Below are 72,089 nucleotides of genomic sequence, written 5' to 3'. Positions count from 1 at the left end.
AAAAAAGAAAGAAAAAAGAATGTTGAGGACGAACTTAATGCGTCATCGGCATTGAACGCGCTAACTCATCCACACACCTTGAAAACGCTATGGTAAATGCATTTTATCGATATCGTATGTACATTGATTTATATATATGTGTATACACATGTATTATAACAAACACCTGTACGTAGTACCCTCGAAAGATAAAAGATTCAAATAATTTTTGTTATCGAAATATTTGAATAAATATTTTCTTTCGTTAATACTTACTTTGATAAATAATTTGTCATACTATTATCACACAGGAAATACATGAAACGAATGAAATAAATGTATTCCTTATACTCTTACTTGTGATCCAAATTCCACGTGGAAAATAGAACAAGTTCCTCCCTCGATCTGTAAGGATTGATCCTATGTCTCGATCCATAAGCACACTCGTTTGCGTTCCAAACTCCTTCGCACCTAAATTCTCCCTTGCGATCGCAAATAGCTTTCTGTTCCTCTACCTTTCGAAGTTTAATCCTAAAGGGACATTCCTCCTCATTTTCATCGACCTGTTTTCTCTCGGCTGATACTTTGGTGATTTTTCTCGCGTCTACTTCGTCGTTCTTGAAATTATCCTCGATCCTTCTGACGTTTCCGAATAAACGAAAATGCGTGCTATCGTCCAAATGACTCAATTTGCAAGGACAATGATCGTAACAATTTGAAGAATCTACTTCGTCGAAATGTTTTTCCGTTTCGTTTGAGTCCTTTGATGCTCGACTTCTGTCAAAATAATAACCGAAATAATGATCCTCTTTTAATTGCATTTTGAAGAAGGCTATGGTCTGTAATAATTGTTGTCGAGCTTTTCGATCATTTAAATATATATCCGAGGATCTTATCTGATCGATCGTCTTATACAAATATCCTCGTATCCTATCCTGACATCGTCGATGCATGTAAGCTTCCTGTAAACAAAATTACCTATTAATTGTTATACAAAATTTCATCTACGATATAATAATAAATTTGCGATAAAATAATGTCCTTGAAATGTCGAGATATTATTTTTCGATAGGTATTTTTGAGCTTGAAAGAAAGGATTGCGATAAAATGGACATACATAAATATTCCATAAGTTTTAGCAGACGAAAAGTTTTCTCAGAGGCCTCACCACATTATCGGAAAACAGAGGAACCAAACACAGGAGCCACAGTATTAACCTACTTAGAATTCTTGATCGAAAATCGACTTAAGAACGATCTACTCGAAACGTCACGCGTTCAGCTCGGATATCCTTCCTTTGAAATCGGGCCACGTATCAGCGAATAGCTCCATTTTGAAGCAGCTGTTCTCTTTTGAAACGTTCTTTTGATGCTCTTCCTTTTGCATGCTACAAAAATACGCTCCCGAGTTTCCTTCGGTATTTTCTCTTCGATATATAATAATATAAAATATTCAGACAAACATGACTCATTCTTATTTGTTATTCGTATATTTAATCACCTAATTTCATCTAAATATTCGATGATCAAATGTTAAATGTAAAATAATTCCGAAGGAAATTAACTAATTGTAAGAAAATGTCAAACAGTACTATCTTCGTATATTACAGGAAATTTTATAAATGCAATTACCGGTCCGGAGATGGTAGTGACATTTTAATAATAGTTAGAAGAATCTCGCGCACGCGCCCGTTGTGTGTCTGTGTGTATGTGTGACTTTGAAAGTACCATAATTCGTAATAAAGTGACAGAGAGAGTGAAAGTGAAAGGATACGTATGGATGCGTAGGTGTATTAGAAACACCTGACAAAGTGACAGCACCATATACGATTCATCGCCAAGAGGGACAGAGATAACGAGTTAATTAATTACATGAACCAAGCAGATAGAGCTTCCGAGATTACAGGGAGAAACGAGGCAAGCGATAAGTGGGACGTTGAAACTCTCAAAGTGTAATACGAAACTAGACGTTAATTAACCCTCGCGATATCGTGAAATTGACACGATTTTCCCCACATATTCGATCGGCTCATTTCGTAGATAACTTAGGATCCTGAGTACCAATTGAAGATTTCCCGAATAGAACTCGCAGATATTTTATCGTTTACGATCATTACCGGCTACGGAAACGATTGAAATCTTGATCAAGTTATTTATTCGAATATACATTAATTAATCTTGTTATGTTGCAAGCTAATAATTGCATAAGTAATTTTATTACTAATATTGTTATTATTATTATATATTATTTTTGAGAAATAGTCAAGTTATAAGGAAGTTATGAACTTTCGTGTTATCTTAACTATATGTTTTCGAAAGGATGTTGTTACTTAAGACAAATGGATAGAAATAGTTGAAGCGTATCACTCAAAGTATCTCCAAGTAATTTCCTTGTAACTTACCTTACTGGTATAATTAGTCTCTAGTCCACGAAACCACTCGGAATGTTCCTCTCTCAAGCTGAACGTTGTCTTGGAGTCATCCACGTTCAAAGCATTGTTCAAAACGGCGATCTTGTTCTGAAGATTTTCTGTCAGAAATTGCGACACTTTGTCACCGGCGGTGATATATTCGATATTCACGCGTCTCAAAGTGTCATAAAGAAGATCAGCATCTACGATAAACGATTATTACCGTGCAATCATTCAAATTAATGAAAGAAAAATATTCAAAGTGACTCAACCAACCGGATAAAACCTTCTCTCCTGGTTTCTGCAAGATCAAGGTTGTTTGTGGTTCCAACGTATGAAAATAATCCTCGTCTACCAAGGATCCGTCAAGAAGAAAGACGTTAACCTCGGCCAGATCGTTTGTTATCTAAAATAAAAGAACGCCCACGTGTCATCGCATAATCGATTTTCTTCTTCGAGTTTAGACTAAAATAAACTGTAATATATATTTTTTCCCTCGTCAAGAAGCTACCACTCGAAAGAAATGTATTCTTACTTATCATTTATTATTAATCGAGCGTAGGATAATAATAAAAAGTAAAACAACGAGGATGTTCAAAAACCCTTTGAACATTCTAAAATTACTCTTTAAATCTAAACGATTTTAATACGTAATATGTTACACTTTGTAAAAAAAGTAAGTAAAGTTTTCATTTTCCATCTACTAGGTGACTCGTCCTTCTCAAATTGATCAAAAGAAAGTTAGAAACAAATTCGAGAATGAAAATTTTTTGAATAAAAGATAAATGCGGTAAAATGTGCGATAAGAAAAGTAGCTCGAAGAAAAGTATGAATCCGCAACGGAAGCAGAGGATTGGTACAGTGCCGAGACGAAGACACGACCTTGGCATTGGGGTTGCTCTCCCTGTCCCTGGCCCGGATGGTTCGATAGAGCTACATGCAGCAGGCCAATAGGATTCGCTCCCAAGGTCATACTGCAAACGGATTAATCTATCCGCAAAACGTTACGAAGCTAAGAGAGAGAGAGAGAGAGAGAGAGAGAGAGAGACAGGGATCAAAGAGAAAGAGAACAAATATAAAGAGAAACTATTTGAGTCTGATAAAGGAGTGAGATTTTAGTCGAATCGAATCGAACCAAACGGATCAGCCGCATTGAAATTTCAAATCGTGTCCGCAACTCCCGAATAGAATTAGAAGTACCCTGGTACCTTCCTATCGAGCTATCTGATCAAAGTACTTCCTTTTCCTTCTTCTTTTAAAGCTCTTTTTTTATATAAATAACCGAATCGCGATGAGTTTGTGCGCATAAGTGATATTTTATATTGGATATATTTATACATTAAATATAATCAAAGTTTTATTTAAGAATATGTAAATAAATAATTGAATTTTTCAATGAATTAGATGATTCCATGTTTTGTTCAAAATAACGAAGGAGATCCACCGTGTGAATTTATCTGAAAATGATATCCTGCCAATATCACGCATTGCTGAAAAATCGTCTAGTACTTTTTCGAATATATTCATTAACAACTGGTTTTTTCTCTCTTTATCTCTTTTTTATATTTTCAAATAAACGATAGCATGGAAATTCAAAAATATACAACAAAATATTGTTATCGACGGTAGTAACATGAAATTGGAGCTTTTTTCATCTCTTTCTCTCTCCCTCCTTCTCTCGAACAGTGCATATTATCAGATTACGTGTTATTAAGACCTCGAATTTGATAACTTTTAATGGGGTTCGAGTAAGTGGAATAGTTAATGTAATTATCGCTAAGAGTCATCTCACTTTATATCTTCTTCGTAGATAAATGACAAGTAAACTCGCAAGAAATTTATTTCATTTTCGAGCGTGCACTATTAATGATAAGAAGAGTACAGGAGAACAAAATTTTCATGAGATTTACATTATGATATGTGTATTATACGTATATAAAATGATTATATCTTCCCAACTCTCATATTATTATTATTTTTTAAAATATAAAACTTCATTTAACAAAACTTTATTACTTTTTGTATTTATTTATAAATCATTCCATGAATCATCAAAGGAGCGATTAAAATGAATCATTTTTAATCGAGGATTTAAAATGAAATTGATAAAATCGTAAAAACGCTGAAAATCTATTAAGAGAGAGAGAGAGAGAGAACTCTTCCATCATTTGATAGGTACTTAAGTGCATACGTATTCATAAAAAAAAATAGAAAAAAAGAGACATAAAAAATCACTTATATATATCATAAACACATATTGATTATGCATTTTATTTCGTATTAGAAAATTATCACGCGCGTATGTATTCGTTATCACGTAGTCAACAATTCGTTTTTCTCAGCATTTTCATAAAACAATTTAAAGTGCAATCTGTCAGAGCAGAACCTGCGTTCGTGTTCTTCTCTCTCTCTCTTTTTATTATTTTTTTTTTTATTTTTAGACATTTCCTACACTCGAAACCTACACGGTGGTACACCGAGTACTTTTTACCTCGAGGCACATGCGCCCTACTTTTCGATTCTCAACTCTTATTACAAAATGCGAACGACACGCGTCTTTCAACAAATACACACGCGCACGCATGTATACGCGTAGATACGCTTTATAACAATGGACTGAAATAAACGATAAAAACGTAATTGTTTTTCAGAAGTAATAAGCGAAATTAGTAACAAAACATTCTACTTACGTTCAATTTCGTGCAAGCTTTCCTTTTCAATTCCTGAAGACTTCGACAAGCTACGCCGAACTTTCTCGTACGATTCACATCTGTTATCTTGTAACCCCTTAACTATAATCAAAAGAGAAACGAGATTAATTGTGATTTATTGCAAATGGGTTGAGATCGGCGATAATACGAATCGAGAATAAAGGAAGAATAAATTAATATTTCATTAAAATAACGTATTATTGAAAATCAATACGATATTAAATATTAATTGGTGTATTAAAATCAAATTTGTAAGGTGCATGTATATACATAAGCTGTTATTAAAAAAATAAGTTATTCCCTTATATTACATATATGCATATATAGAATTCTGAAAACAATGTTTACTTTATACGTGAGTTCTCCAATTAGTAAACCAATAAAAATGCAGTATAAAACGATCGATTACACGGACGAAATACTATCCTTGCAAACGCGTACAATGAACAGCTAAAAGAAGAAGAAAAAAACAACTAACTAAAGGGAAAATAAATATTCAAAAAGACGCGCCGCGCCGTTCAATCATGATGGTTCAAGGCCATGAAAATATCAGAGAAACAGTCGTCTCAGTTTTTCCGGTTGACCCATATTATACTCCTCCGTTACCCAATCCCAGAAACCGGAGTGATTCTCCATCGTATTCAAAGGCAAACAACACTGAAAGAGAAATGAATTCCAAACTGGTTGCAACTTGATGCAGGCTTAATTGAACTTTGACTGGTGTCGCGATTTCGACATTTTCTCCCTTTTGTTGTGCTGCTTCAATCAACCAACGAAACGAACAAAGGTGTAAATAAAACTAAGCAAGAATTAAACGGGGCCAACCTTTTTTTGGCTCTTAAACAAAGAATCCAAATAATAATAATAATAACAGAGAAAAAATCCACACAAAGGTGGATTACGAATAAAAGAAATTGATCGAGAATTTCTATAGATGGAAATTTATTTTAAATTTCTGAATATATATATATATATATAAAATAGGAAGGAAGAAATATAATAATTAAAAATACATACTTCGCTTTTGTAAGACGTGTCAGTCAATCGACGAAAGCATTCGGCGATGAGCGACATGATCCTCTTCTTCTTTTTCTTCTTCTTTTCTTCTTCTTCGAGTGATCAGAAATAACGAAAAGAAAAATGGGGTAGTTTTTCGTAAGACTTGTTTTTCTCCCCTTCTTTCTATATCTAATGCGTTCTTCTTCGTGTCAAAACGTCCCAGCCAGCTGTTTGCCAAGGTTCCTTCTCTCCCCCTCTCTCTCTCTCTCTCACTTTCTCTCTCTCTCTTTTACCCTTCTTCGTTATCTTCCTTTCTTACCCCTCTTGTCTTTGAGCGTAAACGACCCTGACACTGACAACGTGTTCGTGGTTCACTAACAATCTTTTAAAGTTAAGAAAAAAAATAACATAAAACATGAGATAAATATATGTGTATATAAAGAGTGAGAGAAGAAAAGATAAAAGATAAGAGAGATGGATGTATCTCGAACGTGAGAAATGTTTAAAAGTTACAAATGACAGAGATAGAAACAGAATGATAAGGGAAATATGATAGGAGAGGGGGTAAAACGATGCTAACGAAGCCTGTTGCCTTGCTGTGAAGACGGGCACCGGAAGTGCACGCGCGTGTCACAAGTTTCTGCAATGGGGTAAAGAAGACGGAAGAACGCGCGGAAAGAGATAGACAAAGAGATTCTTCCTGTGTTAGACGCGATCCTTACAATACTCGAGGAACGAATGACGAACAAGCTTTCCGAGGAAAATGCTCAGCCAAAGGAGGACGGGGATTAAAGCGGTGCGAAGTGCGCCTGCGAGATACCGTCCGTGTATCCTGTAGTTACCGTATTCCATCTAGATGGCGCCACCTATCGGTATGCGCAGCTGTCAGCGCACTGACTACACTCCCATCGACAACGATTACAAGAGTATCTATTTCTTTTCTAACCTTTATTTTCCTTCTATAAATAAGTTTAATTTATCGCGTGTGATTTTATTACCGTTGTTTCATTTAATTTATTTAACAATCAATTATTTGTTCTAAGTGATATTTTATATTGGTAATTGTGTGTGATTTTGTTTTTCTTTGATACTATTACTAGGTTATATTTAGTTTAGATTTAAAAATATGAAAAAGTATTGGTACAATGTAATATTATATGCAATTTGTATTTTATTTAATGCAAGTGATATCAAAGGATGAGAGTAGATGATTATATTAGTCGCAATGAAAGATATAGAAAACAGAATTATGTAGACGCTCTAATAGTAATTATGGTCTTGTCGATGTCAATGAATATTGTATCGTAGCTTGTCGACTAATAATGCTTCGCATAGAAATCAATGAGATGATGCATGAATGAAACTACATTCTAAATATATTTTTTTAGATAATTACAATCATGCATTGGAATTAAACTAGTATTAAGTTTACAGATTATTGACCATATAGCGAATACTTGAATTTTAATTATAAGCATTTTTGGTATCATTAACAGATACCGAACAATTACAGAAATAAAGTATGTTAGTATAGTTTCTTATATCGTGTATTATTTTCAAAGTATTGATTTGAATAACACTTATGAATTGTTTATTATAAATTATTTCAAATATATTAAATCAGCAGTATCTCATTAAAGATAATTATATATTAATTAGATATGTTGTTTCATTAACATATTGATTCATTAAAAGTAAAATTAATGAATGCAATTTAAAAGAGGAACAATGAGCAGTAATTATTATCTATAATATATTATTATCTATATTACAATATAATATATTAATAATACTTGCGATTGAATTCCATTCAAACGTAGAAAGAGAATGTTATATTACTGTAATACAAGACAACAAAGAAACACTTTATATACATAAAACTATAGTTCTGCAGACTCGATCGACTCGTCATCTGGTGGGCGAAAGGATTTAATTCATTGTCATTTGAGTTGTTGCAAACATTGTCTTTCATTTATTGAATTAAAAGTAGGATAATTTTCAATCTTATCAAAAATACAATTTTTGTAAATAACAATATTTTCAAAAAATTCCAAACAAGTAACTTTTTTATACTTTATAAAAAAAAAGACAAGCTCTACTTGAATAGTGTTATAAGCATTGAATTTTCTTTAATTGATATAAAAATATAAGCAAACGTAAAATAACAAAAAATGTAATTTATAAATAATATTTTTGTATATTTTTCGGTTCTTTATTTGCCAGCGCTGTCATCGGTTTCTAACAAATAGTCGATAATACAGAGTTCTATATAAGCATGATAAAGATCTGTATACACGATGCATCAGCATTAAAAAGTTGGTATAGAACCTTAAAAAATGAATAAGTGCATTTAATTGCTAGCTATTTGCTAATTCAAGATACATTATTGCTAACTTTATTAAATTATTATTTAATTAGTTATTAATAATTACTAATGTGGGAACGTCATGAGAGAGATTTTTTGCAAAGTGCGCTTGCGCCTTGAATTTGTGGTTGCGCATGCGTATAACATATTTTTAACAACTTTTTACCCCTATTACATTTTCCCAAACGCGCCAAAAGAAGTATTACCTCAAAAATTTTCATTTTTTCAACTATTACTAACTAATTAAATAATTAATTAAAAAAGTTAGCATTTATGGATTTTTAATTAGCAAATAGCTAGCAATTAAATACATTTATTCATTTTTTAAAATTCTATGCCAACTTTTTAAAGCTCGATGCATTCTATATATGCAGTTTCTGGAATGTTTATTTTCAAGAGAGTAAGTGTGGATAGACATGGTACTAAAAAAATAGTATTTCAACAGTAAGATATCGATTGAGCATCTTTATGCAGTTAATAAAAATGTATATCTATAGTAGGTTTATACATTTGCATTTGGATTACTGTTTGTCCTATCGTAGTTTTCTTATTTTTAATTTGTTTTTTAAATTTTTAGATCACATCGAACATTCCTAAATTATTGACAAATTTATTGTGACAAAACTTATACAGACAAATAAAATATCGATCGTGCTAGTTTAAAATTCATGAAGTATACTATTCGAAATTAATAACCAATCACTGCGTGCATCGAAATTTCTCGAGAAATTTGTTACTTTCAATATAACTCGCATTAACATTTTCATCGCAAATTATATTTATGAAGAAACTTTCAATGCGATAAAGAAAAAGAAGAAGAAAAAAATACAAAAGAAACGAACGAGCTATGTAAGATATTATAATGAAAAAAATAAAAACAAAAAAAGAGTTATCTCCATCGTACGTATTTATTTATATCTACTTCAATGTAATTAATTTAAAAATATTCCAATTCGTTAGGGAAAGATACACATGAATATTTCATTTGCATGATTGAACCAGTGCACTGCATGACAGGATCTATAACGAAATTGAATTATATTATTAAAAAAGTTAGGAAAGGGAAGGAAGAAAATTCCTAGAAGCAACAGTCGGTATAATTCAAATCGACGTATTTTTTTTTGTCTCTGTTTTTGTTATAAATAGTTTAGTTAAGATTGCCAGGAAAATAACAATTTCTAAGATGTTGCTCGAATAAAAAATAAAGGAAAAAAGAAAAAGACAGACATTATTAGGGCATAAGTGTTGGAAAAGATTTGGTCGTCCGCAATGTACGGTGTATATACGGTGTCCCAGTTTGTTCAAGCGTATGGCGTCGCGTGTATCGAGTTGTCTCGGTCTCTGTCTTTCGGAGGAAAGAAGTGCGCAAGAGTGAGATGGAGTATAAGAAAAGTAGGAAAATGGTGTGGGGAGAAAGTCTGGTATTGAGCTTGCGCCGTGCTTTCGTAAGGCGCGTCCTGGTCTCTCCGGACGAGACCGGAAAGTGGAGAGGGCTTTATTCGTCGGCGAGCTTTCGTCGTGGAGAGGGTGCGCGCGCGCGTGCTAACTCGAGGAGAAGGGCAGAAGGAACAAGAAAAAGAGGAAGAAGACAAAGGAAGAAGAGAAGCTGGAGGAGAAGGAAGACGTCCGTTTCAATTTTTCCAATTTTGTCTCTAACGATAAGCCGAAATTTGTCGTTTGAACGAGGAAAGGAGAGATTTTGTAAAGAAGGGAGGAAGGAAGGAAGGAAGGAAGTTTAGAGAGGAGACCAAAAACAAGAAGAAAACTTGAATTGTCGCGAAACGACAGGAAAGAAGGAGGCCGGTGGTGGTGGTGGTGGTGGTGGTGTGCTGGTGGTAGTAATAATAGTAGTAGTAGTAGAGGACGAAAGCGTCGGTCGATCGTAAAAATGTAATGACCCGGCGACGAGAGAGGGAAAAAAGGTAGAGCTCCACTCGGAAAGTTTTAGCAGCAAGCTACGTCGTAACTCTAAGAACGAAGAAGCACCACCGACAGGAAAGCTCATGGCGTGAGATCTCGAACAATCGACAGGAAGGGGGATTCGCGGCTATCGTTTCTCTTTTCTTATTTTCGTCGTCTCTGAGCGAGCAACTCGAGCGAAAAGCTCGACCACAAGTATCAGGTAAGAGATACCGAACTATACATATATAATAATACATCGTTATGTTCTTTAGTTTTATTTCTTGCAGTTCCGTTATATTTTTTCTTTTCTCTACTCTTAATTGTGTAGTTATTTTGATATGTTGTATACATATTCTTGTTCGTAACAGTCACGTTCAACCTTTGCCTATTGTTCAAATGTTATTCCCGCAACAGGTTACGATTGATGATCCACGGCTCTCGAATGAAAACAATGATATAACTCGCGGAGCTCGAGGGCTCGGGCTTCCTTCCTCTTCATTTTTCCCCTTCTCCGCTCTCCTCTCTTTCTTTATTTTTCTCTCAAATAGTTTGGTTTCGTCGCGTGGATTACTCAGATGCCCTTTCCTCTTCCTCTCTATTTCGAAATTTTGTTCCTAGCTTTATAACGTCTCGAATTAAGTTTCTTTACTTTATTAGATATTATCCCTACGTAGCCAAATCAGATCCTTATAATCGATTATTTGAAAATTGCTAAGTAATGTCATCGTTGCGTGTTTTTCAAGATACTAATCCATACACCGGCAAAGTCAACATTTTATTAGAATTCAAACATACTATTGAAATTCTGTCGATCTCCTAACGAGATTACTAATTTTAACTTTTATTTTACATTAATTATTTAATTATTGTGTTATTTATTTTCTATGTTATGTTGGTATTATCGATACACTAACCTAACGTCTTATACATCATCTTGACAGGGATTAATCCATCGGAAAGGGGGTGATTCACGGTATAGTTCCTGGGTTTACGTCATTTGCAATATCTTTTTATACAAAACAGAACTTATAATGTATCTACATAGGTTTTTTCATAAATATAATAAATGTACTTTAGAATAATCACTATACTTAACATTTCATTATACTTCACGTATGTATTCATTTTAATATGTGTGTATATGTATACTTAAATACATGTTTAGACTTTATACATAATTTGAAAAGATTTAGTATTTATATATTATATACGTTTATTATATTTAAAAATTTTATTATAGCTGTAAGAAGCTAGGAACATAATTTCTTGTATATTCTCTCGCTATCTCTCTCTCTCGCTTTCTCTCTCTCTCTCTCTCTCTCTTTCTCTCTTGCTATTTCTATCTCCCGTTTTTCTCTCGTAAAAGAAAATCTTGTTAGTCTTTTCTCAGAACATATATTATCAACGAAGTGAGCTTTCTTTAAGGTCAAAGAAAGGTAAAGCAGGAGGGTTAAAAGCCCGGTCGATCTTTCGATGCGCGACGACTCGAGCCGTTCTTTGCGCGAACGTAAACACTGGATCGGTCGATGACTGCTGCGCAATGCAATTTTTCTACGAATATTCAAAACCAAATAAATAATCATTTCTTTTATTTTCAATTTCAAAAAGTTCTTCTTTTCTCTTTCTTTTTTCTAGACTTTTGAATTTTCATTCATCATTAAAATGCATTTTTGAGCTAAACTGAAGTTGACAATATCTGAATCGGCAATTATTCTTTTTTATTCGTACGAAACGAAAATATATCTCTATATATTTATACATATTTAAAAGGGTGTCCAAAGTAATAGAGAAGAATTGTATTATTTATGAACATCGTTCGTGCACGGTAATAAATTCGTAGTTAATAATTCGTAGTATAAAACAAATTCGCATAAAATTATCATACATTGTCGTCTATAAAGTCAATTTATGAGAGAATATAAATATTGGTATTAAGAATAATTAATAATTTTAATTGGATATAAAGTATTTATTAAAATACTTATTTACAATCTATATATAATCTTTTCCTTAATAATAATTTTATACATACAAATTTGAGATCAGTTTATCGAAAGATACGGAATTACTTTGTCGCTTGAAATTAGTTTAATAACTTTTCGATCAGTTGTGTTAATTAACAAATTTTGAAGTAATTAAAAATTCAAATTAATTTTAATCCATGATGATGAATATATTATGTATATAACGTGAATAGATTTAAAGTAATTTAGATTTAGAATATGTTTTTTTAATCTTTCAAAATGGTATAAGAGATTTTCTCGAAGACAACCAACAGGAAACAGAGTACATTTGCTTTTACTAGCTTATGCTTAAGTAAAAGCATATGCTTTCGAACTATACCATGTAGTATTAGGCAAATGCTTCTATTTCTGTGCCTAAGAAATTTTCGTATTTATTCGGCGCATGTTAAGAAAGGCGTGTTATACCAGAGTACCGTGCAAAAGCAAATGCTGTTGGACTTTTATTCGAATTACGCCAATCGTATTAAACAATTTGTTCAAACCTGTCGTTATATTTCATATATTTTATTCTTACTGAAGTAATATTTTTGCTGGCCGATGTTTTATAATAAGTACGCAAATGTACATAACCGATGAGAGTAACGTAATTAAATATTCTATTTCATCATTCTATGTGTATCTTAGATTCACCGTATGCGGATAATTCAAAGTAACGTTATCTTTATTTAACTTTTAATGAATAAATTGATATAAAATAGCAAACCTAAGGATAAGATCCTATACAGGGTATGATTTATAATCAACACATACGAATAACACGTTAAAAAGAAAGAAAGAAAGATCAAAAATTCGCATTGATAAATCATGAAAATTAGTCTACAGAGAAATGATTCTATTTGAATCTTAGAAGCAAGAAATAGTAAATGCGGCAACTTTGGTGATATTATCTTTGGCACAGATAACGGATCTTTTAAACGGTGCACTAAAAATTCAATACTGTATACCGCATAGGAAACAATGGCAAATGGTCGTACACATACACAGATGCACAATGTATAAAATTCTACATATATGTATCGATGATGCAATATAATGATTAAGAGTAGGAGGAGGAGGAGGAGGAGGAGGAAAAAGAGTCGATCGAAGGTCGAAGAAGGACATTCGAGGGTATGTAGGTAGTTCGGTATGAGACTCGATCGAATCCATATCTCGAATCGGAGGATTAATAGACGGGTTTTGACGACGATGGCAAATCAAACACTCTCACGTTAGCGGCTCCGAAGAGCTTTAAACGCGTCGAGTGGCGAGTGTTCGACACACACACGTATCTCGGCTGCAGTTGAAGCTTTTCCGTGACGTAGCCGGAGCTTTTAACGACAGGGAAAGAGTAGACTAGGCTTTTGGCAGTGTTTGCTTTGGCCGTGCCGTACTTTGTTTAGTCAAAACGATTCTCATTTGATTTTTTCTTCATTTTTACTTATTCCGAAATCGACTGTAGTCAATCAGAAAGAAGAAACATTCTTTTAGAAAATTCCAATCTATAGATATTATATATCTCTCTTTTTTTATGTAGTTCTAATCGTATTTCGATACAACACGAATGAGGTATATTTTTGTAGATGTATTTGTATGTACAGATCGCAAGCATCGCACTTGAATCGCTTCAGTCTTGTTACCACTAACTACCTATACTCGGAACTGGTATATCCCAAGTGTTATTTGTTAAAATATCATCAAGCAAATATTTTTACGCTTCTTGTCAATATTTGCATCTTTTAGAACGAATTTGTTTTATCTTATGTTAGATAAGAATGTTCTTATCGCCAAGGTTTGAACATGTAGAAGAGTATTGTGTAAGATACGAATAATATTGAGTGAATAAAATCGACCAATGCGTTGCATCTATAATGCATAAACTACGATGGGAATTTCATAATATACAAAATTGCTTTGTTTTCTACGACAATTTTTATGCTATTTTCTAGAGTTATTGCTATTCCAATATTATTGAATAGTTTCGAGTAATATAAAAGAAAATATCTTGGAGAAAAAAAAATATATCTTTCTCTTTTTATTTTTCTGTAGAAGTGTTAGACATCGATATTGTAATATTATTCAATTTAACCGGATTTTACGCAACTCTAAATATTTAATATCTTTCACCTAGATCCCACTACATGTTTGTTATATTTTATTTCGAACAAATTCTTCCATCCGACGTTGTAAGGTTTAAATCGTATTATAGATAATTCAGTCTTTTTTCCAATTCTCAACATTTCTACAACGTTCATCTTTGTTTACAATGAATTAATGAGATTTGTCAAAGCTTTAAAGATTTCTTAGCACCTATGTAGACGATACGACGAACTATACGAAACGATCAATTTTGCACGCGATATTGATCTAAAACGATTAGAAACGTTCATGTTAAGTCTTCTTATTTAACGACTACATAATTCGTATTTGTTACATATACACCGTTCGCTAAATAAATTTCATTTCTTTTAAACGTAAGCTCATATCTAAATATACAATCACATTTTCGTTTGAAAATAGTTTTGGAATAATTATAAGTGCAAATTGTTCGCAATTCAATATCTATACAAAATTGAATATTCTCGAAATTGCAAGCTCGCCATAGTTGCACGTATACAAACAAAAATGTACGAAAACTCGTGGACGAGATATCCTCTTTCAGTAGGAAGGTGAATCGATTTCGAAGGAACATGACGATTTGCTGGCAGTTCGAAAGGTCACTCGCATGACCCACATTCAATTTGAACGCGACGCAATATTCATGCCGTATCGCACGAAGAACTTAGATGAACTTTAACTCTAATAACGTACGGATGGATGTCCAATGACAAAGATCATTTGTCGTTGATAAGGACAATTTTTAAAGGTGTGACTCGATAAGGTAAAAAGCTTTGATTTTATTTATGAAACGTCGAGGAAATTCGATTCATTGTCCAACGACGCGTAAAGTTCTACTTTTTTTTTCTTTTTTTTTCAATTTTAGACGAAAAAGCATGAAAAATAATTAGCGAAATAGCGAGGAGCAGTAGACGACGAGCTTTTGAGCTGACAATTAGGTTCTTTTTTTATATAACTTTGTAACATATTTAAATGCTCGTATCCACTCAACGAAAGCTTTTACCGTCGATCGATCCTTGCTAATGGTAGCCACATTCAGTCCAAGTATTGTACTTACATACTTTCATGAAATTTCGAGAAATAATGCGCGAACGTGAGAGAGAGAGAGAGAGAGAGAGAGAAATCATTATTCGATCGAAGAGAATGTAATTTAATCGTGCCATTTGCGAATAATGTCGCCTTGCTAAGAGAGAAAAAAAAACAAGTTATAGCATAGACGGAATTTTCTCATTCCTGTGAAAAACTATTTCGGACGATCCTTTATTTGTACTCATGAGATTGGTTACCCTCTGGGATTTGTAGCGTCCTGCTTCGGTCACATTTTTTTCTTTTTTTTCAACTAGTGTAAAACATTCGATTTTCTTGAGAAAGTGAAAGAGAAAGAGAGGGATTATATAGATAGATAGATAAAAAGATAGAAAGGGATGAAATAGTATAACGAAAACGGTCATACGTTTTTGTTTCAAATCTTTCGCTGGGATTTTGTCGTCCCTTGGTTTTATCGATCTGCCGCTATCCTTTGGATTTTTCTTATCCCATCGGAAAATAAATATTCTCGTTAGTTCTTAGTTCCCTATTATTTATTTGTTCTTTTCTCTTTGTTTCCTTACTGACCATAAAAAACATATGGATATCCTCTACTCCCATTTCGTTTTTTCTTCTTTCGAGCCAAAACCTGTTTTACGGAGTCAACGAGTTTCGTTAAAAACTTTTTTTCTCTGCTCGCGCTATTTCGCCGAAATTTTTGTAATCACGTTACTTTCCTACGTCAGCTAATATGACGAAGCTATCGAAACTTTTACAAACTGTTTCACCGTTTCATGCGTAGATTTGATAAGGGTCAAATATTCGTCGAGTGTTTAAAATATTTTTCTCCTTAACGATAATGAACAAAAGAAAAAATGAAAAACGAAAGGAAGAAATAAAAAAGCAAGAGAAAAAAGAAGCGTCCATTTGAGTTGGGTATTTTTCCTTTAATTATATCTCGTGCAAAGGTACGAACGAGAATAATTATAATTAAACAAAAAATTGGACAAGTTTAAAAATGGTAAACGACAAGGATGACATTTCGGATTAAATTGTACGCGAAAAATGTTACGATTTTAAATGTCGTTGAGAAAAGAAAAAAATTATTTGAATATCAAATTTGTTTGCACAAAAATCAATCAATTATTCTCGAACAAAACAGATATTTCAATGAAGCAATAAATATTAATAATAAATATCTAAGTATCATAAGATAACAAGTATTTCTCATTGATCTTCATTGAAATTTTTATCGAGTTTGTTAAATAACGATCAGATAACGGTAGTATAGTTAATAAGGCTACTCGAAAGGGAACGAAAAAAATCTTTTGTGTTCGTTCATGCGGGCCTTATCGATGTGAAGCTTTAGACACGAGTGTCCGACGGAAACCTTCTATTCGAGTCTCGTCAAATAACTACCCTTGTGTAACTCTTTTGATAAAATCGGTACTCGAGTCCAGGATATCGGAGAAAATATGGCCGCGATAGATCAACTTTGACCATCTCTTTCTCTTTTACGTTAACTCGAAGCAACAGTTTTCTCTCTCTTTCTTGCTTTATTTTCTTTTTACTCTATTCTTTTTTTTTTTTTAAGGATAAATTTTTTTCCTATTCGAAAGAGAAATTATTCGAACTGATTCAATCTTTCACGTTCATTGATCTCTTAACAAATTGTTCAAAACAATCGGCTTTTTTTTATATCAGTTACGTATGAATATAAATTATAATAGTAATTCGCCATCAATAGTGTTGAAGTATGAAAATGATGTTGAATATATTTTAACTTAGTAAAAAAGTAGAAGAAAGAAGTAGAGTGTAATAACTCTTAGTAGAAAGTATAAAACTTGTTTAAAATCATGTTTGCGTGCTAAATCTACTTGTGGAATTATAAATTCATATATCTTATTAGTATTCTATCTTGGTACCTATCAAAACTAATTTTTCAACAGTATTCTCGTCCTATCTTTTTCTCATTTTCTCTTTCCTATCTTCAATTCTTTCGCCAAATCAGCAAAAGCTTGAAACTTTCTTTTTCTTTCTCGAGTGTTCCATTATCAACAAGTCGGCCCTTCTCGCGAAGGGTATCGATTATTTGTCAGAGGCCTCCGCTTGCCAAGAAACAATTGGAAATTGATGTAAAGAGGAGGAATGAGGGAGGTAGATGTCAAGTTGAATCTGGATAGAGTAACAAGGGTGAAACCGCTTGTTGCTTCTTGTTACTTGCAGGCTCAGCAAGTTTTGCAGGAATCATCTTTTGACATACATCTCAAAGATGTATTCATTTGAATTTCGAATTTATTCTCGATTAACGGGGTCTATTGTGCCAACGCGTTTCTATGTTCGAACTTTCTATTGCTTTCTGTTAACTTTAATTGCAGACATATTGCAACGTTACTTTGTGACACAATCTTGTTCTATCCGACGTATTTAATCAAGCCGTGATATTGTATCGACGTTTGTCTATAATGTCAATGGAAACGGGTACTATGTTGTACACTCAAGTATCTTTATTCTCGTTTATTATTGATTTTCTATAAAAAATAAATACCGATTAGTCCCTCGAAACGATTAATATATTTTTATATTTACAAATAATACAATTTTCAAGATTTCGTATTTAAGTACATTTTAAATAATATTCTTACGTTTATGATTAAGAACATGATTACATTATACAGCTTATATCGAGTCGATCTTAATGTTCTAAGTATCCTAATATGAAGTCAATTAATCATTTGTATCAGACCCTCTTAACGTGTTATACACACATAATTATAATCTTCTATTCGTGCGTGAGTTACACAAGTGTTAATTACATTGTGCACGCATGAATAAAATGTCATTTCAAAAACATCCAATACTTACGTAAGTAGTTAGGAAAAAAATAAGGTTGAGATAGTTCACAAGCAATCTGTTTCATCGACACAAGTTTCGTGTTTTCACCTGCGCACGAGTGCCTATCGATCTAATCGAGAGTGTTTGAATTTATATCCTGTGTGCTTCTCCTGTCCTTAAACAACACTCATATTCACACATATACATATGCATGTATGAATATGCGTGTTCATGCTTCGTCGAGTAGAGCCTACTGCATTATAAAATATACAAACACTTATATCCAGCTATACAATCACCGCACACGACGTTTGCGAGTATACAAATGAAATTTTTTAGAGATACCTACATTTTGCAGGAAAATAAAACAATAAAATCTCCATGGATCTTCTCTTTTTTTTCCTTTTTCTTTTTTCTTCTTTCTTTTTCCTCTTCTCTTCTTTTCAAACTTGGCACAGAAACGTTAATAATTCATGAATTTAATCGCATTGGCTGCTTCCCAGACTTTTCACCACCCCTAGATTTCAATCACAAAATTACACGTTACTTCCTGAACATAGCAAGTTTAACGTATTGTACTGGCCTTCTCTCTGTAAGGTTATAAATAGTAGCATTAGGAATGAAATACGAAATTATAGCAACGCCAAAAGTTTTCTTTCGGTGGTTAAAAGACAATGTAGGGACTAGTAAAATGAAATTTTCCAGCTTATACAATTCTATTTTCTCATCGAATTGTAACATAACAGAACATGTAATAACTCTTTTTCCTCGTCTCTATAAAAAAATTTCTTTGAAAACGTAACAAAACAACACAATAAAGTTTGTTAAAAAGTATCATTGTTCTAAACCAAACAAAAAAATAAATAAAACGCATTTCAATCCATTTTTTGTAAAGAATAGAGAAAGGAATACAAGATGAATGATAGATAAATTTGCACAATTTTATCATTTGATCCTTGAATTTAATCGAGATGTGTCGATATTAATCATCAGTAACACATATTGATAGTTTATATCGACTACATCTTCTTCACTTTGTTCCCTTTCAACGAATCTCTCTTTTATTAAGTTTGAACAATAAAAAGGTGTTCACGTGCGTCATGTTTCAAGAACTAACGCTCAAAAAGGCGTATTACATACCTGCAACCTCGTTTTTACTGCACAAATCTCAACAACTACAGACGTAACCAAATACATATGTAAGTAAATAAGTATACATGTATGGATAGCTAGCAGATATACATTCATTTGACATAACATCAAACGCAGGATTATCGTGGAACCTTTCACGAATGATACTCACAAGCAACGCTTTTGAATGGCTGCTAGCTCACAATCAGTGCTTCCCATTTAAAGCAGCTTAAACCTATGCTTTACCTGCTCATCCCGTACAACGTCAACTTCGATGCGGCTTGTTTCCTAATTATATACGTTACGATGCATTCGAATGTGCATATGCACAGAAAGCTGCCCTCTGACTCTATCGTTCAATTTCATTTCTCAACACTCGCGATTACCAACCGAATGATTCTGCTGTGATGTCGGATTTTCTTTTTCTTTATTTCTTTTTTAAGCCAAAATTTACATATGTCAATGTATACATTTGTTTTTTAATGTCGTCAATAAAGAGAAATAGGAATGATTTTAATATTATTAACACGGAATCGAATATTCAATGCATAGAGAAATTATGGAACAGTCAAGACTATTCAAATTTACGTTAAACAACATTAACTTTCCAAAACTCAGCTTAGTTTCAATTTCTTCGAGTAAGTATTTATTATACATATACCGTTATATCGGATTATAGAAATTCAAGTAACATCGTGTTAAGCTAACCGATTTTCTTCTTTCCCTTGGCTTAACGTCAAATGTATAAAGATCGACAACCCTTTAATGTCGTGACATACTTACCAATTGGATACTCGCCAAGATATCGATTTCAATTGTATGCAACCGATTTTTTCGTGCCTGTAAAACCTTTTTCTTTGTACCTTTTTTCGTCCTATTAATTAATGAGTACCTATCTATCCGTATTTCTACATTTTCGAGAACATAGTTGATATTTGAGTAATAATAATTGTAAACTCGAGAACGATTGAGATAAATGAAACAAACTAAAAAAAAGCAAAAAGGGATTAAATGAAAGAACAGATAAGAAAAGAATTTGCAAAATATAGGTCAGCATTTTGGGTAGGTCACGTTTTTAGGGTCCGATGATAAATTTAATGATTCCTTTCTTTAGTTTTTATCACTTTTACATAAGTAAAAACGTCTATCTACCTATCATCTTTATTTTAGCCAATTTTTTTGTCTTCTAATATAGTTAATTAATAAAATGTACTAATTAGAATCGATCGAATGTAAAGTTCAAGACAATATCCGTGCATCGTCAAAGTGTATAATTTGAAAACGTTCTGTTTCATTGTTCTCGAGAAACAATTTCTTTCTCTTTTTCCAAGACTTCTAAGGAATGCATGAAAATTAACGGATGAAAAGATCTCAAAGGTATTCTCTTTTTTACGAAGGTTCCACTCGAGGTCTACACTGGTATTCCTTCTTCCCCCACCCCCCGTCACTTCTCTCTTATCCTGGTTACCTCGTAACGACACGAAAAATCTACATTAACCGAATCCTTCCCTAAGTACTGCTTGACCTCAAAGCGGATTTTAATGTTGGAATGAGGTCACTAGCCTTAGTACTTTACTTACTCCTTGGTATAAGTAACTATATATACCTGTTAGAGCCAACTTACTTATTAACCATTCTTCTAATTGGCGACATAAATGTTTTTTTTTTCTAACGAATAAAATCCACCACAATTGAAAAGAAATTTATTAAAGTGATTTGTATCCTTTACTTCTTCCACAATGTGATAAACGACAGCGATTTTTCATTGTATTCGTAAAAGAATATTATTTGTTTTATTGTTTGAAAAACAGGATTTGAGATGATAAATTAGATTTCTATAAGAAAGTTCATAGGTAAGGAAAGAAAATTTAGTTATATATGTAATTAATTACATATTAGAAGTTCTCCAACTCAGACATTAACTTATTCTCTATTTGCGAAGTTCCTCGGTAACGCCTAAGAACGATCTGCCGAGAAACACTATAGTCATCATCCCCTAACATATAAAACATTCCGTCCCCTTTTTACTCCTACACCCTCGACATTTTCAAGGCTTCTTCTTCTCCTTTTTCTCGAGCGTTTAGGATCGTTGTAGACGACTTTGCCATTAATTTTCTCCTCCTTTTGCTCGGTACGAAAGCATCCTGGCGCCGTATGTTCATGCGAACAACGCAGCCAACAAGTTCTATAATTAAGAAGCATGCACGTAAACGTATAAGTGCATAGTATTTAACATTTACGGAGTATTATTATTCACTTCGGAGAAATAATATTCCATATTATGGATCGTATATACAAAAAATAATTATTTTCTAATTTGACTTTTTATTTTTTGAGTTTTCTTAATAATTTATCTACATTAGTCTATTTATATAATCGTGAAAAAATGTCTTTGCAAAATTTCGAAGAAGGAAAAAGAAAAAATCACTTCGGAGAAATAATATTCCATATTTTGGATTGTATATACAAAAAATAATTATTTTCTAATTTGACTTTTTATTTTTTGAGTTTTGTTAATAATCTATCTAAATTAGTCTATTTATACAATCCTGAAAAGATGTCTTTGCATAATTTCGAAAAAGGAAAAAAAAAATCACTTCGGAGAAATAATATTCCATATTTTGGATCGTATATACAAAAAATAATTATTTTCTAATTTGACTTTTTATTTTTTGAGTTTCGTTAATAATTTATCTAAATTAGTCTATTTATATAATCGTGAAAAAATGTCTTTGCATAATTTCGAAAAAAAAAATCAAAAGAAAAAGAAAAAGTATTTAATATACTTATAAAAATAGTGCATAGATGTGTACGAATCTATTTGTTAATTACACGTTTCCTAAATTAGAGATCTTATCACCGTAACACCCTGAATAGAAGCTCTTGTTTCCTTGCTAACGCGCGATGCACGTAGTGCACTATCTGTCTCATGTACTTTGTGTTTGCGTTTCACCAAAAGGGGATGAGGATGGTTTATTGATCGACAGAAGCAACGCAGGAAATGGTTCTGCGTTCCATATATCGTGATCGGCGAGAACGAGAGAGTATTTACCGTGAGACCTGCCCTTTCTTTCCTATTTTTTTTTTCTTTTTCATTCGACCCTCGATCGACCTCTTTCCTTTATCTTACCCTTTTCTTTTCACTCTCTCTCTTTTCTTCTATTTTTTTTTTCATATTATCTATCCATGCACATTTTCACATCCTCCTACGAGCTCGTTTGATTTTTTTTATCTACATTTTTCTCTCCCTCTTCGTTTTTCAATTTCTATTTTTTTTTCTCCCTCTCCCCCTCTCTCTCTCTCTCTTCTAAATAATTTTCTTTTGTATTCTTTTGCCATAGTCATCGTCGTTTTATTCCCCATTGATCTTTCAGCCGTTCCTTCTTTTCGAATTTATCGTCGAAATTATGTTTGCGTCATTACGTAAGTTATCGAGAAAACCTAGACTTTCCTCCTCCTCCTCCTCCTTTTCCTTACTTTTTAACTTCTTCGCTAGAATATTCTTTCTTTCTTTCTTATTCTTCTTTGCTAGCTAGCTAGCTAGCGCCTACCTTTTTTATCCTTTCCTTCACTCTCTGTCTCTCTCTCTCTTTTTTTCTTGTTTTTTCGAGTTGACGCGATTCGATTATATTTACGGAATCTAATATGAAGACAAAGGACGAAGTTAATGCTCGACAAAAGTGGATTTACTCTTTTATCTAATAAACGGAAGATCTTTTGAATTGTTACAGCGCCGTATTGAAAAAATGGTTTATAAATAATGACAAAAAGGCGGGACGGAATGGGATGTTTAATTCGATCGAAATTTAATTAGCGAAAAACTCGTTTATTTAAAATGAGATTTGCAACAAAATATTTATAAACGTGTATATATACGGAAAACAATTGATAACGAGTATCCACGTGTTTTGGTAGGATCATTTTCGGCTGAGAAAACAAATCTTTTTTCGATAACAAAACAGTATTTCCCAATCAAGAAACAATTATAAACGTGGGTATAAAGTGGGAGTATCGTTTGAATATATGACATTTATTTAATTTATTTATATTTGTTTTTCTTTTATTATTTTCGTTTTAATGAAATTTTTACAGTATACAATTAAGATAATTAACTCGGGAATTTGATTAAATATAAAATCGATTAAAATATACGTGCCGGAAATATTCATATTTATGGTTGCGGTTATGTTATCGTCAAATTTTAACGTTAACGAAACTCTAGCATTTCTGGTCTAATGGTCGAATGATAATTTGTGATAAATTAGTGAAACACTCCTAAATTACACGTGAATCCTAGAATAAATGTAACCGCAAGAGGTACATTTCATCTTCCACATGAAGTGTTTAAATTAATAATAATGATATATTATTAGAGAATAAAACGATTGTGGATAAAAATAATTTTTTTGACAGTATAACGTAAATGCAAAAAATTGCTCTTTATCCTTCGCTTCATGTTTATGCATTGCATGCAACTGCGCTTGTGAAATAATTAATATATATTTTTATTTTTATTTTTTTTTTATTTCGTACGTAGATATATGTAATTATGTTATATATATCTCTCTCTCTCTCCCCCTCCCTCCCGCCCTCCCTCCTTCTCTCTCACTTGCAAATTTTGTATGTACGTATATCATAAAAGCCATTCGAAGAGAGTAATTTACATTTGAAACTAACAAAGTAGATTTTCTTCTTAAGCAAAGATGGTACATATTTGCCAAGTAAAAGAAGATTAGGAGAAGATAATTTTGACTTTTGTTGAGAAATACTTAATGAATGTCGTACGAATGTAAATGTAGTAGATATATACTGTTTTATTTTTCTTTTATTTAAACATAAGCTTTACGTAATTAATTCGAACCTTATAGCTTAATTCTTTCTTTCTATTTCTTTACAATTTATTAAACGAGTAAATTCATTTCATTCGAACTAGTAGACCACTAAATCATGAAATCAAATGTACATGATGAAAGGTTTTAATTAATGACCATTAATTAATTACTAGGTAAATTCGTATCAATCATTAGCGATAGATATCAATTTCCTAATTATCTAATATGGATTTCCGAATAACTTTTTATCATTTGATATTGATTGTGCATTAGAAAAAAATATAGATTACGTTTTACGTAGATTTAATTGTATATAAAATTATATACTGCGTCAAATGGTCAATAACGTTAACCTTTCACCTTTCATTTGATTTCTCTCTCTCTATGACATTTTGTAACTTTTTCTGTTTTTCTTTTTCTTCAAATAAAAATATTCTTTGAAAAGGTCCAATTTAGCCGATATATCCTACGTGACACGTTATTTTATTTCTAATAGGTAGTATCATTGTGACACACCTTGCGGGAAAATCCATTGACTTTAAAGTAGGTTTTATCACAATTGCAAGTTTATGACGAAATATGATCGACTTATAAAGTACAGGCAATTCAATAAAATTACAAATCTTCTCGTTTCAAATCCTTCTTATCTTTCATCGAAAATCTTCGATCGAATAGAGTAACAAATCAACCATACTTGTGAATTTTTATAACGCACGAAGTATATTTTCGACTACGCGAAATGGAAGATTCTAAAGTTCGGAAAATATGTTACGACGTATTCGAGATAGAAAGTTTAGTAAATTGCATTGATTCTTATCTTGATTTGCATCGATTCATAACCAGTTATATCCTGTACGACGCAAGTTCTTCGAATCAAGAACAAACTTTCTATCGAATTAATTCTCCTCTGATACTCCGATGAACGTTAGAAATATATATTCTCGACATTTTTTTTCTATTTTAACAAGTGCAAATAAAAACGTAAAAAAAAAATAAGCTACTCTTGTTTTATCGCATAGAATTTTTTCAAATATTTATCTTATACTATCGCCTAAAATAAATGACCCACTTATCGAACTCGTCGTTCTAATTTAACCCTCAATTAAATACCATGGTGAGGAGAAAAAGAGGGTTGCATAAAAAAGTTTCATTAATATTTGATTACGAAAGAAAAAGGACCATAAAAAGAACAGAATCTTGGATAGGGAAAAGAATTTCGTATCGTGAGAATTATACGGATATGTGGAGGATTACTCCGAGGATCTTTTATATCACATTTTCAAAAGAAATAATAAATCAACGAAGATATTTTCCTTCGTCTTTTCTTATACGAGTGTCCTTTATTAATTTTTTTGTTTTTGTTTTTTTCTTCTTCTCTCTCTTCTTATAATTTCTTGTTAGATTATTTTCTCTTCAGCTTGGTGATTGTCAAGAGAATGTGAAAAAAAAGAGAGAGAGAGAGAGAGAGAGAAAGAGAGAGAGAAAGCCTAAGAAGAAGCCTTCGGGGATTCGAGGACATCGAGAGCGAGTCTCCCTCTTGGTAACAACGAAATAATAGCAAATGAAAATATATCGGACGTGTCACTCCATCGCAGTGCATCCTGTAACCTCGTGAGCAAACCCTATAGCCCTTAGATTCACTAAACTTTCCAAATCACTTGAGATTAGAGTACGAAAGTGTATATATGTGTGTGTGTATGTGTACATATTTAAAAAGAGAGAAAGAGAGAGAGAGAGAAAGAGAAAATATGTAGAAACATTGAGGAAAACTCCTGTTTCGACGATGATCGTTCGAGTAATTGAAGTGTATAAATTTATTCGTGAAAAAATAAGAATAAGAGTAAGAAAGAGTCGTAGAAGAATTATAGAAGTTGACTCAGCAAGGGTTGTATTTCCGGTGTTGCAGGATGCACGCGGTTGGATTGCACTCGGCGCTGGCCATCAAGCGTCAGAGAAAGCGTCGGGATGAGCAGCGTCGTGCTCGCGAGCGCCGGTATAGCGCCCAATCGGGTGAGAGTGGGCTGACATCGCCGAGAGCGTCGACCGGTTCCCTGGACCATCACCCAAGACACCACAAAGGAGTACACCCTAATCGTGCCGCGGGACAAGGCATGTTGGACACGAAGGTGGTCACTTCTATCGGGATGCTCCACATCGGAGTGGTCTTTCTGGTCTTAGGAGCATTCTTACTGATGAGTGGTCTTCTGCCCGGTGATTTGGCTCACTGGAGTAGCGAACGCTCCGGTGGTTGGTGGAACGAGTTGGTCGCTGTTGGTCTCTTCGCCATCTTCGTCGGCATCTTCTTGATCATTCTCAATCGCGTCATTGCAAGGAAGGAAGAAAACGATCTCGAGGAATACGTTCAAAGACAATTAACCAGGTCCAGGTCTGGGCATCGATTAGAAAGAGATGTCGAAACCGGTGGACTCACCACCAGACACGCCAGAAGGGTCAAACAGATGCAGCAGATACCGTCCGTTGGATCGATCACGACTCAAGACGAAAAGAACTCGGAAAACTCCCCGCCGAAAAGCCCCCCACCGGCTTACTCTCCGCCACCGGTTATCAACGGCGATAATCAAAACGTACAGTCGACTCTCTTCCTCGAACAAATCACCGAAGAAGAAATCATCAGCGATCGAGTTGAAACGTCGACGACCAACAGCCTCAGTCCTGGCTCGCCCAGCGAGACGAGAGAACTTCTACAAAATCCTCGATACTCCAAGCAAAATGGAAATCCTCAACAAGCTCATAGATCCCTTTACGTCTCGAGAATTTAGATGTCGAAGAACCTCTTATTTCGTTTCAAATTGCTATCTTTGAATTTTCACGAAGGGAGAACGAATTTTGTCTACGCGAATTCAATGTCAATCGCTTTTGGGCTTTTAAGCAAGTCCCCGATTGCGAACGCGCTGTCTGTTTATACTGTTTATCACCATTTTTGGCATATCTTAGAACATTTCTAAACTAATCTTTGGTGACAGGAATAAACGTTTGATCCTCGTCGTCTCCTAATTCCAAAATCGGGACTATTTATCTTCGTTGAAAATGATTATTTAATCCTTTCGTTTAACAAAGGATATTCTTATTAAACATTCCAATGAAAAGATACGAACGTCAAAACGATTATCAATGTATAGGAACGATTTTCCAACATCCATGATGTTCATAGGAAAGTTTGTAATTTTGCTTCCGACGATCATTTACGGTGATCGTATAAACGTCGTCGTGCTTTGCGTGTTGCCGATACGAATTTCCATCAACGAGTAGAAGGTATACTCTGTCAAATTAAGCTCGGTATTACGCTAGCAGTTAGAAATTTCTGCTTTGAATCGAATAGGCTTGTTATATCGATTTAACCCTTTAACCACGTCCACCGTATGACGTCCCACGCAGACTTGTTATCCATAATATTATCCGTTATAACATTAGTTTCGATTTACGAAGGACGCCGTTGTAGAAACCTAAAGTTGATTAGGAATGTTTGGAATACGTAATTGTTTTCAAGTAGATCCAAGCGCATTTATTCAAATTTATTTAACAGAAGAGCTCGCAAACGAACTAAGACTAAAAAACTTATTATTTTTACGTTTCTCTAACTCTTACCTAGCAGACAAGCTTATAACTAACTTCTGTCTTTACTTTATTCTACTAAACACTGCCTGTTCACATTTCAATTACACTCAAACTTGAGTTTATTAATTAAATGTTCCTACTTTGTGAAATTCGTTAGAACCTTCAACAGCACTTACGTGATTACAACGATCACGAACTACGACTAATGGTAAATTTTCCAAGTTAGTTCGTTTTAAAGATGAAAAATATTTAACGATCGGGACAAAAGAATTTCAAGTGAAAATACTATTATCGCGTATGTGTAAATGGAAAACGAAAAAAAGAATTCGTGGATTTTCAAAGGAACAAAAATATCAAATTAATATAATCCTGGACGTTCGTTGTTTGGAAAATGTATTCGTGTGATCACAATACGATACTTGAATCTTTAAAAGATTATTAATAATTAAAACATTCCTTTCTGCGATTCCAATTGTTGTTGTTTTGACGCGTTGTCTATATTTTTCCTAAGTTGAGGAAAATATATTATTCGTCTGATACATCTGATCATTTATGTCGATCATGATTTACAACAAATTTTTTGTTCGAATCACGGAAGAATGTGGAAATTAGCGATGTAACAATCATGTACAATCAACTTTACACATCGTCATTCTACTCATTAACGAATGAAACAGCTCGATTTTACAATATATTTGTAAATATTCGACAGGTGTTTAAGAATGTGAAATAATCGATAAGATATCTTTTATACGTGAAGATAAATGAAAGACAAGAAAGATCAAAGAAATTTACTTATGCACATATATACATATATACATACATATATATATATATATACAATTATGATGGTTCAATTGATTTATATTTTATAAATGTTAATTCCTTTTTTTTATGTCAATATACATTCCACGATCTAGTTTAACGTTCCACTAAACTTAACTCATTCCATCGAATTTGAATATTATTTCTATAAAATACGAACGACACAAATCCATCTCTAAATGCGTTTGAGATGTAAAAACAATTGAAAAAGCTTCTCGCAATTTGTTTCTTCTTCTTATTATTGTTATTGTTCTTGTAGGAGTAGAGAGATTCATTGTTTGTTTTTCCCTCGAATAATAATTATTTAAAGTTTAGTTGGCACAATAATTATTTCAAGTTTAATCGAAAGTGATAAAAATCGTTTTGGATCAAAACGATCTGATTTCTAGATCGCTTATCGCCTACGATTGATGATAGGAATCGTACTTTCGTCCAATTAATGCCTTCGAAGAGGCTTTATATCTTTTTCAATGTGAATTAAGATGTTTAAGGCGTCAAATGAAAACTAATAGAAATGTGAAACTAATAAAAATTGAAAAAGAACAAAAACAAAAAAAAAAGAAAAGTAGAACAAAACGAATTAAAAATGTGTGTCTCTGTCGTACGATAAAAACACTAATTGTTAAGGAATTGAAAAGAGGTAGGATAATAAGACCTCGACAAGATATTTACAGATAAATATGAAGAGAGTAGAGTATCAAGAGTGACGAAACAAGACTCGTACATTTTATTACGAACTTGACAGCGGACATCGATATTACGTGAACCAGAATGGAATGTTTTATTAAAAATAATAAAATAAAGTGCGTGTGTAAAAGAGAGAGAGAGAGAGAGAGAGAGAGAAAAGTAATGAAATAAAAAGAAAAAATCTACAAAATGATAGTAAAAAAAGAAAAAAAAAATAAATAAAAAAGAAAAAAAAAGAAATAAAAGACAAAACAGAGAAAACGAATTCAAGGACCAAGATAAATTAATTCGAAGCAAACGTTATAGAGATAAAGCACGAAGTAAAGGGATAAACAGAGGAAAAAAGGGAGATCGATGATAAAGGAACGAATAAATGAAAAAAAGATTATTACCACTCTCTCGCGATTACGATCGTTGAGATGAAGAATTATTAGCGAGCGGAATATCGGCGGACTCTTCGCGTTTTCATTGAACGTTATCGTTTCTAATTGTAAAATATAAGAAAAGAAGAGGAAAAAAAGCAACAAACGAAATGACGCGTAAGATACGCGACGAGAGAAAGAAAGAGATACATATGAACTAATTATTACTAATCGTAACTCATAATACTAATCGTATTATCAACGCGAACATACTCATTAATCTGTAAACATTTCGAGATTCGAGATTCTGAAAAATTCGAATCTCGATGTTCGAATCCATTATCAGTCATTGCGCTTGCATTCCTATTACGTTTTTTAAGAAATTACATAAACATTTCAAATAAGAACATTCGATCGATATCTATCTACCAGTCGATCGAATCAACGTTTTGACCACCTTGGGGACGTCCATGAAAAAAATAATATAAAACACAAAAAAAAATTATTATAATAAAAAAAGAAATATATATATATATAAATAAATAATCAGCCAAAAAAATTCTCCCTAGGAATCGTCGGGATTATTTCTACCGAATGAGATGATTGGTTGATCGAAATAAAATTAAAAAAAAAGAAAAAGAAAAAACCATAGAGAAGAGAAATATAATAATCTCTCTTTTCATTCTCGTTTTATTATCGATTGGTCAGGATTCCTATCGAGAATTTATTCTTACGTCAGGAACGTAATAAATATCTACTATCCTTCGGCTCGATGTCAATATCTTCTTCTTCTTCTTCTTGGAAAGAGAGAGAAAGAGAAAAAGAGAGAGAAAGAGAGAGAGAGAAAGAAAGAGAGGGAAAGGAATATAAAATATTCGGGATCGATGAAGAATTGAACGCATGAATGTCCCTTCGGTGAATCCGAGTTACGTGGTGACGCAAATCTATGGGGTATTCTATCGTTTCGTCATACAGTCGAATAACAGTATTTCGTAGAACACCCTCGACGTCCAGTGACTGATGGTGCGCATTAATATTAAGCTAGATGATAATTTTAATATGCTATATTCCATTTTATAATACCTCGAGTGTTTACGTACTATATAATACGCTAGTCATAAATTAAACCAAAAAAGAAAAAAGAAACCAAAAGAAAAGAAAAAAAAAATGACTTTTGGAAACGATCCGATTCGCACAGACCAAGTAAAATTGAATATTTCGTTTCCTTTTTTCATCCCCCGTTGTTAGAATTGTATAATTTGGTCCTTCTTTCTTTTGTTTTTTGTTTTGTTTTAGATAGATACGACATTCGTGAAAAATTCGAATTATTTTCTCGTTTTATTCCGTTTATCTCTTTAATTTCGGATCGTTTTCTAATGTCTTATGTTAGAGTAAGAATATTGCCACGCTCGGGCGCTACCATTCTGTGATCCAATGAAAAAAAATGAACAAGAAAAAAATTACACACACACACCCAAAATAAAAAGAGTAGTAGAAAAAAGAAGAATTAATTAAATTCGCATGAAAGGGAAAGTTGTTAAGGGAATATAAGATGAACGAGAAAAAAAATGAATGAAAAGGAGAAACGTTCTTTTAAAGAATCTTACTCTGTAAATATTTAAATGTATATATTATACATTTACATATATACTATATTACATTATATTATATTATATTATATTATATTATACTATACTATACTATATTATTATACACCTGTACCTTTTTTAATTGAGACACTCTTATACATTTGTTAGAGATAACGTGTCTTCACTTTTTGCATTCCGCGCAATTCCAATTTTTGTACGCTCTTGCAAAGATCGACGAGGGAATGTTATTTCATCTAATTGTAAAAGAAATTGATAAGAATAGGAGAACTTATGCGAGAGAGAGAGAGAGAGAGAGAGAGGAAAAGAATGAAAGAGAAAAAAAAATATGGATGCATCATTTACGGTCATACAATTGAGTGAAAGTGCCTTTCACGATGTGTTTCGTATTTTTTTTCTAGCTTTTCGACGTCAATGGGAAGCAATTTGGTTTTGTTCGTTTATTTTTTATTTTGTCGCGTAGTAATTTTACATCGAAAGAAAAAAAAAGGGCAACAATACGAAAAAAAAAAGAAAGAAAATTGCCAACGAAAAGATTTTTAATAAATAAAAACCACGCAATAATAATAATAATAAATTCTTTTTACATGTTGTAATTAAAAATCTACGTTGAAAGACGCGCATTTGTAAGCGTGCATGTATTCGCATGTACTTACTTATCTTTTCTTAAATACATATTTACGTAGCGTAATCATACAATTATGCATCCCTTGTGACTTTTAACGTTCTGCTTTTTTTTTATTTCTCCCCCTGTTTTTCTTTCTTTTGTTCTTTACTTTTTCAACAGAGTCTAGAGCTACTTCTCTTATTCCCACGACCGAAAAGCTAACATTGCAAAACTAATTTTAAGTAGCGCGTACTACTCTTCTGTACTTCGCTCTCTTTTTGTGGATTAGTTTAGAAACAACAGAAAGAGTAGAGAAGTGAATAAGAAACAAGAAGATAATGTAAAAGAAACAAAAATAGCATTGGAAAGGGAAAAAGCAATGGTAATTACTGTTTATCTATACTATACTAACTGTACTTCTCCCTCTCCGATCAAAACCGTGCTCCAATTCTATACAAGTTGACAAACTTTTTTATCGCTGTACATTATTAAAAAGAGAGTGATTTTTTAAATGCACAAGAAATACTGTGTATATATATACACATATACATATACATAAATATATTTATTAGATTATTGCATAATTTGTATCGTATTTCTTATGCTTAATTTAGAATATATTTATTAATGAGATAGAGAAATTTTTGTTTCCATTCAAAATAAATAAGTTATTCATCGCAGGCGCATATAATAATAACATACGTATAATTGGTCAATTATTTGTTTTAATTCTATTAATTATTTTTCTTTTTAATGAAAATTAGATCATTGATAAAAAGGATGCAACAATCTAATATATTCTTTAGCGATTGGCGAATATACCTGTATCCTATCTTTTGTTAATGATCGGTGAATTGAACCGATTAGTCGATACGAGGTACAGGTGTATTCAAAGAAAAAAAAATAAAATAAGTGGTACAATTTATTTACATTACCACGTAACTGTTAGCCTCGATTTAACGAAGAGACGAAAAGAAAAGAAAGGAAAAAGAACAAAAAAAGAAAAAAATGTAGAAGAATACAAAAATTACAAGAACGAGGAGAAAATACTTTTTAGAGATTACGAAGCTTCGAGGCTTACTAATTAAAATATAATACAAATTTACGAATAGTCGAAAAAAAGGCATTTCTCGGTTAATAAACGATCTTGAAAACTTACATACCGAAACGCGATAATAAATGATTTTTTTTGTTGAATGAGAGAACTCTTATAGATCTTTGTGTGCGAGTATGCGTATGTGTGAAATATATGTGTATCTGTGCGTTTGTTTTAAGAAAGATGGGGAGAAAAAAAGGGGTGCAAGAGAAGGGTGCGTAAGAAAACGACGAAACGGAAAATAAAAATATACCTTAGATTATACATCAAAATTTAGATATTACACAGAACCGATTACGATAAGCATCTTGTTCAAGAGACTAAACTGCGTTATTATTCCGACGTTAAGTTCTTCTATTGGAATTATTAGAAGATAAAACAGAACCATCGCGTAGGATAAATCGATCGACGTCATGTGCCGTTGACCTCGAGAGTTCATGTAGTGTTCATGTAGTTGCATATAGCTACGTAAGTACTACATGCATATATGCGTGTTGCTTAAAGCATCAGAATCAGCCGGTAACGGTACGATGATCGTTTCGTCTGACCCGATTATACCTTTACAAAGGATTTATATCACGCGCGAGTTTCTCATTTAATCGAGATGTTGGACCACTTTCAACGATGGTTAGAAAGGACGTACTTAAAAACAATCATCGCTACGATTATTCAATACTTACTTATTTATTTGATTTGATTCTTTTTCTTTTGTTCATTATTTAAATACCCAGCCAAGAAAAATGTCGTTTACTTTTATTCGAAGGAGAGATATTTTTTCAATATTTTTTTAATACAATGCTAGAAGAGATTTTTGTGTTGCCGGAGAGCAGATGATGCTTTGAAAATCGTTGACTTAGAAATAGAGCTTTATTTTTACTAGATGGGAGACAAAAAATAGAAATTTTTGTTAGCGTGCATTTGGTATATAACGATCCATCGATCCTCGAAGAAATTCAGAAGATAGTTATCTCTCTCCCTTTTGTCTTTCCTCGTTGTTCCGAGGTGAACCGGCGAAAGGCTATTCTTCGAAAATTAAGGACAATGTTTCCGAGCCGCTTGCGACGGTGCTTGCTAGGGGGAAAAAATAATATAAAAATAACAATCTCGCGTTTGGGAAGTTCGTCGATGAAGAGACGAGGATCGCTAGATTACTACGGTAGATTACTATGGTAGATTACTATGGTAGATTACTACATATAATGCTCGATCAGACGTTTCTCTTCGTTGCTTTTTTTATTTTACACCAGTTCTTTTTTTGGATTTCCACAAATTGTTCTTCGTCGACGAAAGCAATATATACGAGATTGTTAGTAAAAGTCCGATAACGAGGAGCCGATAAAAAAAGAAGAAAGTTATCAAAGGAAAAGTGATTTGAAGGAAGACGTGTCAAACAAACGTGTTCAATTATTTCGATACGATTAAACGTTCTAAATTATTGTTTAATCGTGATCGATCCTGCATTGCCAAAAAGTTAATTCTTGCGCGATAAATTTGCATCTTTTTTCAGATTTTATTTGCATTTTTTATTAATTTAAAGTATGCGTAGATTAATTTGTTTGACACAATTTTCTTTCTAAATGCATTTTTAATGTACTTTATTATCCGAGAAGAAAAATTCATCGAACGTATTTCGTATTTCGTAGTTTTAAGAATATTGAAAATATCGTAGCGAGAAAGGACGAATGGATGATGAAATGCATGAAATGATTTAAAAAAAGGGAGGAAAAGAAAAAGCGAAGAAAAATAATTGAGAACCGATCAGCGAGCCGTAACGATCGTAATCATTCTCATAGTTACTAAAATATTATCACATCACTATTTGCAATTTACTGCTACCTACAATTATTACTATACGACTAGCAACTAATAAGCTTTCTTATGGCATTTCTCTATTGTACCACTTATACATTTGACGCACGACTTTTTCGAAAATAAATCTTTATGAAACGCTCCATTCTTTTGTAATTTGGTAGTTCTTTCTCTTGATCCGACGAGATGAATACTTTTCAATATTTATGTGCTTCCTATTAATTGGAAAATCGATTTGAAGTATTTTCTAATAATACATCGTAACGCTTTTTCCTGTTCGAATATCGAGTTCCTTTACGTTTGTTGTATATTAAATTGATATTCGAATCAGGAACGAGCTCTCTCTCTCTCTCTCTCTCTTTCGAATAGTCTCCTCGAGATGTTTTATTTTGTTGAAATTTCTAATTACGAATGTTACTTAGGTTTTTCTCAAATAACGTTTATTATTTTATTGTCGGATAAATTAATTATAAAACTCGTAGAAATTTCTTGTTAAACTGTATCTCTCTATAAACGCAACGTTCTACCTTCGGGATATAATTTGAAAGATTAAATTGTCTGGAGGCTTAACGCTCGGTTAATTGTTGTTTACGCGATAGCCTGGTAAGCTTCAATTCGATCTATCTTCTCTATTAGCTCTTTCACATATCCGACGACCTCATCTACCACCAATTTTCCTCTTCCTTGTTCCATAACACATTCCAAAAGCGACTACGTTTATAATTCGATCGAACCTTCGTGACGTATTCGATCTAAACGCAAAGAAATGAAATTATATTTGAAATCTAGAACGAACTAAGCGAATTATACTTTGGGTGAACGGTTAAAGTCTTCTTTAACGTAAACGTTAATCCGTGTCAGGTTGGCTATTTAGAGACATCTAACGTATTCAAAACTGTCTCTTAACATAACCGATCGAACAAAATGCATTAGAATTTTCTAAATCGATGCTCTTGGCAAAAATAAATCAACGGGATTTTATTTAACGTTACCGAGAGAAGAATAAAACACAATCCGATTGTAATTTCGTTTTAAGATTTATTTTTCGTATCGTTGAGAATCTTGGTCCGAGGAAAAAATTAATAGAAAAAATACGAGAAAATAGGGTCAACAAGATTTAACTTTTTCATTTTCTCTATCCAAGTTCTAATTGCAATTTCCTTCAGCTTTTATCGATAATACAAGGCTACCTATTATCGACAATTAGGGGAAATTGCACTGGTTACCGTTTAAAAGAGCGGTAATGGAGAATACTTTAAATGCTTTAAATAAAAGAAAATGTGTTTTACTTTCTAATCGTAATATAAATAAACATTGAGTAATTCTTATTTCTTCGTTTGGATAAAATTATTACTATGAATTAATCGAAATTGCACAGTAGAGTTATGTTCGAAATAATAATAAATTTGTTAATATATATTTTTTGTGTCAATGTGTTGTAGAAATGAATTTTTCTTTCGTTCATACTTTTATCGTTCGTTTACATTTAATGTATATACATTTAATATATTTTTATTATTTAAATAAGATACCATTGCTTCATATTTCTTTTTTCTTTTATTTTATTTTTTAATCACATTTCCAGACTCTCAAGATATCATAGCCGTATCTCGCAAAAGGAAAGTAGCTTACCTTTCAAATGTAAACACTCGCATGAAACTCGTTCGTTCTTAGAACTGGTATCTGAAAGGAACGGAATAGTAAAAAAATATAACACGAGACGAGATGTCTCTTTTCGTAGTTCCGTATTTTCAAAAACCAAGAAGATATCTCTCAAATTTTCTTCGTTGCAGTTCAAATAAACGAGTTGGCAGAAACATAATTGCTACAAGGATCTCAAGTTTCACTTCGTTTACTTTCATTGAAAACTAATGCGTTTAATGTTTTATTTATAATATTTCAGTCGAGAGACAGAGAAAGAGAGAGAAGACATTTCAAAAGTAAGAAAATAAAGGATAGACTATACCTTATTCTGTGAATAATTCATTTATACTTGCACTTAAGTCTATTACAATACGTACTTGAGTTGTATTTACATTTTGTGAACATTACTCTTTCGAAATCTTAAATCTCTTGCGATGACAGGATTCATTGTTTAAAAGTGCCTAAACTATAATATTCTAGGATACGTTGTAGAAAGGTACATTGTCTTTTGAGAAGCAATAGCCTTCAGGAATGAGTATACAAGTTCTAGGTATATACAAGGTGTTTCAAAATATGTGGACGTAACTTCAGGGCTGGTTTCACTACGATAAAATAAGAGCATATATTCTCGTTGGGACTCTACATTTAAAATATAGCCATTTTGGTATTATGCGTGTTGTTACGTGATTTTTATGAAAATAACTAGTTGCGGATTCGATGCAGGCTTCCTTACTTGTAAATTAGTTGAAGCAAGGAATCAGTAAAGTTATACGAATGACTGAAAAACAAAAGCACAACTATAATACGAAAACCACAATTACATGAACTTTCATCTTATTTCAGCGTACTAAAACCACCCCTGAAATTATGCCCGTATATTTTAAAACACCCTGTGTGTACATCTATGTACACTTTTATCCCCTCGGAGCTCGGTTAGCTCGTTTCAAATCTTTTTTTACGACGTTTTACGAGCAGTAAATAAAAGATCTTCGCACGATTTTCTTGATAGGGTAGAAAGCCGTGAATTTTGCTTTGGTTAAAGGAACTGACCATAAAAAAAAGAGAAAACCAATGAATTCAACGTAAATATGTTATCTCGTACTTTCGTACTTTTGTTCTATTTCTTCGTAGTTGCTGATTTAGCGTCGAGACGACTAAAGCTAGCTGGCTTTAGTTTTAGATATTTCCTTTATAGATGGCGACGTTACGGAAACATAGTATAGTCGGTTGTCCTACTTTAACGTAACGTAAGCTTACCAATCGAGAAAACCGGTCTTGAGATAAACACGATCAAAATGCACCTAATTTTTCTATCTTATAGGGAATAGAATTTTCATAAAAAATCTAGAAATGTCATATAAGATTAGAAAAATCAATTTCTTTTCAATTACTCGCTTCAATGTAAATACTAGGATAAATTTATTTAAAGTCATAAACGAATCCCTGTTCCTATCGATTGATCTTCTTTGCTACTATTCCAGGAAGATGCTAAAGCATGACTCATACCCACTTCCGTGGCGTATATCCAGCATTTTCATAGTGATTCATATCGTAATACTACTGTTATGCTCACCGATGAACTTTACACAATTAATTCGTCACTTTCATCATCACGATCGTTCACACAATTTCTATATAGAATATATACCATAGGATATAACTTTTGCATGTTTTCATTAAAAAAATAAATAAATAAAGGTTACCGTGTGTTAAATGTTGAAACGTTATACGAATGCGTAGGCGTGCATACGAGAAATCAGATTTCAATTATTATCGGAGAATGAAAATTGTGTTTGAAACACAATACGTGCGGAAAAGTAATTATTTTGTTAATGATGTTTCCTCAAAGCAAATAAGAAAGATTATAAAATATTATCAAAAGAAAGCATTATTTCATTGATTTTACTTTCATAGTTTGACACTCAATTTGATTAAACAACGTCTAATGGATTTTCTTCTTTAGATCATAAAAACATATTTGAATACTATTTCTATCGAGACTCGGTAAATGTTCTCTGCGAATATCACTGAAATAACAATATAAAGAGAATATTGATATAATATATCTGCTAAATTCCACGCACATCATTCAATATTGCAATAACTCTAATGAAATATTTTTTAATATACCGTTCTCTCCGACTTTTTATTCCCGATGTTACGTTTGAACCAAAAACTTGCATATAAAAGAACAGAAAAAAAATAATACTCACAATTGCTTCAATAAAAAATCGAGTTACTTTATTTCAATAATTAAAATCATATTGGTTCATTTTTGAAGCTAGCTTTATAAATCTATTGAAATTATCGTTGAATTTCTACTAACACAATATAGCGACAATGATAGAATACAAAATGTTGACCAAGTTATATACTAGGAACGGATGACAGGATAAGATTTAGATGGATGGAAATAGGAAGGAAGGAAGGAAGGAAGGAAGGAAGAAAGAAAGGTTGAAATCCAAAACTGTACGGAAGCGAAGTAGTTTAAGGTGGTAATCGATATTCTCTGTTTCTTCCTTTTCTACCTAACGTCAGGAAATTTACGTTGCAATCTGCAGAGTCCTCTCTCTTGTTAATGGAAAACGAGTATAGTATTAGAGAAAGAAAAGGACGTGATTTGAAGGATTACGGTAGAAGGTTGGTTCCCTTTTATTTGAGGGTGCAGAACCCCCATGAAAGCTTTCGCGAACGGTTGCTTTCGAGCACCCAGGGGAGCCTGTCTCTGGCAAAGACTGGATATAGTGACGTATCGACCGGTGGGGTCACCAGAGGTCACCAAAGTTCATACCGTCTCGCGGTTCACGAACCCACCGACGAAACTACCCTGCGCGTTTCCGCTTCTCGTTAAAGCCAACATTTCATTGTACGACTTTTCTCTCTACACCGATGTTCATAACAAACGAGAACAACTTTTTGATAAGGGCAGGTACGTATGTAAAAAATACCTGACGATTATCGCAAAAGATATAACGTTGCGATACAATCGTTTTCTTTTTTATTTCCTTCTTCCAACATTTTCGTGCTTAAATTGAATTTATTCGTTTATATATTATCTTGCGATAATATTATTTTTAACTAAAATTCTCTTATCGAGATCTTTTTCTTTCTTTCTTTTATACATTTTCATAACATCACGTTTTTATCCTAGGCTTTTCTTAGTATTAGTTGCTTGACATTTCGCTGGTTATACAATATAAGTTTGTATTGTATCGGTATATCTAGGTCTTCGAACGGTTGGACATACGATAGGGTCTATAGAACGAGTACGCATTATACATAAGAATCATGTTTATATTTATCGAGGCGATAACAATATTTCATATTTTAAAAAATATTTGAATATATTTAGAAAATCGTGTTTCCTGTTTACCTTCACTGTAAAAATCGATTACCACTGACGTCATCGTCCTTATATCTCGATAACCGTTCAACCGTTTAAATAAGTCATTTCACATCGATGATACGATTGTAAAGTAATTACGATTTACTTCGTTGCACTATCAATCTCTCTGTCAGATAGTTAGATATAGTCACTTGTCATCCCGATAATTGTATCCAAATCGTACACGCGCATACTTATACGGAATTTACCATAAACAAATGTGAAAATTAGAATCTTCGATGGACCGATTAATATTTATTTTCTATCGTCTAATTGACGTATTAGTAATTGACAATTAATCTCGTTCCGAATTTGTATAAACAAATAACGTTATCAGGAGTTTAAATTCGATAAAATGATCAGTACATTTTCTCTGGGAGAAACACCTGGTAAGGAAACAAAGTAGAAAAGTAGGATTGAAAAATTTCCAATTGAAATGATTCATTTCCGCTTTCACTTTTCTTCTTCATTTTGAAATGGCAGATGTTTGTATCTGCTTCTTTTTATCCTACTGGAAAAAAGAAAAAAAAAGTATGCAGATCGATTGACGTTGATAAGCGTAATTATTCAGGAATGACACGTTTGCAGCATGATCGGGGCCATGCCAGCAGTGGCTGTACGCCATGAACGTAGGAGACAAGAAAAGAGGCTAAAACGACCGAGTCAGCTTTATTTGGGTGGCCAATGGATGCCACCCCTTCAAGGTTCACCACCTACACCTAGTCCCCACGGACACAATAGTCATCTAGATCCGCTTCCAGAGCTTTATCTTTGCGGCAAGGTAATCTACGTTTTAATCTTTCACTACGAGGACATTTCCGTTTTCTCTTGACCTATTTTAAAATCTTCATTTTTGTTTTTTTCTTCCTTGGAAACATTTTTCCTCCGGCAAACGACCTCGAGTTCGTTGAACTGCCAGCCACTGGAAAGCGCATGAACAAAAATTCTTTTTTACGTTATCATGCAGATTGATTTTAATAATTAACAATTGTTAAATTAACTTGTGTTTTAATTAACGGTAGCTAGCCGTGACTTTTTTTCTTTTTAAGCAGATCGATTAAAAATTTTCCATTAAATAACTCTTTCGAAAAATCATTTTGAGTAAAAGTAGTTATATTTAACAGACATGCGAGGTGAATCATTCTATAGACTTCGAAACGTAACGCAACGCAACGTAAGATACTTTATTATATTATTACAATCGATAAACCAAGAACTTTTATCAATATTTTCGAACCACGTCAGATTTCAATGAAAAAACAAATATTTCAAGATACACCGTTGGACTTTGAGATTTTCCGATAGTTTCATGACGCAATTCGATTAGATTCGACAACCCCTTCTCTAAAAATCGCTAGATATTCTAACAGCGTTCGTATTCGCAGATATCCGGTTTGCACGCAGTCGTGGTGTGTCTGTTGTTGGGTGCAGTGGTACTCGTGGTTGGTCTTGTCCAACTTGCCCCGGGGGCAACGACCACAGACCACAGACTCGCTTTACTCATCGCAGGCGCCACTTTGCTCTTACTGGGTAAGTTTATCTTTTCCTAACATTAATCTATCATCTTTCAGGATTTATCTTTTAGCCTTCTTATTGGATCTTTAACAAAGTGAGCAAATTTTCATGTATTTTTTTTTTTTTTTCATTCGTGTTGGAAAGAAAAAGACAATACATTTGAATTAAAACGAAAGAAAAGAGATCATCTTTTAAAGGATAAATAAAAAGTTTGTAACTTTCAGGTATAATCTTGGCTGCCGTGAGATGTTACGTCCTACATTGCGTTCCTCTACCAGCGGATTCGCCCGTAGCCACTCCCCTTCCCCCACCGACGAACGAGCACAATCATCAGGCAATGGTATCAAGAGGTACCTTAGACCTTTTAGTCGGTCATCAGAACCAACCGGAGACCGATGCTCTTATGCGCACCGAGCAACAACAAGATCAGCAACAACAACAACAGCAACAACAGCATCATCATTATCATCATCATCATCAGCATCACGGTAACCATAAGAAGAAGCGTAGCTCTCAAAGCTCTTATCCAGATGAAGCCTAATCTTTTGCATCATTTTGATGCGCGAATCGGAGAGCAAAAGAGAAAGAAAGAAACATAAAGAATGTGAGAGAGAGAGAGAGAGAGAAAGAGAGAGGAGGGAGACAGGTAGATAGAAGATTAGGTAGAAAAAGAAGGAACAAGGAAGAAAGGAAATAAATGAATACAAAATCGTGAATACGAAGGAAGTAGAAATCGTGAGTATGTTTGAGAGAGAAAGAAAGTGTATGAAAGAAAACTTCGTTATGATTAGAAAGTAATAGAAGGAAATCCGTCGAGAAGCCGTAATGTCTCTCATGATGCCCTGTATATGTACATTGTACTCGATTCTTTTATCTTTTGTAACTTTCTATATATAAATAATGCAAATACATATTATACACACACACATATATATATATACATAATATTATACTATACATATTATACATATACGTATTACGTACCGTGTACTCAGTAATTAATGTTACTGAGGAAAGTGCACTTTTCTGTAACGTGTATGGGGTGGTATTTCTTCTGTCAAGCTATTTCGATCAATTTTGTCCATTAAAAATTAATAAAATTTAACGTATTAAAAGCCAGGGAAAATAATGAATCGGAGGATCGAGACAGATTAATCAAACTTATTTCTAATATATTTAAATAATTAATATATAGGAAATAATGAATTTTTTTTTAAATTGAAGAAATTATTTCATTAACAATGAATTTCGAAGAATTTTTGCTGAATTAGCATGAACACCCTGTACATTAACGACAGAGCTCGTTAACATTATAAAAGACTAAACTTTTTTCTGACAAAACTGATGAAATTTCTGTACAAAAACGTGTTATATGTATATACATACATGCATACATACACAAATATATATAGAGAGTAGAGACGCATATATATATATAACAAATGGTGAAACAAAAAAATAACACAATGAACTCATAAGAATTACCATAAAGATTCGTTATAATAATTCTTCTCTGCACGAATATATTTACAACATAATGCATAACATTAGACGGGAATGTGAAAACGAAAGAGAACTATCTAATTGTATATTTAAATTTGTTCTCTTGAAAAAATTAAACAATAAATGAAGAATATCTCGGTCTGACAAGGTCCTGAAAAAAAAGGATAAAAGATTACAAGAGAGTAAGGAAGAAGGAAAGAATAGGAAATAAAAAATAAGATGGAGATTGGGCGGAATTAATTGGTGAATAAATTCAATGTGATTTTACGTGCCAATTTTGAAAACCAATATACCAAAATATTTGATAACAATCCATAATACTTTTCTTTCTACCGAGCTCGATTGTTTTAAAAAATAAATTTGCAAAAGAATTACATACATATATACGTATATCTCTAAATTACAAAATATAAGAAATCGTTTGTCCCGTCTATCATTAAATAAATATTTCCTCTGTCTTTCGGAATAAGTACAATTTGAAGGAACAATCGATCGAACTATTATTATTTGATATTATTCGCGATTTATAATTATACGAAATGTTTTTTAATTCAGATTAAAAAAAAAAAAACAAAAAAAAGAAAAAACGGAACAAAAACAACCAACCACAAAACGTTTGATATAATAAGCTCATATATACAATACGTCCGATCTTATTAAGATTATTTATTCGCGTACACGTGATACGAGCAGAAGAAGAGTCATGGGTGGTGTTTTTATTTAGCGCTAAGAAAGAAGGATCAAAAATAGATGCCGATATCCACCTATTCTCGCTTTATTATTAAAACGAAACGAAGATAGTCACCGGTGACGGGAAAAAAACCAATTTTATGTGAAATTCTCGAAACGTACATAAGCTCAGATACACACGCATACACAATCACGTAAGAAACGCACGCAGCACGCATATGAGCATAGGATGCACGTACTTACACAGCATCAAACATCGCTCGAATTTTTCTATAATACGAGCTTTGTATATATTATTACACTAAACGAATTTCCCATGTTTGACGCGTAGGACGATGATATAGGAAAAAGAAGAATGAAACGTTCGAAAAAGGAACGAAAGTGAAAGTAAAAAAGAAGAGAAGAAAAAAAGATAAATAATTTAATTGATAAGGACAGTTGTGGGAGGGGGGATGAGGAGTAGGGATAGGAGGACCGTAATAATAATAATAATAATAAGTGTCGTGACTTTTAGCTAGGACTTATCGATACGTTTTACTCAGCACTTGCACTTTAATCTCGATGCTATTTTATCGAGGATAAGAATTTTAACAAAATGGACAAGAAAAGGACAAAAAAAAGTATAATAAAAACGACGATGAACGATGAACGATGAACGATGACGATGATTATAATGAATAACGATAAAGATATTATTAAAAAAATGAAAAAAAAAAAGAAGAAAAAAAAAAACAGAAAACGTGTATAAGAATTTACAGCAATCTTGCGAGCGCAGCATTATGCGAAAATCTATGTGTCTTTCGAATAAAAAAATATTTAAATTCTCTATTTACACTAAGATATTTATACTTTTAAGCGGCGAGGTGGGAAGGTGGAGAAAAAAAAAATAAATCTTCTTTGCCCACGTGACGGGAAGACCACGAACGAGAATGATATAATATTTTATCGGGGCTAGGTGTATGTGTACGTATTATTTATTTAATCGTCCAGAGAGTTAAACAAAATTTATCGACCCTTTAGCCGACGAGATATCGATTATGTAATTTTTCAAATACGCGATTATAAATTCGTTTGGAAATAAAGAAAAATAAAGGAAGAGAAAGAAGTATACGAGTAAGTAAAACAAATATTTCATGTGTTCGAAAAAATAATGAATATAATGGATTATTATTAAAATAGTCATGCCTATCTCGAGTTACTGGCAATGGGGTCGATTAAAAAAAGAAGCGCTGCCAAATTCGCTTTAAAAAAAAAAATCATTCTATATTATTCGTGCCCTAATTGTAAAATCGATTAAAATCGTTTCGTATCTCTAAACGTAACGATATTTATCGATCGTTATTTTTTGATTGTCCTCCTTAAGTAAGAACGTAATCACGTAATACTTTGTTCGTATTTTAGCAAGGAAAAACACGAGAAAACTTTTCCCATCACGTGGGCGTACACGTTCGACTACCGTTGGGGTCCACTTAAAGTTATTACAAATTTAATGTCTAATGAACAGATATATTGTATAAGGTAATTTAACGAAGCGAAACGCGCCAGATGGCAAAAATAAAATTTTTATCAGGGTTAATATCGTCACGTATTCGTCTTTCGCAGCTATTTTATTTTAATTATTGTTGGTCATCTGGTGCAGTGATATAAATAAGTATAACAAATTGGAAGAAAAGGGGAGAAAGTGAAATAGAGAGAAAGATGAAGATGATGAGCATATACACTCTAACATAACGTTTAATTGTAAAGCATGAGTTATCTCTGAATTTAGTATGAAATGTCTATTTAAAGATAAGAATCGATATAAAGTAATATAATATAAGGTAATATAATATAGTATAATATAATATAATATAGTGAATTATTTAACTATAAGAAAGTTATTTCCTAATTCGTAACCGTGATCGTTAATTTTTGATGAAAAATATTTCTCATAGAGATTTTTCCAAAAAGAATTATCGATCTTGAACGCGAAGTAAGTGGTTTACATACTAATTAAATACATAATATACCTTTAGCGCTGTGGCATTTAAAAAAAAAAACCATGGACACAGTAAAAGCTCGAACTTCCCTTTGAAAACTAACGCGTGTAAATACATAATACATAGTATGATAATTTAAGCTCTCTAACGACAAACTTTCAATGCAATTTTCTAAAGCGCGTATTTTCCTTTCGATCCCCTTCTAATACGTTTTTACCGTTACCTTGTTCTTCGATGCGGCTACGAGCTAAAAACGTTTAGAAGAGGGTTGGAAAGGTGAAGAAACGGTGCAAAACGGCCAATAATATCTAAATTCGAAATACGATCCAAAGCACGTGGAAAAAAGATGGGTAATAAGAAAAAAAATAAATAAATAAATAATATAAAAATAAAAAAAGCAACATATATAAAAAGAGAAAAACGAATTACGCTTATGAAAACGCAGCTTCTTCGAATAAAATAAAGATTTCTTCCATTCTCGCCGATATTTAAAATAGTAATATTTCTATCGTTATAATTAAACAAATAGAATTTGTTTATTTGCATTTTCTACTAATCCTAATAATTTTCTTCCAATTTTCTACGCCATACTTTATGGATCGTAGTTGAGGGTCATTAAAATAACAAAATTCTATGCTCGATAATTCGCAACCGAATTATCCTCAAACGCTTCACTATATACATACATATATACATACATACCATATTATACTATATTATATATAACATGTAACAGCAATATTCATATATATCATATACTTTTTGCGCCCGTTTTTTTTTTTTATTAACGCAATTAACCAAGTACGAGAACATTCGTTTGTAACGTAGAATATTAATCATTATTGTTAATTCATTGATTATAATAGTATCACGCTCCTGCCCGGCGTTTTCTGCGAATTAAATTCGAATATGAGTTTCGAATTACGACAAGAAAGTGTCACGAGAATTTCTACAAATAACCAATAAGTTGTGTCTATGATAAATAAAATAAGCCGCGTGTGCACGTAGCTCCGTCTCTTGAAAAATACTTCGATCAAATGCGAGAATTAATTAACGAGGCTTAAGAGACGTCATTTCGTTATTTATCATATTCTTTTCGTTATTTATATTTTGAATGTTTGAAAGAGATTAGTAGTTCGATAGAAAATAATTTCAATTTATATTATATGCAAGTGATTTCTAAATTGTAAATCATTGAAACGTCTCGCGAAAGATCTAAATGTAATAATCTATTAGTGAGAACTTGCTTGAGTTCGTACGCGAGCTAATTAATGCGTAATAATTAAAAAAAAAAAAGAGTAGAACGATAAAATAAAAATAAAAATAAATATAAAAATGAAAAGAAAAATAAATAAATAAATAAATAAATAAAAAATATTAGGAAATATGTAATAAATATGCCAAGCACGACACACAACTTATATAGGCATCTGAACTCTCTTGAATTCTCACGTGATCTTGTAGTTTCTAAATCGTACTTCATGCGAGCCTATCTTCTTTTTCGCGAAGCATTTTTTTCTCTCTTATACATGAATATAATATATATATATATATATATATATTATATGTATAAAAAAATAAAATAAAAGAAAAAGTATGAACCTCTTACGTTAAAACGCACAGAGTATCGGTTAAACGTGTATATGATACCCCCCCTTCAGGGTATTCAAACAAACAAATGGCAACTAACAAAAAAAAAAAAAGGTTTAAGGGTTTATTTAAGAAAATAAAGAAGAAGAAAATGAAAAAGATGAACGTTCATATTGTGATAATAAGATACTTTTTCCCTCTGTGCCGTGGAACGATCGTAGAAACGAACTATTCAAAAAACGCGTTGCGATCGTTCAATGAATCCATAGATAACCGGTATATAATTAAAATATACATACATACATAAAATAATGAGGGAAAGTATATAAACGATTCAAGAAAGGCAATCTCTCGATCGTTATTTTTAATCATTATATTATACACGCATATGCAATTCTTTCGAACTAGCATTCGCTGACTGGTTATACACAGGTGTACGCACGTAATGTTTTGTATATACATACATACATATACATATATGCATTAAACATATAGTATACATATACATTTACATATACATATACATATACATATACATATACATATATATATATAATAAGTTCCTCCTATTCAGTTCGGAACTACTCCGTTATTACAAATCAGGGCTTTTTACGGATAATCAACATGGATAGCTCTGTAAGATGGATTTTAGATTATTAATTATTATCTTATGTAATAAGTTATTAATTATAGATTTTACGTACAAGTTGATGTCATTTGTTCGTTTATTATCGGATAAATATATTAAATACATATATTTTTGGGATTACACCCTTTGTTGCAGTCAGAAAATGCAATGATAACATTACGATTTTTACATAGATTGTAAAGCGAACATGTAAGGCATACTTTCTCATGATATAATATGTACAAGTATATACGTTCGATCATTGCAAAAAGGTATGATTACGACTATGATAAAGAAGAAAGAATAAGATGGGGAAAAAAAAAAAGATATACCATGTCAGTTACACGTGAATAGCCTCTCCTTAAAGAAACGCTGATGTTGTAATCCTATATGTGATTCTATAGCAAACAGCAAGTAAAAAGAAAAAAGGAAAAAAAAAATACAAAGGAAAAAAAAGAAATAAATCAAGAAAAAACTCTACCGCTATTGTAACTTTCAGAGTTTAATAAAACGTTTTCACTAACAAAAAAAAGAAAAATCATTTATCGATTTAAATATTGTATTGAACAATTTTTATTCGATACATGAAAAATATTTGGATAGATTTTCGTTTTGTTCAATGGAGGATTAAAATTGATCCATTCATCGAACTTGAAAATCATTGCGATGATTTTATTTGGCAATATTTTTTATTTATAACTCGCCCACGTGATATTTCATTTACGTCATTCATTCAAAGGCTAATCTTCCGATTGCTCGTATCCAACAATTTCCGTTTCTATTTCGAATTAAATACGTATGCATGTATATATATTCGAAAATCTATCCTCACGGTGCCGAATAAAATTATCGAAATTAATTAAATTTTCCTATTTAATATTCTAGGAATATGAGTCCGTTCGGCTTGTCGAGGCAAGTATCATCACATTATTATATGTGTTTTAGTTTCTTTCGCCAGGTTTTATTCGTTCAGAGCAAACCTTGCAATCCTTCTCAATTCCTATTAGAAAACCTTTATTGATAAAATTTTTAGTATCGTTCCTTTCATTCCAACAACTTCTACTTGGAAATTTGAAATAGCATCCCCGTATTATGCGATACATCATTTAAAAGGTAATAAAAATTCATTTCTACCCAAGTTAAATTGAATTTTTTGTTTGTACATGAAATAGATATATCAAAAGTTTCCGCGTATACTATTTACGCCATCCATTTTCAAAGGAACGAAATTATCTAGTGAAAGAAAAATTATATTACTAGCCTACGGTCGGGAATGCAACTGTGTCGTTATGGATTTAATTACGCGATGGTAAAACAGAAGACTACAAATTATTTTTTATTATTTTCTTTACTTATCTTCGTCAAATGAAAAAAATAGAAATGTTTCGTTTTACCCCATCTCTACGTATAAATTAAGAATAATTATTTTACATTTAGTAAATTTTTAACGACTCTAAATTCAGATTATTCTATCGATTATGTCCAATGAATTTGAATATTATGAAATTGAAATTAATATCTAAATGCGAAGAGATATTTTAATTAAAAAAATGAATGTAAAATATATTGGGAGAAAAAATTTGTCCATCGTTTAACAAACATGGAACTCGTAAACACGGTTGTTTTCGTATTTGTTTTCATCAAGTTTCTTGATGAAGTTAACCATCATTTTGCAACACTTCTATATATACCAGCCAGTCGATACAATTAACGGTCGTCGAGGTCGAAGGTCAGCAATCGCAGATGACCCGAGATTGTCCCTCGATTTTCTTCACCTTTCTCGGGGTGGATGGCGCTTTTGGTTGTGACACGAACGATCCACTTGGTTGATCGAGGTCGAGCGTTCTTTCACGAACCTAACTTGTTCTCTTTTATTTTGTTCGCATTGTTCCTTGCTAGCCCTTCGGCCCTTCTCTTTGCATCTTCTTTACAGGAAACAGAAAGAGAAAGAACAAAAAAAGAGAGAGAGAGATATATATATCTCAAATAATTCGATGGTATCGTCCTAATAAATTGATAATAAATATTAATGACGTAAAACATTATTTGATTTGTCAGAAGATTTTCAGCCCCAAGCATAATTATAAATTTGTAAAGAGGTTTAAACCCATATAAACCTATATTTCTTGCACGTGTGGGTGCATGAGCCCACGTGAGTAATGTGACGAATGTTTACAGTGACAGTATCAATCGCAATACTGTGTACACGTGCCTGTATCGCGTATGTGATGAAAGGTTAAAGGTGTGTGTATCCGTTAGCTGGAAGAGAAGACGAGTGATGGTATTGGTGTTGTTGTTGGATGTGGTGGTAGTGGTGTATGGAGGAAGGAAATAGGAAAAAGAAGGAGAGAGTGATGTGGGAGTGGGAAAATAGGGGAGTAGGAGGAGAGTCGGGTGAAGCTCGGTATGATGGTAACTTCGACACGATGCAAGTGGGTGGTAGGAAGGGTGGCTTATCGACCAGGACGCAAACCTCGAAGGCTCAGTATTCGCGGGACCACCACTCCGTTAAAACGGTCGCGCGCTGGACAAAGATTTCTCCGTAACATCCTCTCGTCTTACAATTTTGCCTTTAAACACGGAGAAAAGAAGATCACAAAGTTAACAAAGAAGAAGAAGAAGAAGAAAATATTATAAGAGAAGATTAAGGAGTGTCCGATGCGAGTATCGTCGAACTTTTAGACACCACCTTTTTTTGGTTAAGCGCGCAATTTTCAAAAGGAATCACAACGTAGAGATAAGCTCTTGCACATCAAAGTAAGTAACATTTGAAATAATAATTAGTTGTAGTTTTCATTTAGAAAATGAAGAATGATCACGCTTCTCGCGAGATTTTTTCGCGTAGTTGGATTGTGTGTCAGCTGTCAAATCGAAATGTAAATAAGAAACCTTTAAAGTTGCTTGTCAAATGTTACGAACGAAGAGAGATCAAAATATCGATGGTTAATGTTTTATTTTGTTTATTCTATCTACCCACTCGTTGCTAGAAATTGTAGCAAACGATCGCTATGGTCGCTCGCGTGCATAACCCTTGTATATCTCTGCGCGCAGACACGCGAATCTCGTTAAAATAATTCTAAGAAGACTCCTCCCATAGTTCGGAATTTTCTTCCTTCTCGTTATCGGTGTTCACGTTGTTGCGTAAATTTGTAGATGCCAAATTCCTCGATTGTTTAATACAATAGATTTATTTTTCAATCTCCTATCGTTTCCCGATCTTTTCTCGACGATCGAGTGACCCAGTTGTTGATCGCTTATTCGTCGAGATATTGTTGGATGACCTACAGTGACCTATTTATCTGAAAGTTTTAATGAACCGGTTGAGGAACTTTTGTTCTCATCACGTGCATCGCAATGTCCCATAGATCAAATGTAAAATAATAACATTCAATTACATAAATTTAGTTTGATATTTTGATAATGGCATTGTTACTAGTACAGTACATTGTATTAGAGATGTCATAGTAATCCTGGTTCGTTCCATTATACAACGAATTTTGATGAGACGAGATGAAAGTTGAAAAGCTTTCAGCTAGATCGTGATAGAGGAGATTATTAGTTATGACATAGGTATAGTATGGGGTGCAGCGACCCCGATTAGTAAATTCATCTCGTCCAATATAGGTGGACGGACGTCTCTGGAAGACAGCCAAGTCAAAGTCGCAATCGCATTTAATAGGAACGCCAACTGTGAGTCAACGTACGTAGGGGAAGCTTTGGAGCGAAGACGTTTCCATAAATCGTCGTTGCTCCCTTTTCGAGTGTGCTCTGGTATTTCCAACTGGTCGATAAATAGGTCTTCGTTTTAGGTTAAGAATCATCATCCGAAAAACCATGATAAATTTTCATTTATACTTTTGAATATTGGAAAAATACAACGCAACGCGGAAAAGAATTAAACGAAAATGAGATTCCACGGAATGGATCCTTCCACGATGTTCCCACTGATTTATTATTTCCACGTTGAACACGAAAGAGCCAAGGATGCAGCTTGGCATCTTCCCGGCGAAAAGGTGAACCACCTTGATGTCGTGTTGCCTCCGATAAAAGTCGACTTGCATGCGCCATGCGAGCTCACGTATTTGCATAAATAATACCCCGGGCCATTTACTTTTATCTTTGAGACTGCACCTTCGATAGGGACTTTAATTGGGCTTACTAGGAAATTTCGTAAGAGATGATTTTCGCGGTAACGTTTTGGGTCGTTAACTCGCACGCAGATTTTAAATTCCTATTGTATTACGCATTTCTTATCGTTCATCAAAATCTCTTATTTCGCGTAGGAAGAGAGAGAGAGACAGGTCAACGTTAAATTATTCGAGCTACTAGTAAAGTCAAATTATGCTTTCTTAGAATTACATTGAAATACTTCTTCCAGAGACGATTATTTCGCGTAGCTATTTAACTTACCAATTATTCTTGCCTTTTTCTTTCTTTGAATTCATTCTCGCGTCATTCATTCGACGAATACTCGACTAGCCGAAAGGCAGAGTGCATACAAAAAGTTAGAGATTCTTTTGAAAGATAATAAGCCGTGTCGGACTATTCGAATGTCACTCACTCTAGTTTGTTAATTTTTCGCGAACTCACGAGTAGTAATAACTGAAAAAAAAAGAAAAAAAAAAAGAAAAAAGAAAGATACCTTCGTAAGTACATATGTACGTGTTTACGTAGTAGGTAAAAAAAAGAAAAAAAAGAAAGAAAAAAGAAAAGAGGGGCACGTTTTTAATATGAAGTAGGAGCTCTAATCCAGTCTCTTTTTTCTCCGTACTTTCTCGGACTCTAAAAGCTTGCTTGGCTGAAATCCAAAGCTTAGGGAGCAGCGAACTGGTTGTACCTTGTGGTGTGTCTATAGTCGGCCTCTACTATACTACTACTACTATTCAACTACTCTACTCTCTCTTTCTCTCTTTCTGCGTTTGGTGGTGCACATGCAGCTGCAGCCATGACACCGGGAACCAGGCCACTGTCCCACTTTACGCCTTTCCGTGCAATAAAGGTTACCTCTTCGTCGTCGTCGTCGTCGCTGTCGTTTCGTTGTCGTTGTCGTTGAGACGACGTACACGTAACCGACTCCTTACAAACCTCGTTTTAGTGTGAATCGAAAATCAGTAACGTTGAAAATCTATAGAACGAAGGACATGGTATATTTGATGGAATTTGCTAGTAATCTAGAAAAGAAGAACAGAGAAAGAGAGTATCTTGGAGGATTCTCACATTGTTAGAGAAAAACTTGAAATATCTTATATCTAACAAATTAGTACTTTTAAATAATAACTGAAGTAAATGTCTTTAACTAGAGGATAGATAATATTTTATGGGTTTCTATTTTTTTAAACATTATCTTTATTTTTATTTTTTTTCAAACGCATAAGAATTTATTGAATAATTTATTAAGAGAGAGAGAGAGACAAAAATAAGGAGAATATTTGGTAACAAGAATCACAAGAGTTAATCAATGATATTCTCTGACGACAATAGGCCCTATACGTGAATGTAATTCGTACTTACATGAAACGTGAGTAGATAACACCTACACATTATATATATGTACCTACGAAAATAAGTATATAAATGCTTAAACGTGCGTCAAGCTTAAATAAATATGGTGCTTGCACGTATAACCACGTCGCGTACCATTTATCATTGAGTACACGTATTGAAGTACACGCGAGACATAAGGTTTATCACTGACGCCTCCACGAACGTAAATTTAATGGAACAGATCTAACGAAGAATTCGTCGTATCGTTTAAACGAAATTGCATTTGACCATTTTCGATGACGCAGATGTATTCAGTGCTTTTTATTCTTATTTTATTTTCTTCTTTTTTCTTTCTTCCTTTGTCGTATAAAATACGCAATATTTTTTTTTAATTATTACGGTCTCCGTTATAAAAGTATAATTAATTAGATGAAAGTCAATTAGAAAAAAAAAGAAAAAAAGAAAAAAAGAAATAAAGAAATATATATTCCACATAAATTATTTTATCTACGAATATTATTGCATAATATTATTTTTTTATATACACGTAATTATAATTTCGAAAAATCGATGCATATATTTGAGATATTAAAAGGATTAAACTCAAGGCTAACGCGTCCGCGTTATAATCGTGCTCTTGAATCTTACAATGGCAGTAACTAGATTTCTCGTGACGAGCAAACACAGACGCATATATATAGATATACGTAAAGAATTTGCATGTTAATTGGAAATAAAGCGTTTACTCGTCATTCCTTTATCTTTCTTTTTCGTTTTACTCATCGTGTATATTTCTGAAATAACAAATAATAATCTAAAAATAAGTGATTCGACACTAAATACCAAATTAAAAGAAGGAAATCTATTAAAAATAATAATAAGAAGAAGAAGAAGGAAAACAAAACAAAAAAAATGTATTAAAAGGATGAAAAAATAACGAACGATAGACTACCTGTCTATCATCAGGCAGCTTTAAGAAAAAAATACGAGTCTCTTGCGTTATTATTTTTCCAGAGGATCGACACATCATAGGTAATAACAACTCCGCATACTTAAGAAGTCCTTCGATTAATCGACGTTCCACTGGCGATGGCTTATTCGTAAAAATAAACTGAAAATATAAAAGTGTGATTAATGTTTGCGTCTAATATACGATATCATTTATCTCTTTCAAAAAGTTCAACGCGCGATGCAGAACGTTGAGTGAATCTGACGTGTAAACTAATGCGGTAAATGCGTGGAACCTGTAATAAATCACATCCTTATTTAGTCCAAATTTAAAATAATAGGTACGTACAATTTTAATGCGATATTTCAACGATCGTGTTATACGGTCAACATATTTTGTCGATCGATCAAAAAATACGAGAGGATCGTTCGTGGAAGATTGAGATTCGAAAATAAAGGGGAAAAAAAAAGAAAATACGTAGACAAGAAAAGAAGAAAGATAGAAAGAGGGAAGAAGGGGGAAGGGGTTAAGGTGGTCTCGTTAAGAGACTGGAAAGAGAACGATCGATGAGAATGAGGCGAACGGTAGAAGGACGAGAGCGCAGCGATAGTTTTCAGACAGTGCAGCTGCACCCCTTGTGTGCCCTGGCTGTTCGATAACCGAGGTGCAACGTCCGTTGGCCCCGAGAATATATCTAGGCCAACACCACCACCACCACCACCACCACCTCCACCAGTGGCACCAGCAGCAGCAGCAGCAGCAGAACCGGTAGCAGCAACACGAGCTAGCAAAAGCATCAGTGCTACCAACACCACCCATATCACACCGGTTACAAGTACTCTAACTAGACAAGTAACACTAACACCTGCTGCCTGCACTCTCGACATAATAGACCGATCCACGTGTCTCGTGTTTGTAATGCTTTGTTAGCCAGCCGGCACCCTTGCCTGACAACGACGAGCTTTTTCCTTTGTTTCCTATTTCATAAAAGAATGTGTATATATATGTATGCACGAGTAAAAGAAAGAAAAGGAAAAAAAAAATGATAAAGGGAGACACGAGGGAGAAAAAGATTCTGCGACGCAACTAGGATGGCTCAATTAATTCAAGGACACGTCTAGGGAAAATCCACTTTCTATTCAAATCGATAAGAGGAAAAAAAACCGATACTTCCAACTGTAATTTTTCGATATCCTCGACCCGTTGCCACCTTCCAGAATAGAAGGTTGATAACTCGATCTATACAACACTCGTTTCCTTTCTTAGAAAAGAACCGTGCTTCGATTTATTATCGGAAAAAGTAATCATCTCTCGAAAGATTCGTAGCTATTCACTCGAGATGTTGCAAGGAAACACGATTGCTCTTCATTTACTTCGTTCTTTTTAAGCTTCGTTAAATTCATTCGTTGTACGAGAGAAATCTCGTTGGGAAAGAGAAAGATAGTAGTTATTGCACGAATGAATTGTGTATACTCGTTGAATTTCATTTTAGAAATAATACGATATCTAATGACAATTGTAAAATAGCGTACAAAAAGGTAGGAACAAATGGAATGAAAATAAAATAAAAGAATAAATAATAATATAATAAAAACTGTATGATAACGCCCACGTGTGCGTTATCATATTTTATCGATATTCGAATCGAGAATATAAAACGTTTTGATTTCCAAAAATATTTTAAGAATATATCTCTCGAATACATAAATTTACATATATGCGTATGCATCTATGTAGGAAATGGTTAGGTATGTTTCTTTGACCTTTTGCGATGTCACGTGTCACGATAAAAATTAATTCAATCGGAAAGATGTTTTCCTTTTTTACCTTTATGGAATCGTTTCACGGAAGGATGTCTGTCGTTGACATTTTCTCTAATGAACCAAAAGAATTTATACAATGGTAGTCATTAGATAACATTATCGTCTAGCTCATACATAATAACATCGATCGGAACACAACATATATGTAACATTTTAGAAAATAAACCGCGAAACGAAGTTATCAGAGTGAAACTAAAGATTCACCCCTCCTTAGGAAAGCCCCCTACTTGCCCGTGCATCCGTTAAAGCTGTTCCACTTTCCACGTCGAGCGTGCAGCTCTTCGATAACCCTGGATGATTTACACCTCGGTCGGAGGTTCTATTATTTCGTGCTATATATTACAAATTGAAATACGAACATACTATATTCCTTTCTAATTCAAATTTCAAACTTACGTTTAAATCAATCACTGACCATTTAATCTTTCTTTATCCCCCTTCTATCGTCCCCGTCTATTATTATCCGATAAAAATAAATAAAAACAAGATACGTCTCTCGAAATTTCTTTCAAGAAAATCAATTCAAACGAATGATTTCAAATTGTTAGTTTCAATCATTAGATATTTTTGTTTTCCTTTTCTATGAATCAGAATAATAAGAGCTATTTTGGGATACGTCAATACACAAATGCAGTATTATTTGATAGTTGTCACTCACATTGGTTTTGTTGACGTTTATTCTCGTTAAATTACTCTCCCTTTCTCTCTCTCTCTCTCTCTCATTCTCTCTCTTTCTGAGAATGTAAATAGGGAATATAGCTAACCGTATTGTAATAATAATAATCGTGTTTACAGGATGATCACGGCATTACCAGTTCCATCGGTAAAGGTCTTCCACAAAACTTATTATCAAGAAAAGGGGACGAGAATAGGAAATAGCCAACCAGGAAGCCCATTGGCAGAAAGCGAAGCAGTCTTAGCGTTTGCTGACAAAGAACCACCAGAATATTATTTTTGTGGAAAGGTAAATAACAAGAATCTCTTTTCCTTTAATATACTCCGGTACATTAAAAAGTATCATCCGTTAGTATTTCAATTTATTCTTCAACCACGCATGTGAAACTCATAAGCTTTTCGTAATAATAGGGAATAATAAACTTTATTAAATCAAACATAGTTAAACAATTGAAATTAAATGTAAATATTCTATAAAAATTTAATTAAAGCCAATAAAACTCTTTCGATAATAATAACTCTTAGAATGCTTAACAATGGTTATATATCTTTGTTTTAAGTATTATTAAAATATTGAAAAATAAACTAATTACTATTTTGTTTTCTTTTAATTTTAAATTGATATGTTCCTTTTATAGTATTTTATAATGTGAGGAAAAGTTATTTTTTGTTTTATCCCCTCCCATCTGCAAGCATAAATAATTCATTATTTACAACACGCGTCTGAAACATTTACATCTTATAAAATGCAGTTTTTGTATTAAAAATTTAAAAAAAGCATCACGGTGAGTCGATCGATATTCGATTACTACGTTATAGTAATTTTAAATTATTGACGTAGGGGTTATAGGGAGGGAAGGAAGATATTTGTGACGTCATTCGATCCTCGTAGGCGTTGAGAGAAGAAGAACGGAAAAATCTCTCGTAATTTCAACGTGTATCGAGTTTTTTTTTTTTTATTAAGAACTTTTTCATTTCGTTTGATGGAAGAGTATAATCGACATTTAAAATGAAATTTTTTAATAGATTAATATCTCTTCGTCTCTTTCTGTCTCACTTATTTTGCAATCGTTCGTAATTACTCATCGGAAATAATTCGATTAAATTGTACTTATTATTTGTGCCAACGTTAAATGATTATTTTTCATTGAGACAAATATAATTAATCTCTAATTATAAGTGGCTTAACGCTTCTGATAGGAAAATGCCGATTAAGTATAAATTTAAACTAGCTCTCGCACGCGATGTTCAACGAGTTTGAGGCCTGTTCACATTGGCGATCTATATTTTGGATAAAATTCAATGACCTTGACCTTGGTACTCGATAACGAAAAGTCGAAGGAGAAACTCGATGCTGGAGGTGCAACCGAGCGAGAAACGCGACAAAGAGCTACCCTATCGAGACAGCTATAAAACGTTCCTCGGTTCGCACAACGAAATTGATCCCTTGAGAAACAAAGAATTACAAGATTTATTCTTCTCCCTTTCAAATAGAAATATCGAATTTTGTACTTGTAATTTAATGGATTTAATAATAGTATTAATCGAACACCGTCTACGTAAATTATAATTCGATGAGGATATTTACGAACCATCGTATATATTGTCACGTTCGGAAGACGGTGTCAATTATATTGTAACTCCTTGTAAAGTTTAAAGAGTAAATCGATAGGGTCGTGTAAAAATTGTCGCCCTTTAATTCTTTAACGCGTGCGATATATAAGATTTTCATTCGTATAAAGACGGTATATATTTTTAGATATAAAATCAAAATGAAAAATGTATATTAAATAGAATATTTATCGTAAATATTAACAGGTAAATTCTCTCCATGTTGTCGTGGGATCTCTACTTTTTGGATCCGTTGTGCTCGTTGTTGGCTTAGTCCAACTTGCACCAGGAGCCGAAGCTGCACAAAACTCGGCTGTGTTGATAGCTGCTGGATGCGGTCTTCTCCTCGTCGGTGTTTTCTTAGCGCCCCTTCGAGCGCTCTGTATCAGAAGACAAAAGGCTGCTCAGAAGGATGGCACGCATCAGAGAAGTATCACCAGCATAGACAAACTTCTATCTCAAAACAGGTGAATCTCGTTAAATGTTACAAATTATTATACATATGAGCCGTTTATTTTGAAAGTGGCCTAACTCCATTTAACCTTAAATTGAGATATTTAAAGGTTTGCGTTTCAATGCAATTCAAAATATACGTAAAGAATAACAATGAGTTATGTTGCTTAAGTGTATCTAAAGGTGTTAAATTTACAGTTCCTATTAAACAAATAATAATAATAATATATATATAATATTATAATATTTATATATAATTATTTATTATTTATTATAATTATATATTATATTATAATTATATATATATTATAATTATTTATTTATTATTTATTATAATTATATATTATATTATAATTATATATATATATAATTGTTACAAATATATTTTGTTTATTACAATTTTTAATGAATTATGCTATCAGAGATTTCACTGTTCTGACACCTGACGAATTGGAGGACCTCGTAGGAAGGCCGGCCTCAAGTTTGGAAAACAACAAAACGAGTTCGAAACAAATTCGAAGTACCTAGGTATTGTCAGCCTCGAAGAAGGCAATGCCTTCATCGCCAACGTGCTCGAACACACCATCCTCATCTACATCACCAGGAACGAACTCCTCCATTCTTTACACTCATCGTTTTGACTCACGCGAGCACAGTCTCGTTTGAAAGAAAGTTTCGAAGCTTATCAAAGCAAATTTGGAAATCGTCCGATTTCCGTGATCAGAGGAATAGGATTAAAAAAAAAAAAACAAGAGAAAATAAAATTACGACAACGACGACGAAGCACACAGGAAGAGAATTCATTTAACATTTAAACATTACAATCTTCGATCATCTAATAATTTGTTATTCATTCATTTTCTCGTTTAGTATAACGCATCTAACTTGTAACACTACTTTCACTTACGACCGATTGGCGTTTTACTTGATTATTATTATTATTATTATGGTTTTGGGTCCAACGAGGAAAAACGTATGTTTCTGAGATATCGATTTATTGTCGACAGATTCGTATTCTCATTGGTATACAAATCGAATCCTTCTACACCAGAGAATACAATATTCACGAAATTATTATTTCATTCAAAACTTTGTATTTTTCACGCGGCTGGATATGAATAAATTCGTTTGTTAGGAAAGTTTCGAAATTTGATCATTATTAGTTCTGGATTGATATAACTTTGAAATTGTATGATATCATTCCAACGAAACTCAATTAGATCAACAAACAATTTCAATTTAAATGATTGAGGAATAATGAAGATAAATTTAATTAGTTAATTGTAAGTTAAACAAGATCGAGTAAGAAATTTTATAATATTATGTTAATAATAACGATAATAAACAAACGAGGCCTAAGCCGAAATAATTATAATTACTATAGTTTATAAAATAACGCGAATAATTGAATATAAACTGCATAAATAAATCACTTGCTAGCATTTGAAATCATAAACAATTCATCGTTAAATCGTAAATTCAAGCAGCTGTTATTTCAAAATAATCATCTATTTAGAATGATTTATTCAGAGGTAAAAATAGAATCGATCAAAGCACGTAGTCAACTGAAATTGGCAAGTTTGTGTTTCTAAATCGATTGAAAATCTAATAGATCGACGTAGGATGGTTCGATTAGAGAAACGTTACGTTGATGATCTAACGAGATAAATTCGAGATCAAAGAATACTACGTTTTTTTCTTCCTTCAAAAAAGATCGAAGACGAATTGATTGGAAAATTAATATATATATATATATATATTATAAATAAATTAGAAAATCTCGACTTAAAAAATCGTCGTCGTTCGAACGTGAATATTCACGACTGAAATTTCTCTATACAGAAACAAAAATGAAGAAAGTAACGTGCTAATTCGACCAATCAAAGGGGTTGCCTTCCCTTCGTCGTACGTTGTTCAAGTTGCGGTCCACTCTTTGTGTTCCAACAAAAATAATTGATATCCAAACAAAAAAAAAACGAAGAAGAAGAAGAAGAATGTATTCAATGTTGCATACATTGCAATGCATCTTGCAATCAACATCATGCATTTAAATCGAACATCTTAAAAAGTGACGATGCATTAAAAAAGGTAAAGAAAAAAACATTGAGCGAGATGAGTTATAACATAAATACATATACATATATACATACATATAAATAATATATATACACACTACTATACGCGAGAGAAAACATGAATAACAACATAATCATTTAATAAACCGAGACATAGCGATGTAAGTATATATTTCTCGTATTGTAATTTTTCTAATGGGGTTCGCACGTTTCTTTCCACAAACAACCGAGAAACGTGTTTTTTCTGTTTTTTAAGGATCGTTAAACGCGTGCGTGCGAAAATACGTATGTATATTATATTACACGTATTATTTGATTGATAATAACACGAAGAAGAAGAATATCTCATTTTTTCTCACTCTTATTAGATATTTATTATTATTATTATTGTTATTGTTCTTATCGTTCGTTCATTCGTCGAGATAACGTTGAATTTTGTGTCGTTCCTCTCTTATAAAAAAAAAAAAAAAAAAAAAAAAAAGAAAAGAAAAAAAAGAAGAAGAAAGTATGTAATTTTATCGAGAAAAAAACTAACTTCGTTATTCCGTTCAATTTCGTCTACGCCAAAGTCAATTCGTAGGGAACCCTTTGTGCATCGAAAAATACAAAACAACAAAATCTATCGATCATGCAAGGAAAAAGAAAAATAACGTCGTCGTTACACGAAGGGTTTAATGAAATCTTTCGTACTCGGAATAATCCACGTTACAATCCCGTCAAGATATAAGTCTGAGCAACTGCCCTTATTAAAGATGATGATGATGAAGAATAAAAAGACGAAGATGAAGGAGAAGATGAAGAAGATTTAAGGAACAAAAAAACAAGAGGAAAAAAAAAAATATATATATATATATATATATACGTATAAATAGTGTATCTCGTGATATGCCGCGACGATCGGACCTTTACTTTCACTCCCCCCCCCGCCCCCGCCGCCCCCAGTGTAAGCGATCGTTTGGCAAACTCTTACTTTCGCTAAAAATGTCATCTAACGATAATCAAATTTGTTTAGTTTAATACGCGCGATCGATCTTCTAATTTCGCGTAAAGCAAGTGAGAATGTGTAATTCGAATGAAAATATGAGTGAAACGTATATCGTTGTCGTTGATGTGTCACGTGCCTAGTAGCTAATATCGTTGAATTCATTATTCGCATAATTTGTTGTTTTCTCGAAAGACACGGATTTCGCCTTCATCGTGCTTTTAAATTAACGATTAATGACAAAAGGATACATTAAATAGTATAATAGTTTAGAAAATGCAAAGGAAAAAAAGCGTTCTCGCTTTAGTGATTACAACAACACCTTACTTTATCAAGTTCCTGCGAATAATTATATTGTTAAAAAAGAAGAAAAGAAAAAAAATGGTTAAACGGAGCTTCGGCTGATACAATCTTTTCTAGCTTTTAAGCTGATTTTTTAAAAGGCAAGATAAACTTTAGAAAAAGAACAAAAAAAAATAAAAGGAAAAAGAAAAAAAAGAAGAAAAAAAGAAGAAAATAGAATAAACGCGAAAAGATTAGCTCGGTTGTACGGTTGTTGATGTTAAATGGCGAACGAATTCGAAATTCTAACTCGAACTCGACGGACGGTAATCCTTGCTTAGCTCGAATTTGCGAGTTAAAAAATGTATAGCCTTTGGAATATACAGGGATATAAATAATAATTGCGACGAATGGGAAATTAAGCTAAAGAGAATAGGTATGTGATAATATGCAGGGTGAAAGATTTTCAATAGGAATTAATTAACTTTCGTAAGCATTTTTTTCTTTTTCTTTTTCTTTTTTTTTTTTTTTTTTTAATGATTGTAGTCAAAAATATTCGTATCTCTCAAAGGGAAATTTACATAAAGTTTTTAAAATGCAATATTTCCTTTACGTTGATCACTTTTTCCACTCTAAGGATCTTTCTTCCTCGTTCATAAATAAATAAAAGATCTTTCTACGTTCCTATTTAAATAGTTCACCCTATACATATATATCTAAGTACGTCCGAATAGACGAACGTAATAATGGCTCTAAAATCGACGCGCTTATCTCGAAGTGGTCGATAATATCTTCGTTACTTATAGTACGCATCGTTCGAAGTTGAATTTAATGCTATCCGTTTATTGGAAGCGCACAAGTTCTTCAAATTTGCAAAACAAATTTCAATAGCAGTAGTTGCGCTAATTATTTGATCAAACTCATTTCCTTTCGTCACGCTGCGATCATTTTTTTAGAGACGTCACATAACATTTTAGAAAGAAAACAAAGGATAAGAAAGAAAGAAAGAGATTAGATACTAGTTTAGGAGATTAGACGAACGAAAGGAAGAAAAAAAGAGATGAACGTAAAGAGATCGTAGACAAAAGAAATTTTGTTCACCCTAGTAAATGATGCAATATTTGCGACGTCAATGAAATTTCGATTTTCGAATTTAGGACATTTTTCTCGCCGATTCTACGATCCCAATTTTCGACGTCCTCTTCTATTAGAGAAATATTAGATAAATCGAGACGTATAGATCACAGCGAATGATCGATAATTGAACTTTGACGTTGTTGACAATTTTACGACGATAGGATAATTAACAGTGTGAAATGAAATGGAAAATGACAAATGAGATTGTATTTCATTCACGCTAGATTAACGAACCCACAACAGTGAAACATACCGAGACGATATTCGTATTGTTTAATGTGCTTCATATTATATGAAACATAAATCGATGTTTAAATGTATAGAAAGAACGAAAGAAAGAAAGAGAGAGCGAGAGAGAGAGAGAGAGAGAGAGAGAGAGAGAGAGAGAGAGAGAAAGAAAAACTCTTAGATCATAAGTTTTAATTCTTATCGTAGAATGCATTAAGAAAAAGGTTAATAAAAAAAAAAAAAGAAAGAAAGAGGAGCGTTTAGAGACACTAGATAAAAATCTAACTCTATTTGCGAATGCTTCTTCATATCATAGAACGTATAACGTCCTTTGTAATTCATCTTTTTGCTTCGAGCTATTCTCGTAGTTACGAGAATATTCATTGTCGAAAAAAAAGAAGAGATAGTTAGGAGGAAGATGAAAGAAAGCAAAATTTCAATGAGAATTTAACGGAAAAGCGACGAGTATTATCGATATATTATTCTAATACATCTTGCGCTAGAAGAAGAAAAAAAAAAGTTCTAGTTTTGTAATCAATTCGTCGCACCGTTCTCTCTATAATTTCAATCAAAAGTTTTTTGGTAAAATAACCTCGCTCCTGGTATAAAATGCAGACTGTAGAAAGAAAAAAAAAATAAAGAGAGTAAGAGAGAGAGAAAGAGAGAGTAATAATTATATGCTAAATATGTACGAACGTGCAGAGGAATTTTAAAGGAAACATATCCATTGAGTCACCAACGCGGAGAAATATTTTTTCATTACCATTAGTGCTCACAATTTCAAAGGGAGAAATAATTATAATATATATATATATATATATCTATATATTACGTAAAAATACGTACATACATACATATATAAATGCGCATATATTCACACAAACGCTACTTGCATTTTTCTCAAAATCGAGGTCGTATTTGCTGTGGTTTTCTTCCTTCCATAAAAGAGAGAAAAAGAGAGAAGTCGGAGAAGTGAAGAGGAAAGGGAGATAAATAATATATGGAAAAGAAACTTTTCGTAATAAGTTTCGCACGATTTTTGCGGATACGTTGCGGACGGAGGTAAATTAAAATAAGAAGCAATTATTTTCGAATGTAATGTAAATTCGTAAAATTGTAAGGAGCGTGCCTGACATATTTTAGGGAAATTTTATCAGCGTAGAGAAGAAGAGAAAAGAGCTACAAAAAAAAAAAAAGAAAAAGAAAAAGAAAAAGAAAAAGAAAAAAATAAGAAAACGAACAAAGGTGGTGGACTTTGTTTTTTTGTAATTTAGCATACGAGAAAAGTGCACGCTTATTGTTGCGATTATTGTCCTTTGTAATATCATAAGAGTAACAGAGAGAGAGAGAGAGAGAGAGAGGGAATGATAAAAAAATAAATGTCGCGATTAGAGGTGCTTTTTTAGAAAGCGAATATGGATCGTTGAAAAAAACATAGTCGAGGAAAATAAAAAGGATGAAAGATGAAGATCTTTCGTTATTAGAGATCGCGAGATATCGCTTAGTTTTGTTCCAAAAATATCTCGGGCATGATAGGCTTTAGAGAGAAAAAAAAAAGGAAAAAAAAAAAAGAAAAAAAAAAAAAGAAAAAAAAAAAAGAAAAAGAAAATAAAAGTTGGATTTCGGTAGCGTGCAACGAGAAAGCCATCGTCGTCGCGAGATAATAAAAAAGAAAAAAAAGACATTAAATTATAAAATAAAACGCGATAAACATTCGTAAAATTGCATTTAACCTTTTGCACTCGAGGCCTTTTTCGCTCGGGCGATCCAACAATTCGAGACGATTACAGCAAATCGATTATAACACTCGAGTACAGAGGGTTAATTGATATCCAAATAAAACTCGACACGATTATAGCAAATTTAAATTATTAGGTAAATATATGATATATATAATATATAAAATAATACGCTAAAACGAGAGACGGACTTTAGGACAAAAAAAGGAAGGAAAAAAAAAGAATTTTTATCCTGTCGTTATTAATAAATATATCTATGAAGTATGTATATCCACGTGCTCGATACTTTTTGTTCGTTGATCGAATTCTTCCGAACTAACTTATCGATAATCGTGCATGATTTCGATCAAAAAAAAAAGAAAAAAAAAAGCAAAAGAACAAATAAAACAGGAAAAAAAAAATAAAGAATTATCATAAGAAACGTTTGTAAAATTCATCGAAAACGAATGTCAAGGTAAAAAGCGTGTAAATAAATTCCTATAAATCTCTTCTCATTCATCGTCGTTAGAATTCGTTGAATTTTATGAGCGAACGTAATTGTCAAATAAAAAAAAATCAATTTTTTGATCGTCGATTAATATATTAAAACTATCTCTATTATCATAATTCTAATGAAAAAAATAAGAAATAAAAAGGTAAAAAACTTCAGCCATTACGATATATATATATATATATATATATATATATATCCAATAACGAAATGTCTTCTTTAAAAATGGAAAAATCATAGCCGTCTTTTTATCAAACTTTATCATATCACGAAAGAAGCTTCAATGGTATCGTCTTCTAACGATTGAAAACATAAAAAAAAATCATCTAACTAATCGTGTCTAAATTACGAAATTAATTATGATCTCTTACGATACTTGGAACAGTTATCAACGATATTTATACTTAATACGTATAATGATTAATATACATGCATAAATACATACATCAAAGCATACGTATAATACATATAAATATATTATATAGTATATAATATCGAAAAAAAAAAAAAAAAAAGAACAATTTTCAAAAGAAATCACGACGGCTTCTCGTTGTACACTAGAGTCCGTGATTAATATTAAGTCATTCAACGCACACTCGTAGTTCTAAGGGTTTTTATAATGGTGCTCTATGGAAGCAATTGTATTATTCGATTGAGATTTCAAAGATTAGCAACGTTCAGCAAAAAGTTGTTCATTAAAGAATGAGAGAGATTTCCTGTAGAACATCATGATACATACCGAAAATTGTAAATAATAAGAATGAGATTTACGAAAGATTAGGACAGAAAGAGAGACAGAAGAAAGTTTGTCAGAAGATTGCTAGCGATCCTTTGGAAATTTCTTTTTTCCTTCTTTTCTTTTCTTCTTTTTCTGTTATCACTAAAATAAAATAAAGTAGAAAGGAGAGCAAGAATGCATTACTCATTGCATTAACAATTAGTAGATGTAACGAAAAAAGAATGACATTAAATTTAAAATAATTAATAATTAATTGTAAGATTATAAGATCGAACGCATAAACTTGAACACGTCGTTAAGTTAAAAACAATATCTCGTCGCGAATTTTCAAAGGGGAAATTTTATCCTATGTTTCATTGTCGTAAAATGTATGAATTCGATCGCTAAATTATTGAATAATTAGTCACGTTTTTGTATTCGCTCGAGAGGATAAAATGATTTTTATGGAAAGGAAAGAAAGTAAAACCAAAAAGAAGAGTTTGAATAATAATTAAAGAAAAAACAAAGGTAATACGCGTTGTCAGAACTTCGGAGTATTTAATAAATGCATTTAATGGAACGATGACTGTGTTTGCAAGCTGTGTTCTCAAATGTAAGATGGAACAGTTAATTACTAATAATTAACACGATGATAAACGTGATGAAAATGATTCGACGTGATACGAATAATCGTTGTGAACGTTACTTATCATGTAAACGTTTATTCGAGCCATTTATACCTGGCTACAAATAAGAATCGGTACTTGTAGTGATTTAACGAACATGTCATTACTTTATCGCTTAAGAATTACGTTAATCCGTATATTTTGTAAGCCAAGATTATCAATAGTGATTAATAAACATTACTACGTATTACGATAAATCTCTATTTGGTCAAGTTATGCAGAAATCTACCAATCCTTAGTCCAAACTTGGCCCTAAACTAACACCTTAATTATTTAATTTTACATCGTGCACCCGTTAGAAATAAAAAAACGTCAAAAATGACGTATTTCATCTGTTCTACGAATAAGGTTAGTCATCAAAATTCTGTGTACTATTCAAATGCTATAAAAATTCATTCCACAGTTACTTTGATCATATCATTTTAAATACATCATGAAAGTAAAAGGAACAAATTTATAAACGATGGATAAAATATAGATACATTCGTTCCATAATTGTAATTACATTTTAAGAATTATGAATTCTTTACAATTTAATGGAGATTCAATCGTAGTAAGATTTTGCAAATTTCTACTTTCATTTTCATATAAATAAAATAAAAAAGATAAATGATGGAAAGGATCATATAATTTATTGTATGGACAGAGATAATAAAATCAGATCAATACTATAATAATAATCCATAAGAATATTTTTAAAAAATGTTTAACGTTTATATTTGCGCGTCTCCGTCAACGACCGTCCTACTTTTATTGTCTTTGAGTACGTGGTTGTGTATATGTCGATGGGGATTTCGATACAATATGAAAGATCATCAAGTAATTATTTCATTTAATTATCAATTTTAACATTGTTATATTAACAATATTTTTCTGATATTCATTTAATTATTTATCAGGTCTTGTATTGTTTGATAATGTACTTTTTCATTATCACGCTTCTCAATATGATATTTCTGGGTCATTTGCAATTCAGTTGCGATCATGTGTCATCGGCTAATAATTAATATTAATTTCTATTAATTCGTAAAGATAAACAATTGTCTTGTAATCGCATTATAATATATTTATTTTCAACGCGTGACATATGAATTTAAATGGTAATTTGAAATCATATCAATCCTTGACGCATGTGCAGTTACAAGTGACGTACTAGAGAGCGTTGCAGTTAGATCACGCATGTGCAGCAAGTTTTGTTGGACTGTTCATTGTGCAGTGTATTGGTGCGTAATACGATCGTAAATATCATTTAAAAAAGTAAGATTTATTAATTATTTATTAGTTATTTCGATCATTTATTTTTTACTTTTCTTGAAATAATAAATTACTGTATTTGTCTCATCACATGTCAGGCAGAAATATTACACCTAACCTCAAAATCACATTTGTAATATATATGTTAATTATATCTCAACGAAATATTAGTAAATAAGATAATAATTGTATTTAATTAATAATATTAATAACATTATCTATGTTTAGATGAATTTGCGAAGACATACACAATTCCTTGCCAGAACGATATTTGTCAAGAACAACGATGTTGAAAAGGCAGCACGTACTATGAATCGTATTCTTAGCAGTGAAGGTATATTTCAACAGTACAGATTAACTAGATACTTTGAGAAACCTACAAATACAAGGCGAAGAGTTAATTTTGAAAGGTGTAAAGCTATATACAATGAGGATATGACCGCAAAAATCAAATTATTAACACGGACGGTCAGAGAAGAAGCTTATCCTGGTTGTTCTTAAAGCTTCTTTTTTCTTCATAGATACAATTCATACTCTCTATTATTTTATAAAATTCTGATGAGAAAATGCTTTCATTTTCTGTTAATATATTGAATAAATATGCTGAGAAAGAAGAAGCTAGCTCATTATCTATGCGACTAAGTCTTTGTCATCTTTGTTACTCTTCCTTTTATGGGTTTGAGAAACCTCTGTAATATCCTTCCCACAGCTTTGATACCTCTCTGGAGTTAACAGCATATGATGCTCCAAAGTAGTCACCATTCGTATTACATTTGTAGGATTCAGATGGCGATTGGAAGATAATGTGATTTTGTTCACACCGTACACCGCTGTTAAGGAAAAGTTTGGAAAAGACAAAACTAATCTCTTTTTAAATGTCAAATAAACTAACACTTGATAATCTATTTTGTTTAATTTAGGAGCAAAATTTATATTAACTCTATGTAATGTATCATTCAATTCTATGAAATCCAATTTATCATCAAAGAATTCATTATTGTAACATATAATTGTTCGAGTTGGATTAACTAGGATGTACAAAATGAATATTTTAACTATAATGTATTGTTTAGCTTCTCTAATATTATTGGTAATATAAGTAATATATTGATAATATTCCTATAACAAGAGATATTAGTAAATATTGTTGGGTGTGTTTCTGAGTTTAATGTAAATTATTTATGATATTGATTATCCTATCAACTTATAGGATTTTGAATAATTAGTTTGCTTTTTAATATCATCGTGGCAATGAAGTAATTTTATAATTTAAAATAAGTTATACTACAATAAAAGAAAAAGTAATAGGAAGAATCATAATAAATGAATAGTAGATTTTTTTTGTAATCAAAGAAAAGAAAATTATTTTGGAATTTTTATTTAATATCGATTATTTTAAATTTCAAATTAGACAATTATATTTAAAAAATGATTAAACTATTAAATCTTTAAAAACTAGAAAGGGAAATCTTCGGGTAAAAGACAAACATTCGTATTTTAGATACCGAGCATTAGCGTTCTCTCGCGGGAAACTAGATCAACATGTTCGTATCGACGGATCAGGAATTTTTCAAACTCTCGGATCAGAAGAAAAAAGAGAATAAGAATTGTAACATGCGCACTAAAGTTTTTTTATTTTTTTTTTAAATTCTATAGATCGTAGACGAACATAGCGAAACGTTTTCAATAGATAAGACAAATGTATTCGGTAAAAAAAATAGAAAAGAAAAATGTTTCAGAAAGACGTACACCAGACTTATCATAATGATTTTCACGTTATTCTTTTGGAATCAAATTACCGTGGCGAAAACTTATCTATTCTAATAATCCTGTCTTCTAGGATATTGCCAGACGGTAGATACAGCAGGAAGATTCGTTCTTCTCGGGTTTCTGGATAGGAATGGTTCTACGAGTGAACATCGTCGTCGTTCTCGTTGTCTCTCCCTCTCCTTTCTCCCTCTCTTTCTCTCTCTCTCTCCCTCTCTTTATCTATCCTTCTTTCTTTTTCTTCCATGAAAAACTTGGCACCACTTCCCATCCGTTCCTACTATCTATTCAATTTTCGCCAAGTTGGCGGAGCCGTTGCCAAGAAAACCAACGGGACGTTTTGTCTTTTCTCACTTTTCGCGGGTCTCCTGCAAGCTACCGGAGAAAGATGAAGGAAGCAGCGTGAAAAAAGATAATTCCGCTCCCGTGGAGTTTCTTTGAGTTACGAGGCGAGATAGCGCCGGCAAAAACCGACAACGAACAATCCAACCTCGGGTTCTTTTACTCGACTAAAAGACTCGGGGAAAGAGTAAAAAAACAAAAGTAGGTACTTATCAGAGTTGTAATTAAAATCAATTAGGAACTCACTTAGCAAGTCACTTATCGCATTATTTAGTCCCCTTAACTGTTCGTCAATTTCTACTAAATTTACAAATTTTACAAAGTCAGTGGATGTTATAATAGATAATGATGTATATGTTTCAAGTAGATTTAATATAATCTATTTATACGGAATATGTTTGGGTATTGTATTTACGAACGATCGAATATTTATCGAGTTTTAAGTGTTTACAATGAAGCTTTTGAATTTATTTGGTATTATAATTCTATGTTTCAATACCTCTATGAATTTTCATATGTTTCCCTCGAGTCGAATAAAACAGTATGTAATATTAAATTAATTAAAACACATATAAGTAGAACATCTCAAAATTTCGTTTCATCTCTCTGTCGGTAATATTTGAAATGATAAATTCACGTTAATATGAAAAACGATCGGAAAGAGCTATTAAATTTATGAATATTCTTTTCAATTACGAGCTCTCATTTTTGTCCACTTAATATTCATTTTGTTTATTTTTTCGTAAAACATATGCAAATAACATTTGACCTGTCCCTTTGTAGGAAAAATTAATTAAGAAGTAAATAAAATACGCCGGCAAAAGCTATCGAGCGTTGTAATTAATTTGAAAATAATTTATAAAGTCAAACGCGTTATTAAATTAAAAAAAATAATCAGTCATTAGTCGATCTTACTCTCTAAATTAACTGTATATAATATGGTTTTATTTAATTTCAAAAACATAATACGTTTTTCGGCACGTGCAGGTATATACGTCGCGACGTATCAATTGTATTTGACGATTACATCGACTTAGCCAATAATATTTGTTGATGTTACTTTTCGACGGGATACTCGGGAGTAAAATTTATCAAGGGTTTATCCCGCTACTTGACCTACGTCGAGCAAACATATTTGTACGATTTATCTTTTAGTTTGCTATACGCGAAACAAACATTGCAATTTGTTACCTCTCATATCGTCGCCGTGTAAAACACGATTTTTCCTATTTTTATTTTTATCCTTTATTTCGTTCTTTTTCTCTTCGTTATTAAAATACGTAAATATGCATACGTATGTATGTACATATAATGTAGAAAATAATTCCGAAAATAAAAAATTATCTACGAGAAAATTGAAATAAACGAATTTAAATCTGTGATATACACCACCACCAACCACCACCACACCACCATAACGAATGCATTATTAATATAAAAGATTCTAATCTTGGAATATATAAATAAAAGGAGTATCCAAACTTTTGCAATTTCGGTATGACTCAATTAAAGGGATGTTAATTATCAAATTGAAGTAGAAAACTTGAGATACGTTAATGCGATGTCAAAGAGAAGATGGACTT

General features: G+C 32.4%; 5 protein-coding genes across 6 annotated transcripts in view; 4 read left to right on the top strand and 1 right to left on the bottom strand.

The window, feature by feature from the left end:
- Nucleotides 1–7,981, bottom strand: part of LOC122526239 (DNA fragmentation factor subunit beta) — a 12,089-nt gene extending 4,108 nt beyond the window's left edge. Inside the window, exons 1-6 of one of the 2 annotated variants that reach the window (XM_043649525.1) lie at nucleotides 7,893–7,981; nucleotides 6,118–6,481; nucleotides 5,080–5,181; nucleotides 2,666–2,795; nucleotides 2,381–2,592; nucleotides 337–941 (exon numbers count right to left, since the gene is read on the bottom strand). In XM_043649525.1, the coding sequence (XP_043505460.1) occupies nucleotides 337–941; nucleotides 2,381–2,592; nucleotides 2,666–2,795; nucleotides 5,080–5,181; nucleotides 6,118–6,174 (1,106 nt within the window). In that variant the 5' untranslated portion in view covers nucleotides 6,175–6,481; nucleotides 7,893–7,981. Of the gene's footprint in view, nucleotides 1–336; nucleotides 942–2,380; nucleotides 2,593–2,665; nucleotides 2,796–5,079; nucleotides 5,182–6,117; nucleotides 6,482–6,679; nucleotides 6,930–7,892 lie in introns of those variants that run through there. The other variant, XM_043649524.1, reaches the window with a different exon arrangement.
- Nucleotides 7,982–9,690: 1,709 nt separating this feature from the next.
- On the top strand, nucleotides 9,691–29,526 carry LOC122526496. The gene is made up of 2 exons (XM_043649924.1): nucleotides 9,691–10,586; nucleotides 26,215–29,526. Exon 2 carries the CDS (start codon nucleotides 26,216–26,218, stop codon nucleotides 27,086–27,088), a length of 873 nt encoding a protein of 290 aa, XP_043505859.1. The 5' UTR covers nucleotides 9,691–10,586; nucleotide 26,215; the 3' UTR covers nucleotides 27,089–29,526.
- A 6,873-nt stretch (nucleotides 29,527–36,399) lies between these two features.
- On the top strand, nucleotides 36,400–43,122 carry LOC122526495 (putative uncharacterized protein DDB_G0288537). Its single transcript, XM_043649923.1, has 4 exons — nucleotides 36,400–39,450; nucleotides 40,495–40,687; nucleotides 41,292–41,436; nucleotides 41,646–43,122. Exons 1-4 carry the CDS (start codon nucleotides 39,197–39,199, stop codon nucleotides 41,960–41,962), a joined length of 909 nt encoding a protein of 302 aa, XP_043505858.1. The 5' UTR covers nucleotides 36,400–39,196; the 3' UTR covers nucleotides 41,963–43,122.
- Nucleotides 43,123–50,204: 7,082 nt separating this feature from the next.
- Nucleotides 50,205–64,958, top strand: LOC122526531. The gene is made up of 4 exons (XM_043649992.1): nucleotides 50,205–50,568; nucleotides 56,863–57,031; nucleotides 58,561–58,820; nucleotides 59,229–64,958. The coding sequence occupies exons 2-4, from the start codon at nucleotides 56,864–56,866 to the stop codon at nucleotides 59,332–59,334; spliced, it is 534 nt and encodes a 177-aa protein (XP_043505927.1). The 5' UTR covers nucleotides 50,205–50,568; nucleotide 56,863; the 3' UTR covers nucleotides 59,335–64,958.
- A 3,331-nt stretch (nucleotides 64,959–68,289) lies between these two features.
- Nucleotides 68,290–69,014, top strand: LOC122526530 (28S ribosomal protein S21, mitochondrial). The gene is made up of 2 exons (XM_043649991.1): nucleotides 68,290–68,400; nucleotides 68,626–69,014. The coding sequence occupies exon 2, from the start codon at nucleotides 68,626–68,628 to the stop codon at nucleotides 68,896–68,898; it is 273 nt and encodes a 90-aa protein (XP_043505926.1). The 5' UTR covers nucleotides 68,290–68,400; the 3' UTR covers nucleotides 68,899–69,014.
- Nucleotides 69,015–72,089: the final 3,075 nt, after the last annotated feature.

This window comes from Polistes fuscatus, unplaced genomic scaffold (genome assembly GCF_010416935.1).
Source record: "Polistes fuscatus isolate 324 unplaced genomic scaffold, CU_Pfus_HIC Scaffold11, whole genome shotgun sequence".
Lineage (NCBI taxonomy): Eukaryota > Metazoa > Arthropoda > Insecta > Hymenoptera > Vespidae > Polistes > Polistes fuscatus.
This window is presented reverse-complemented; position numbering and strand designations above follow the sequence as displayed.

Excerpts from the sequence above, each read along its gene's own strand:
- LOC122526530 (XM_043649991.1), top strand. The coding sequence starts at position 68,626 with ATGAATTTGCGAAGACATACACAATTCCTTGCCAGAACGATATTTGTC.
- LOC122526531 (XM_043649992.1), top strand. The coding sequence starts at position 56,864 with ATGATCACGGCATTACCAGTTCCATCGGTAAAGGTCTTCCACAAAACT. Across the intron at positions 57,032-58,560 it reads AATATTATTTTTGTGGAAAG|GTAAATTCTCTCCATGTTGT; the intron begins GTAAATAACAAG and ends AAATATTAACAG. Across the intron at positions 58,821-59,228 it reads AAACTTCTATCTCAAAACAG|AGATTTCACTGTTCTGACAC; the intron begins GTGAATCTCGTT and ends TTATGCTATCAG.
- LOC122526495 (XM_043649923.1), top strand. The coding sequence starts at position 39,197 with ATGAAAGCTTTCGCGAACGGTTGCTTTCGAGCACCCAGGGGAGCCTGT. Across the intron at positions 39,451-40,494 it reads CAACTTTTTGATAAGGGCAG|CATGATCGGGGCCATGCCAG; the intron begins GTACGTATGTAA and ends ACACGTTTGCAG. Across the intron at positions 41,437-41,645 it reads CGCCACTTTGCTCTTACTGG|GTATAATCTTGGCTGCCGTG; the intron begins GTAAGTTTATCT and ends TGTAACTTTCAG.
- LOC122526496 (XM_043649924.1), top strand. The coding sequence starts at position 26,216 with ATGCACGCGGTTGGATTGCACTCGGCGCTGGCCATCAAGCGTCAGAGA.